The 72,089-nt window shown below is 42.5% G+C and overlaps 1 long non-coding RNA gene across 1 annotated transcript; it reads right to left on the bottom strand.

Annotated features, from left to right (window-relative positions):
- Window positions 1-13,955: 13,955 nt before the first annotated feature.
- LOC128340462 (uncharacterized) lies at window positions 13,956-53,848 on the bottom strand. The gene is made up of 3 exons (XR_008313732.1): window positions 53,762-53,848; window positions 14,683-14,827; window positions 13,956-14,407 (listed from the first exon to the last, which is right to left on the bottom strand). It is a non-coding gene; the product is annotated as an uncharacterized LOC128340462 (long non-coding RNA).
- Between the last annotated feature and the right edge of the window lie 18,241 nt (window positions 53,849-72,089).

Here is a 72,089-nt window from a genome sequence, read left to right on the forward strand (position 1 = left end):
ATAATTTGGTTGCAAATATCATGAGAGTAGTTCCATGATAGTCCCACTTAATCCATAGACTGTTCAGATTTCAACATTCAATATATGTTCAGGCAGCTTCTAACTTGGAGAGCTTTCAGAAAGAGAATGCTGTATTGAAGGGCAAAGGAATACTCAGCAGAAGAGGGGAATGTGGGGGATTATTTATCTTCCAAAAGCGGGAATGGTGACTCTCATATTTCTGATGAAGAACGGAGATTATTTTGATAGGTATTTCTCTACCTTGGGTTGGTGGAACAAACACCTAGTTCTTCGTGTATCCGACTCTTATTTCTATGTGGCATTTTCTGAACAAGAGGAGCCAGTGTTTCAGCTTCCATCTGGTCCCAATTCTGTGATATGTCACAGATGACAAATACCAGACGTTTGATGCAAATGGGATTAATAGAGATTTTTCTTTTTTGTAATTGCATACAAGTTCTCTTACACAACCGAAGACCTCTAACCTAATATGACCCATTGCAATGCCTACCCTCTGTTCACTGAGACTCCACATGAGAAGGTATTAAAGTGCTTGCTTAGGTGAATAATTGCTTGTGTTTGGATTGGCTCCTAAACAACAACCTCTTCTTTGGCAGCTTTCATGAAGTGGTAATTTCAGAAATGATATTAGGACAAAAGTTTGTGCCAGGTGCCTTATGTACATTCCCAGTTCCTGAAATTAAAAAATATATCACTGGAACTCAACAATATAAAGCTTTACAAAGAATGCTCTTCAGTGACTTGACCAACAGTCCTTCTCAAATGTTAATTTTGTTGTTCTTCATTGAAATGAGTGAAACCACTTCACTTATTGCCAACATATCAAGCCTCGCATGTGCACTACTGTTGCTATTGCCGGCTACAAGAAGGAAAGCACTGTTAACGTACAGGTTTCTTGGCTTTCCCTAAGCCAATAACTGGGAAGTGTTTTTATGGGGGATTATGGCTATTGTCATTAGCTATTGGTGCTACTTCTCAGATACAAACTTAGTAGAACTGAAATTAGTCATATCATTTCAACGTTGTTTACGTAAAAAGAATATTTTGTTTTCCTATTAATTTTCAGAGTCCTGCACAAAATGTTTCCTCATCTGATCTATGTTCTGTATTGTAGCACACTTATTTTACTCTGTCACATTAGGGCATTTAGCATGAGGAAATAAACTGACTTCTGTGTTGGCTAACCTGATTGTGTTGGCTGAAGTTCGGGAATGTTATATGGCAAAGTGTAACACTGTCCTGCTTACTGCATAGAGTACTCTGATTAGAATGGCCGTTCTCAATTAACCTTATTTGAGGAAGCTACTGCTGAAAATGAAGGCAGATAGGATACAGATGTCATTTGATTCTGCCACTTCTTTCTAGGTTTCAACATCAATCAGATGATTTTCTGGTGAAATTTTTACTTGAAGATAATGTACTTTGTACCTCTCATGTTGTAGCAAAATTTTGTTGCATCGCAATTAGAATTTGTAGTTCATTGATTGATGCTAAAGTTAATGACTGAGTTAATGATGAATGCTGGAATTTATTCTTTGTGTTGTTGTTTTGTTTTGGCCATTGACCATAAATAAAGTATCTATCATTTGTGATACAACACTGAACAAAGTGACACGAACCATTTCTGGGAATTGTATGTTTTCATATAATTTGTGTATTGCATTGATGAAAAAGCAAACCATGTCGAAAGTACACGTTTTTATAAGAAAATCAAGAAATAACTGCTCAACAAAAGCCTGGTTAACTGGGCCCTGCTATCCCCTGCTAACTTGGCAAAGAGGCACCTTTTAACATGGTGATTCTCTTTATTTAGCAGGGGGAGAGTAACTGGCCCTATCCACCCCCAGCACAGTACCTCCAGTGACTGTTGCTGGTGTCTATCTTGTGTTTCTTTTTAGAATGTGAGCCCTTGGGGACAGGGAGCCATCTTATTTATTTATTATTTCTCTATGTAAACTGCCCTGAGCCATTTTTGGAAGGGTGGTATAGAAATAGAATTATTATTATTATTATTATTATTATTATTATTATTATTAGTTAATTTTATTACATTTATACCCTGCCTTTCTTTCATGACAAAACAGATGCTGAAAAGCATAGATTTGTGAGGCAGTCTCTCCTGTACATGCTGACCATACATAGGTATGTTCACTTTAGCAAGAAGCTGTATATTGTGCCAAACCATTCTCTAGCCATAGCTGCCTGCCTAATTTCATTCATTTAACTGCTGAGCCCAAAGAAGGTGGTCTCAGGCCTTAAAGCAGTTCTTCTCCACGGTTTATGTTTATTTGCGGGGATCCAAGTCCTTGCTAATTGATTGAATTGTTGAATGGGCTTGAAATGAAAACATACCATGGAGTTAAAAGGCAACAGCAGCAACAACAAGGTAGAGGTAAGAAACATTATAGTCCCTTACAGGTCTATATTTCCCAGTGCTTCCAGGGCAGAAGGAAAGTTCTGTAGATTTTCCTAAGAGGGACAGCACCCCAGAATACTATGCAGCACAGTGATTCCACATGTCCCATTCTCATTCATGAGGTACCTTCCTTGCTGTGAGTGCAACATGGTCTACCAAATGTTATGCAAAGATCCCACAAATATAATGGAGCAATGCAGAAAAAGGAAATGGATTGAAAAAATGGAAAAAGAAAAAAGCAATTAGGGAGATAACAAGCAAAGCCTTCATGCAAATATTTAAATTGCAAGATTTAAATATTTTTAAATCTGTGTTATCCTGCTCCCACTCAGCTTATCAACAATGAGGGTGTTTGTTTTTTAAGCACTGATATAGACTCTAATAAACTAATTGGGCTACTAGATAGAGCCATATGGACAGTGTGTGCTGTCATTCAAAATATTGTCCTGTTCTGTTCTTGTATTTTTTTAACTGTCATATTTTTTTTACTGTCAGAGAGCCAGCGTGGTGTAGTGGTTAGAGTGCTGGACTAGGACCGGAGAGACATGAGTTCAAATCCCCATTCAGCCATGAAACTTGCTGGGTGTCTCTGGGCCAGTCACTTCTCTCTCAGCCTAACCTACTTTACGGGGTTGTTGTGAAAGAGAAACTCAAGTATGTAGTACACCGCTCTGGGCTCCTTGGAGGAAGAGCGGGATATAAATGTAATAATAATATAATATAATATAATATAATATAATATAATATAATATAATATAATATAATATAATATAGGGATACCTAAAGAGGGACAACCATAATAGCAGGCATTTTTTTTCATGCTTTTATAAGCATTTACAAGATTTTTTTTTTAAAAAATAATGAATGCATTTACTAGTGTTTCTTTTATCCAGTGTGCTCATATTTGCTTCTAGATCATCTCCCCATGACAAGAAAAAGAACCTTTTGAAGTACAAGGAATGGACCAATCCTATGAGCTCTGCATAAAGGCAGTAGCTCACTGTATCAGGTGTTGATGGAAAGGGACAACTCCTCCACAGAGTAGGTGCCACTGATGCTTCTCTGTCTTTGGCATGACAGAGCACAATTAAAATGCCTTAAATGTGTAAACTATCCATCAGTATAACCCCATAATTTTTCATATAAAACTCTTCTCCATGTTGGACCGCTGCCCAGACAATCCTTTACAATGAAATCAAAGCATCAGGAAACATAGTTTCTGGTCAGAATTATATATGTAAAAATGCTAAGCACAATTGGCTTAGGAAACTATTCATCATTGAACTAATTTGTTTTATGGTTTGCCTAACTACCTATAATCCCACTAAAGAGCTTTCAAGATGAGAGAGTGGAGAGAAGGGATAAAAAAGCAAGTCAGCCTTAAACAGTACCCAATGTCTGAAACAAATATTTATATAAGTAGCTATACGGCACATTCTCATCTCAGACTCCCTACTGGGATAAAAGGAGATTGAAGCAAAGTATAGTGTTATCTTGAAATGCAAGAAAATGAAGAGTGTGAGGTAGTTCACAAGACCTCATGCCGCTGCTGGGGAGGACTGCAGGGGGAGCAGGAGATCACCTGTCTTTCCCTACAGACCAGAGGCAGCGTTTTTGCCTTTGCTGCACCGTGCGCCCACATGAGCAGCAGCATGGTGAAGGCAAAAGCTGGGAGCAAGAGGACTTCCTCCCCCCACATCCCAACATGCCCCATGCCATGAGCCCCTGTCCCGTGTCGCTCATAAGAGCAGCTGCCACACTCTGTGCAGCCTCCCCTTTCCCCCCAGCTCACTGCCAGAAATGGTGATGGCCCAGGGGAAGCCTATTTACCTGGGGGGTGATTGTTTCCCCGGGAGTGATTGTTCATTTTACATGGTCACCTACTGAGGTAAAATGAGCCACAGGTTTATTTTACCTCAGTAAAACCCTGGGTTAAAAAACAGGGCTACCACATTCTGGAGCAGCCAGGAGCGGAGGACTCCCAGTACTTCAGATGACACGAGCCGCCTGGTTTAACCCAGGCAGTTCATGTTGTGTGAATAACCTTCATGTGTTCCTGGATTTATATTGCAAGAATTCCACATTAGGAAGAGAAGCTGATTAAACTGAAGCTGCAAACGTCTGTTTCTTCAAGGAAGAGTAAAATGTGTATCAATGCTCATATGAGACAAACTCAAAGATTATTCCCATCGGAATGAGTTAGGAATGGTTTGGTTAAAACTATAATTAGTTGGGTGGTTTTAAATTTAGCTCTGTTTATTTCTATAACCTTATGTGCTTGTGATTCAGCAATGACTCTCATCTTTGAAGGGCACTTATCTACATTGCCCCTTGAAGTTCCTTTCCACCAGAAATACTAAGACAAACTTACCCAAGAACAGCAGTTTTAGCATATGTATTTATTTAAACATATGAGGATGTGGTTGCGTTAAATCCAGAAAACGGCCACATTCTGGGATTACCTCAACATGCTGTGGATCAAATGAGTTGTGGCTATTCTATGACTGCAGTTATGTGAAGTCATTTCACATGTAATCTGAGGATAGCACGAGATTTAGTGGCACTTTGCTTTCTTCACCCACATGAGTAAGCTGTTCAACAGTGGCAACTTCTACAAGCTTGAGGGTAATTTCAGAGCTCCACAGTTGATGACAATTGTCTGGCTCACACACTATGTTGCACGTATAACACTAATAAGTAAAGACAGTGGCTGACATCCTCCTCACCAGGGATGGGCATGAACGGGTTCATGCACTCCTGGGAGGTGTGTGTATTACCTTTAAGGAGCAGGAAGGATGCCAAAACGCTAGCGCGGGGCTGCTGCATACCTCCTTGCAACCCTGGTCAGTGTCGTACTGGAAGTGGCCAGTGCACGCGTTTTTGGAGACAGTGCCAGTGGGGAAAAGCGTTGGGGGTGGTGGTGGATAGGCACCCTCCCACCTCCAAACTGGTCCGAACACCAGCCCTCCGAACAGGTTCATGCACATCCCTAATCCTGACTAACAAAGTTTAAGGAGCACCTGTGGGAATGCTGGGCAACTCTCTCAGTCCCCTGTGCACTATGGCACAAGGGCTCTTAGAGTTTGTGCTCCCCATGCTTTGGAAGCACTCTGTAAGATCTGAAACACATCCCTGAGGGGAGCTGCGTGAGGACTCCTGGCATGTCCCCATAGTCCCCTGAAACACATGTGCTTCATTAGTCAGGATGTCAGCTACTGGTTCAAGAATGAACATGCTGAACAACTTTTGGACAGGAAAGATCTGGGTTTTTTGAGTTTCATTAGTAATAGATGGTTGACCTATCTCCTAAGGAGAGGTGAGCTGGTTTTCTGGTAACAAGCACGGCTTGTCCCCTTAGCTAAGCAGGGTCTGCCCTGGTTGCATATGAATGGGAGACTAGAAGTGTAGGCACTGCAAGATCTTCCCCTCAGCTGATGGAGCTGCTCTGGGAAGAGCAGAAGGCTTCAAGTTCCCTCCCTGGCTTTTCCAAGATAGGACTGAGAGAGATTCCTGCCTGCAACCTTGGAGAAGCCACTGCCAGTATGTGAAGACAATACTGAGCAAAATAGACCAATGGTTTGACTCAGTATATGGCAGCTTCCTATGTTCCTATGACCTTATGAAAATAATAAAGGTAAAGTGTGCCATCAAGTCGATTTCAACTCCTGGCACCCACAGAGCCCTGTGGTTTTCTTTGGTAGAATACAGGAGGGGTTTACCATTGCCTCCTCCTGCACAGTATGAGATGATGCCTTTCAGCATCTTCCTATATTGCTGCTCTCCGATATAGGTGTTTCCCATAGTCTGGGAAACATACCAGCAGGGATTTGAACCGGCAACCTTCTGCTTAATGCTTAATCAAGCATTTCCCCGCTGCGCCACTTAAGGTGACATGAAAATAATACCACTTGTAAAATAAGAATGATGTTATTGAGAGGATTAGAAGGATGTAGAGCATTTTTAAAACGCTTTCAAAACCAAACAAAATTGCAATCAAGATCTATGATATATGTTAACCTTCGGCTTGTTTTAGCAATAGCATAGAAGTTCTGAGGGAGGATGTACATTTGGAAAAATAAATGTACTTTCTAAAAGTGAAAAATGTGGGATTAGCCTTAATCACACAAACAACTTACAAATTGATGCAGAACACTGGATTGGAAACATATTTCTTCAAAGAAGGTTGTGTTAAAAATATCTATTGCAAAACATTGCTGAAGCTTAGCAGGTCTCGGTCTGGTCTGTGCCTAAATGGAACACCACCTGGGACATCACCTAAATGGGACACCACCTGGGTGTCCCATTGTGTCCTTGCAAATTATATAAATATATAAACTATGCAAAAGGATGAGCATTAGCAATATGACACTGTATACATGTGCTTCCAAGAACTGATAGTATGGGTCCCAGGTCAGAACATGGTCCAAGGACGCATGATACGGCTACTTTGCTGAAGCTGATCAAGTCTAGGTGTGGTCAGTAACTGGATGGGAGTCCCATGTATACCACCTGTGGGAATGGAAACATAGCTCAGTGGAAGAATACCTGCTTTGCCTACAGAAGGTCCCAGATTCAATCCCTGGCATCTCCAGGTTAGGAGGCTGGGAAAGACTCCTGCCTGAAACCTTGAAGAAGCCACTGCCAGTCAGCATAGATAATACTGAACTAGATGAACAAGTTGTCTGACTGATTGGTTCCAATTGATGAACCAATTGTCTGTACTGATAAGGCAGCTTCCTATGGTCCTAAGACTGAAGGTGGTCACATTGCATATGACATACTTCGCAGTTTGTCAACTCACTGAATTTTTATTACTTTATTTATTAATTATCTATTTATTACATTTTTATACTGCCCTATCCAAAGGCAGTCAAGAAATACGCCACAGACTAGCACTTGGTAGGGTTGCAATGAAGGCCTTGGAATGGATATTTAGATGCCATGATTTTTCTATATCTACAAAGGTTAGAATCGTTCGGACAATGGTTTTTTCCATGACACTCTATGGATGTGAAAGCTGGATTTTGAAGAAGCAAGATAGAAAAGGTATTGACACTTTTGAACTTTGGTGCTGGAGAAGACTTTTGAAGATACCATGGACAGCCAGGAAAACAAACCAATGGATCATAGAACAAATCAATCCAGAATTTTCACTCAAGGCACAAATGACCAGGCTCAAACTATCATACTTTGGACACATTATGGGACGATCCAGCTCTCTTGATAAGTCCATAATGCTGGGGAAAGTTGAAGGAAAGAGAAGAAGAGGACGACTAGCAGCAAGGTGGATGGACTCGATTACAACAGCAATAAATGCACCTCTGAGAGACCTTAAAGGCTAAGTTGAAGACAGATCATGCTGGAGAGAATCTATCTATGTGGTCATTAAGAGTCCGACACCAACTTGATGGCACTTAATCAATCCATCCAAGGCTCCGGGTGTTGCACAACCTTTACCAAAGTGAAATTAATCAACATAAAATGTGAAAGAGTAGCAGATGTTCAGCTGTATAATGGTGCTTGTCATTTAGTGTCATAAACTGAGATGAGACATTGTTCTCATAGTTGGCTTTTCCAATTACACTGACTATGATAAAAATGGCAGCTTCCCATGAGAAAAGTAGGCCAAACAATTGCACAAATCATTGGCAACAGATCACCATGGTGCTGATTATTATTCAGATCCTCGTTCATGCATGTGTGCTTTGGAACAAAATGGATCCAGTCTGCTAATGTCAAAATATCAAGCAAATAAATTAAAGTTCAATATAAGACCATGAAAACCATACAAAGAACCTTCTGCTAAAATTTCAGCAAGACAGATCTTAGCACTTGCACTGACAGATTAAATAAAGCAGACATCCTTAAGGAAAGGGGGATGAGTCAGTGGTTTCAAACATCATCAAAGACAAACAGCACAGGCAAGTAAAGAAACCAGGCACATAATTTGATTTGCCATATATGGAAGGCATTTTATTTTTAGTGAAAGCAGGTTTTTGTTGTTGTTTTTTGTATAAATAACATGCTAGAAGCCCTTAAAGTCAGATGGTGGGGGAAATATGGATAGTTGCAGCATTTCTCCAACTAACTGTCTTTGTTTTCAAGCCCTCCCGCCAACCCCAACACCAAGATCTTACCCTCCCATCCTCACATTCTGGTCTCCAAATGGAGGTGTGGGTTGGGGAGGAGAGCTGGTCTTGTGTCACTTTTGGTAAGCATGATCCACTCTCGTTTGCACTTGAATAGCTGACTGCATGTGAGCACTGCCTTCTGCAAGATATTCTCATTAGGGAATGGGGCTGCTGTTCTGCGGTATCTGTTTGCATGCAGAAGGTTCCGGGTTCTCTCCCTGGCATCTCCAGGTAGGGCTAGGAGGAGCTCCTGCCTGAATCCTTGGAGGGCTGCTGCCAGCCAGTGTAGACATCACTGAGCTAGATGGATCAATGGTCTGACTCAGTATAAGGCAGCTTACTATGTTCTTAGTGTGGCCATCTCAGGCGGAGAGTATGGTGAGGCTCAGCCTGGCCTGCTTTTTCAAACCCCACCCTGCCTCCTGTTCCACCAAAGGCAATATGGCCCATGCGCCTTGAGGAAGAGACAAGTGCACCTTGAGGAAGTTACCCAGTCCACATTCCTTCTTTTCTTCCTCTCCCCTCCCAGCCTGGACCATCTTTTTTAGGTTTGTTCTGTGGGGAAGGCAGGGGTGTTGCTAGGTACTTCAAAGTTCTGGGGCCCAGATCCACACACCTCCCCATTTTTGGAATTGTTTATAATTCTAACCTTTTATAATTAAACCTTTTACAATGAAACCTTCTCAAGCTCTCTAGAGGAATCCAACACTCTCTTCCAGTTTTTGAAATCATTAATTGCAAAAGGGACTGTCACTGCAGATTGATCAGTGAAAAGTAACAGTAGCTGGGCGCAGTCCCCACCTCCCCCGCACTTGGGGGGCCTTTTAGTTGGCAGCAAAGTTAGAAAAAGAAGACAGAGTAAAGCCAGCAGAATACGTAACTCTGTGGGGCCATTCACACAACTGGGCGGCGGGCGGTGGGGGAGGCTGGTCTAACTCCCCTCTCCCTCCAGATAATCACTCAAATGTTGCTGGGAGAAGGGTTGCATTCCCAGACAATCTGGAGGCCAGGACAATGCATCCCAGTCTCCGGATATCCCACAATGCACTGCACCACATGAGTGAAGCATTGCAGGATTCCCCCAGGAGACAGGCACTAGGTGTTAGGTGCCCGTCTCTGTGTCCTTCCTCAGTCTGTGTTTTTAAAGGAAGAAAAAGAAAAAAAGCCATGTGAACTTCTGAACAGAGAGAATTAAACTTTAAATTAAACAAAGAAAAGTAAAGGAATACAGTAATGGAAAGGTATTTTTTCCAAATTAAAAGTGATAGACATATATTTAACAGTAAATAGTAGTAGTAGCAGTAGTGATAGTAGTAGTAGTAGTGTGACAGATGCTGAAAGTGTACCTGCATATTTACAAAGCCTTGTAATATGACTATATCTTTAAAGTGAGTGTCTTTGGTTATCAAAGTCTGAACAGGAGCCTAGAGGTATCAAATTTATTTATGTATGGACACGTTTCTGCAATGCTTTATGTGAATGGTATAATACAGGGGTAGTTAAGGTGAAGTTTGCTTAAGCCACTAGCCTAAGTTTTTCTGAGAGTTGTACTGCACACTTCAGAGACAGTACTATTGTAGTTGTTCTAAACTTTTTGTTCACATCAGAAAGGCTTATGAAATAGTATTATGTAAATCTGTAGGCAAAGAAATGCCAACTTGACCAGGGTGAGTGAGAATTTTAGCATGAATAGATAAGTGGCTGCACAGTGGAGAGAAACGGGTATTGGTATGCAATAGGTGGATTCTCACAACTTGCACAATGCTTCCAAACTGGGAAATATTTTACTAGCAAGGTGTGCACACTTCTGATTTCTGGATTTAAGAACCTGGAAATTTCAAGCAATGCCGATCTGGCACTGCGCCAACCTGACACGAAGCCATATCAGTTATCGAGGATTTGATCAAGGGTTGCTGATCCTGGTTAAATGTTGGGTTGGTGGAGTGCCAAGCCATACCTGGAAAAGAATATTTTTAATTCGATTTTTTCTGAATATACTGTACCTGCAGCAGGAAAGAGCTGCTCAAAGAATAAAATTGCATCAGTAAATTCTCAACCACAGAAATTCTCAGACAGCCAGTGTTTGAATTGGTAAAATCTTATTGCTTAAGGGCACAATGATGGTTCTGTGAAAGGTTAAATCTGTCGTCTTTTACATATGAATGAATGCCAATTATCACCAGCCATTACCAGCTCAGCACCAGGAATTAGTGTCTTTCAGCAGGGGAGGTGGAGTCATGCCTTCTCTGAAAAAGGCTGTTTTATGGTATGGAAGTAAGAGTAATTTTTTAAAATTAATTTGATTTTTGATTAATCTGAACAATGGATTGGCACAAAGTTCCCTGGTTAGCTTAGTGGCTGAAAAAGATGGCTATTCCACCCCTGTCCTGGAGCATGGCTGCCCAACTTTGGCCTGCCTGCTAGTATTGGACTTCAAATCCCATCATGCCCTCCTGTGATGGATGAAAGGGCAATGGGTGTTGGTCTAGCCACAGCCTCAGGATCCACCCTTGCCCTGGAGCATGGCTGCTCAACTTTGGTCTGCCTGCAGGTGGTGTACTCTGTCTCCCGTCATGCCCGGCTTCTGTGGATGCTAGGGTGATGGGTGTTTGAGTCCAGCCACTGCCACTAAGATTCAGGATGGCCACCCCACCCCCAACCAGGAGCATGGCTGCCCAACTCTGGTCCACCTGCTAGTGTTGTGCTCCAAATCCCATCATGCCCTGCTGTGATGGAGGATAGGGTGATGGGGATCAGAGTCCAGCCACAACTGGGGACCTACAGGGAAACAACAGAATTTTTGAGTTGTAAGGTACCAATCTCTTTGTATAAATCTGAGCATGGCCACCTCACAGTCTTCAGAGCAGTGGGAAAAGAACCCATCTTCTTCTCAGCCACTAAGCTAACCAGGTGACCGTGTGTCAATCCCATGCTCAATTTGATTAATCAAAAATCAAATGGATTAATAAATATTATTCATATTTTCCTACCTTAAAACTAACTGCCTTTTTTCAGAGAAGGCATGACTCTACCTCCCCTCCTGTGATATACTAATTGCTGGTGCTAAGATGTTAATTGCCTGGTAATTGATTTGCAAAAAGGTGTAAATTAACTTTTATTTTGCAAATGAAGCCATTGTATGAGAATTATTCAGAGAATATTTTGAGAATAATTGGAAGTCCATCAGGATATTTTTGGAATTTCCCACCTCATATATTCTCCATGAGAATCTTCTGAGAATACTTTGTGGCATTCATCCCAAGTCTAGCTGCCAGTCCAACATTGCTGAAAATTTCCAGGCTCTTACAACCAAAAATTAGGAGTGTACATGCCTTGCGAATGTCTCATTTCCTGGTTTGGTGGGATTTTGTGGTCCGTGAGAACCCACCCAATGAAAATAAATTGATTTGAAGAAAACTGATAAGCGGATGTGGTTGGACTAAATGTATTGAAAGCCACTCTAAATGACTTCACAATAGGCTCTTGTGAACCTCAAAAAAGTCTGCTACATCACTTTTGAAAAAAGTATTGATCCCTGGGCCCAAGAGAGGATAAATAGTACTGTACAACTGAAGGATAGCAGACCATGCTATAGTCTAATTCACCAGGTTATACGAATGTACAAATAATGCAGAAATGTTAATTTTTTCTCTTATGATTGTAAAGTAGAATCAATTGAGGTGGATTAGCAAAGAAAAGAAATACATAGAAAAGAGATTGATACCTCTAATAATGGATTATGGTAAAATTTGCATGTGATAAAACATATAGAAATACCAAATAGAGAACAGAAAGAGATGGAATGTTAAATGAATGATCTGCCTTCATTTGTTACGAAGGCAGATCATTAAACTGAAATACCTGGTTGGACTTTACTATGCAAACTGTTTTTAGCCTACTTTCCAGGCTTATGAGATCATCTAGCATTGTGTGTGTGTGTGTCCATCTGTGTGTCCCCTGTTATCAACTTCACAACTCCTGGACCAATATGAACGCCTCAGTGGCATAGTTTGTGATGATGTCATCCACCCAGATCCAAGATGGTGGACATGTAAACTTTTGAGGTGCAAGTGGGCAAACTTGTGAACCGCCTAACCGATTTGAACTAAATTTGCTACAGCTCTAAGGACACATAGGGATGCCCAAATGCTGTGGTGTGTGATGATGTCATCCACTTAAATTCAAGATGGCGGCTATGAGAACATCTGAGGTGCAAGATGGCTAGCTTGTGAACCGCTTACGTGATTTGAACCAAATTCGCTACAGCTGTAGGGACACATAGGGATGCCCCAATGGTGTAGTTTGTGATGATGTCATCCACCCCAATCCAGGGTGGTGGATGTGTGAACCTTTGAGGTGCAAGTGCACTAATTTGAGGACTGTCTAACCAATTTGAATCAAATTTGGTACAGTGTCACTGAGTGACACACAGGGACACCTCAATGGTGTAGTTTGTAATGATTTAATCCACCACGATCCAAGATGGCAGATGCATGAACATTCGAGGTGCAAGAGATCTAACTTGCGGACCTCTATTTGAACCAAATTTAGTCCAGTTGTAGAGACAGTGAAAGGAAAGTAGGCTGATTAGTTCTTACTAGAACAACTTTATTGTTAGTTACTAGGGTTTTGCAGAAGAAATGTTCACAGATAAGACTATACGTACACAGAAATAATGTTTGTTAATAGTTTCTGGAGTAACATGGTGGCTATTTTGCCCTAGAAATGACTACAACACTTTCAGCATTGCAGGGTCAATTACAGTTTTAAAAAACCCTGTAAAAGCTTTTATAAGTTGAGAGGAAACAAATTTGTTTTTATTTGTTTATATACGGATACATCCAGATTTGCAGATCCATGTGTGTAAATTCACTATTTTAGATGAAAGGCATAAATCTCGCATGAAGATCATGCATCAAAGTTCTGCAATAAAAATACGATTTAAATGTATTTAAAAGGTGAATAAACAACAGAACATTTTGAACTGAAATCAATGAAGAGATGACACATAAACATTTGGGTAAAAGACTGCACAGACAAAAGTCTGGCCCCAATGTTATTAACCAATTTCTAACCATAACAGAAGTGTCAAATGGGGTCAAGGTAGCTGGAAGGCAAGAAGGAGGTTGTGCCTATATGACCTGGCCTCTGGGAGCCCATCTGCTCCCAAGTGCGGATGAGCCAACCTGAGCTCTAAAATTTACTAAAACCAAGAAAAATGAACACCCCAACCCACTAGGCTTTCGGGCTGTCTCACAGTTGTAAACAGCTCAATAACATAAATCACAAGCTTAACTTCAGCTACCAATTAAACCAAGTTTTTTTTCACCCAGATCTCCATAACACAATTAATGTAGTTTACCTATGCTATCCATATGGTCCTGCCTTCCAGCTCCCCATGCCCTGTACAAAGCAGCAAAGGTGGACTAAACCACCATGGGAAGATCAGACTTGATGAGGGTGAAAAACTTCCCATTCAATGGCCAGAGCAAAGGGTGAACATTTCCCCTTGTTGTCCCGGAAAGGAGGGCAGCTGGTCAAAGTCTAGGTCTAACCATATGGGTGGGGGGAAGATGTGGGTACACCCAAAACTTGCTTTGAAAAGGAACAGCCCCAGACATTTGGCCAGGACTTTTATACCCCTCCTTCCTGTCTTTCACGGAATCTCACAAGAGGCATAACTTAACCAACTAATGCTGCTCATTCATTGTCCCAGTGCAAATTACTGCCCCCCGCGGCTACATCTGTGGCAGGAAGGGGAAATTCTGAAGACTCTCCTTGCTTGGGATGCCATTTGATTGAAGGTGGACCTTGCCCCAGTGATGTGGGTTTTAGTCAACTGGAAAACAAATGTTAGCACTTGTGCAAATGGCAAGCAGAATGGACTTGATTTCAGCAAATTTCAAATCTCACTCCTGTTATAAATTCACTGTATGGATGATGCAGAAGTTACAAGCAAGAGTCCAATGATAATGTGTTAATATCCCACCCACCCCTAATTTTGATACAATGTTTGACATAGTACTCATACAACTTCCCATGCTGAGGTCTGTGAGGTAAATAAGCATCTGGGAATCACATATGGAGAAGATATATGATTGATTTAGAAGTTACCTCAGAAGTGGAGGAAATTGGTCACTGAGTCATTTGCATGCTCTCTCACAAAGTCTGAGAAGATGTGCAAGCCACTGACATGTCCTTTCTGAATTACTTCTTATAATAGCCAAAGCTGTTCCAAATGTTCATTTCAGTTTCCAGTCTGTAAAATAACACATCGGGTTGTCTGAGGACAGCGATATAAAGGTGGCAAATCACTATAAAGACCTTGGCCAATACAGTACATATGAGCAGCAAACTTTAAACATCATACACATGATGAAGCAGTGGGTGTCCACTTCCCCAGACCTTTGATATAACGTGTGATGCAGGGCATATGTGTCTATATCCATTTGTGAATACAGTATACTGAATTCTGTGATCCTAATACCACCTTTTTGTGGTGCAAAGATCATGGAGATTGGTTATATATACAAATGTATATTTCATTTGTATACAAATGAATGGTTCACACATTTTAATGCAATTTGACAATTATGTTAATGGGACATTAAAATACAGTATAAATGGTAAGCAGCATTCATTACCATAAATAAGCAAGAAAATATGCTTTTGTTCTTGTGCCCCTTCTGTTCTGGTTCCAACCAGGCTGCAACCTACTGTATGTCAGATATGATATTTTAGATTCCTCTGATATGACTCTTTGACTGGCAATTCTGAGTCAAGCAGAAGTCTATCCAAACCAAAAAGGAAATATTGGGTCATTTTACTGAGTATGTATCTTGCTCCTTTTTAAAAGGGCAACTAGCTACAGAAAAGCATTTCCCAAGTTTAGTCATGGAAAACCCATTGAACAGCTTGACCTATTAACTTCTCTGAGTCCAAAAATAATACATTATTTAATATTTTCAACTGCCCAAGTCTTGCGTAGGTTTGACAAACGTGGAAAATTGGAAGTTATTGTGAAAGTAACCTTGGCAGGAACCTTTTCTGAAGTTACCAAGTTTGCACCTTTCAGAGAAAAACTTTTAAAATTGTGGTTTATGGGATTAACAACAACTTTTTAATGGTATGCTTTAAAACAGAGTGACTATTATAATACTAATTTCAATCCCAGACTTCTTCAATTTCATTTTACAAACCTACCTCTTGCCCCCAGACAAACGCTTCCTTATAAAACATAAATTCCTTGGAATTTATCCCAGGAACATTTGCTAGAAAAGGCTTGCAAACACAAGCCGCTGGGTGTTAGTCTCAATTTACACAGGTGATATATAAACAATGAGTGGTTCTAAATATCATGTAGCTTGCATGGGCACAAACAGACACTTAGATTCAATATTCCAATGCAATCTGCAGGCAGAGCAAATATTTAAAAGGATGTGTTCTTTGGAACAAAAAGCTTGGGAGGTTTACATATGCAGTTGGCAAGTTCAGTTGTTCATTCATAAGTTGAAATGTGGATTGAAGGGCAATAAAGGCCTACTTTGGAATAACTGAAAAAGCCATATTGGAGTCACACCAATTCTCCATAATAAAAGCTAACTGACCCCCGCTAACTAAGCACAGATTTGCCTTTTAAAAGTGGTGATTCTCTCATATTAGCAGAAGAGCAACTGGCCCTTTCCAACATCAGCACAGCATCCCTCCAGTGGCTGTTGCTGGTGTCTACCTTCTGTTTCTTTTTGGAATGTGAGCCCTTTGGGGTAGGGATCTCTCTCTCTCTCTCTCTCTCTCTCTCTCTCTCTCTCTCTCTCTCTCTCTCTCTCTCTCTCTGTAAACCGCTTTGGAAACTTCTGTGGAAAAGCAGTATATAAATAGTAGTAGTAATAGTAGTAAAAGGGCTTGCTGCATTCTGCTTGGATCCAGAAAAGGGGCTTATATTTATATGATAACCATGAGCCTGATCACAACTGTTGAATGATAGTCAAAGGCGGGGGAAGGAGGGTGACCGAAGAGAAGGAAGAGGCTCACGTGTTCGCTCAGTTGCACCTGTGCAGAAGTCTCTGTCCAGGCTTGAACTGATGAACTCTCCCTTCAAACCAAGGCTCTGCTAGAGGACGTTGCTCAGGTACAGTCAAGGCATTTTAAAAGAAATTTTAACTGGATGTCCGCTACTTCCCCATAATATGCTGCAGCTCTGATTTCTGTTTTTCTCCTGAAAATATCCAGCTGTAGCAGAATTCTTACAAAGAAAAGAATGAAGATATAGAAAATCTGATTTCTCAATATATACAGAAGTTGACTGTGTTCAGAACAGTGGTCTAGCAAGGACTGAACAGGCCTGTGTAATAACCAGCACTTTGTATTTTGCCCAGAAACAAATCGGCACCCAGTGCAACTGGTTAAGAACAGGCATGTGGAAGAAATGCCACCATCACACTGTGTTTATTATAATCCAAGTGATGGCTTAACTGATACAAAGACAGTTTCAGCTGAAAATGGATCAGAGAGAGCCCGTGCAGGTTACAAATCTGATCAGACCCCAAAGACTACTTGTAAAGTACAGAACACTGTAAGAGGAAATTACATAATTGGACTCAAGTTGCTGAAACATTTCAATCAGTTAGCTGGACCTGTACATGTGTACACTGAAACAAGGAAGTTACAGTAACAGACCTTGACGCTACTCTCATGTGCAGTGGAAACTGGGCTAAGGGAGCCCAGCCCAGTTCCCACTGTGCGTGAGAACTGCTGGGAGCCGCGCAGCTCTCGGCGGCAGTGCGGTGGCAAACCCTCTTGGGTAGCCTGGTGCTTAACTTGGGTTTCAGGTGCAGGAGCACCCGAAAAGCAGGTTAACTGCTTGTGTGTCACCATGCCGTGGCTCTGTGCCACAGCGACTCACAAGTAGGCCCTAACTGGGAGGCTACAACAAGCCTTACATCGGGGGACTCCCCAGAATGCTCCGCGCACTCACGCTGGTCATTCTGGGACTTCTGAGGCCTAGGAGGCCCCCACCCCCCTATTGCCACAACCGGCTCAATGATGGAGCTGGTAATCATCTGGGTGGCTGATCTGGCCACTCAGAGAGGGCTTCCTGCTCGTCTGCAAGAGAGCAGATCAAGCCCACTCTCTCCGCAAACCCCATTCAGGCTCTCCACACTGCTCATGTGGAGAGCCTTCAAATTTTCTCTGCATGATTAGTATTTGTTTATTTATTTATTTATTTATTTATTTATTTATTTAACATATTTTTATACCGCCCCAAACTTAAGTCTCTGGGTGGTTTACAACAAAAACAAAAAGTTAAAACACTAGTTAAAACAAATAAATGACAAATTAAAACACTGGTTAAAATAAATGAAAACAAAAAGTTAAAACATTATAAGGATTTTAAAACTTAAAACAATATTTTAAAATGAAGTTAAAACTATTAAAATGGTATTTAATTAAAAGCCTGGGTGAACAAATGTGTCTTTAAAGATTTCTTCAAAATTATCAGAGATGGGGAAGCTCCTATTTCAGCAGGGAGCGCATTCCAAAGCATCAGGGCAGCAACTGAGAAGGCCCATCCCCAAGTAGCCACCAGACAAGCTGGTGGCAGCTGCAAACGGACTTCTCCTGATGATCTCAATAGGTGGTGGGGTTCATGCCGAAGAAGACATATGCTCCAGACATGGTTTTGCAAAGTGCGGCTGCTGTCACTGTCTGCTAAAGCATTATTCATATCTCCAGGGTCCTTCCCCCAATTTCAAGTCAAACCCCCATTTCCCCTATTTCAAGCCTTCCCCCCTATTTCAAGCCAAACCCCAAGCTTGCCATTTCCTGCCTGCATGCCTGCTATACAGTCTTGTTTTCTCCTTGCAAAGCATTTCTGCTCAAGCACCTCTAGCATCAAGCTAACAAAATGGCTTCAGTATGGTCAAGCAAGCAAAATGACTCCCACAGGCATAATATGGTCTTTCCGGGATACCCCAGAGACCAGTCTGGCTGCTGCATTTTGAACTAACTGAAGTTTCTGAACAACAAAGGCAGCCCTATGTAGAGTGCATTGCAGAAACCAACCTGGAGGTTACCAGCTGGTGTACCACTGCTTTCAGGTCATTGGACCTGAAAACAGGAGGCCTAGAGGACTTAGGGGGCTGGGGGCATTTTTGGCATTTTCCACCAATGACCACTAGCCACTCAACTCCCTGCCTGTCTCCTGCTCTGATGCTAGTAAAGAGCTGGATTGCCACCCATCCACTTGCCCCTGTTGGGCAAAGCTGACAAAACTGACAAGGGCAAATGACATCACTGCCCAGTGACACACACCAGGCCATGATGTCATTATCCCTTTGCCAGCACCAGAGAGGGTGAATGGGTGGCACCCCTTTTCCTGGCTCCATGTGCACCAACTCTTTATTGGGGATGTGCAATTTGATTTGATCTCAAATCCATTTGGGTCAAACTGGCGGCAATTCATTGATTCAACCTTGAATAGAACTGCCCTCAAAATAGAGGGCCTAAATTGGGGTTGAAGAGAATCACCCAAGATTTGACCCGAATCGATTCAGGTGATTTGAGCACCATTTAGAGGCCTGTTTTGCTGGAAAAATGGGCCTTAAAATAGCACTTTTTTCCAGGGAGAGCTGGCCTACCAATTAGGGTTGACAGGTAGACCAGTCCTCCGCTCTAGACTTGGTGTGTCTGTAGACCAGTCCTCTGACACAGGTAGACATGCTAAGTCTGGAGCAGACAGTTGGCCTACCCACCAACCCCAATTGGTAGACCAGTTCTCCCTGGAAAAGTGGCACCATTTTGAGGTGTGTTTTCCCAGCAAATGGGCCTCAAAATGGCACTCAAATCACCTGATTTGAGGGTGATTCGTCGAGACAGCTGGCCAAGCCAGCTGTTTTTGATGACTCAATTCAATGATTCTGCAATTCGATTTCAGCTAGAATTGAGTAGCAGAATCTTGAGAGGCTGTTGGCTGTAATAAAGTACTACTACTACTACTAAAAAAAAAAGAGTAGCAGAATCTGATTCACGCACATTTCTACTCTTTACCAGTGCTGGGAGGAAGGGAGGTAGATGGGCAGGGAGGCATGTGAGTGCTGTGGTGTAGTTGGCTATTTCAGAGTCTAGACCTATTGACCTCAATGGGACCCCTAGTTATTCAGCTTATTTTTAAAAAAAAAAAATCATTTGTAGAGCACCTAAATTATTCTAGCACAACTTCCCTGGCAAGTGTCCATATATGGAGACAGACAAGTGGAAGGAAGGAAGGAAGGAAGGAAGGAAGACACAGACCAACAGACCGACAAGTGGAAGGAGAGAGAAAAAGATAGAATTTGCACATCTGAGGGTTGAAAATCCTTGAAAAAAGGTGAGTCTGTCTGTCTGTCTGTCTGTCTCTCTCTCTCTCTCTCTCTCTCACACACACACACACATACACACACACACACACACACACTCTCTCTCTCTCTCTCTCCAATGGGTGCTAGCTCTTTTCAGGAACCGCTAGAAGGAAGAATCCTTGGTTCTCTTTGGCTCCTTCAGTCTAAAGCACTGATCCTTTTCTCCTGCCTCCTCCTCTCTTTTCATTCTCAGAATGGCTGGCTGCCTGACAAACTCCCGTGGAAAGAGCTGAAGATAGCTGAGTGTGTCCTGCTCTAGAGCTTGTTTAAAGGGCCAGCACAACAGCTCCTCCAACTGGCTGGAACACTGCGGGGGAGAAGAGGGGATTCCTGATGGCACTGCTGGGGAACTGCCACCACACATGAAGGAAGAAGGGCCCCCTCTCTAGATTTCTGCCTAAAGGTCTGTTCAAAAAGGCACCACTTTGCAAGTGACTGGCTGGTGGAATGGGAGCCACCAAAAAAGTAAGTCCGTAGTGTTGGAATTTTACTGTGTAACTAAGCATTGTCTTTCTCCCAGGGGTGTAGCTATAACTGAGTGGATGAGTTCAAAAAACCCGCCCCCCCAGTTCCTGATGGCCCTCCAGCTCCACCCCTCCCTATTTTCTTCATTATCTTCCTCACTCTGAGGGGCTGCTGGGGAGAGGGGAAAACACAGGCCCCCTCTCCCCTAGCTACACCCCTGCTCTCTCCTTGCCTAAGGCATACATCTCTGTATGTATGTGTCTATTAGGGATGTGCGAATCGATTCGGATACAAATCGATTTGTACCCGAATCTAGTTGATTCGGGTGATTCGGAGACAAAACGAATCACCCCTGTGGTCCATTGGCTAGATTCGGGTACAAATCGAATTGCGGCTGATTCGATTCCAATCAATTCGGGTTTCGGATCTGTCCTATTAATTTCCCCAGATTCCCAGCTTTCATTTTTTAAAAAAAGCTAAGCTCTAGCCCTTATAGAAGTGGAGTTATGGAGCAAAATGTGTGGTAACTATTTTTTAAGTGTTCGGATTCTTTGGTGTATAATAACTTTCACTCAATGAATCCTTATGAGGATTCATTACACACCTTCATTTCTTCTATTCATTTTGACTGTCTTTTAGACAGTGCCAATTGTAAACTGCCATGTGCCAACTACACCCCACTCCTACCCACAAGGCAGTGAGGTACTACTCAGTTTAAGTTAAGTGCCTAATGGGTAGAGGCTACCACCCAAATTGCAGAGGGATTGGGCAAAGGGCTGGTTTTTGGTGAATTGTTGAAGTTTTCCATAGGAAATCATGTAGGTTTCAGCAGCCCCATAACTGCACTTGGGGGGTGCTGGGATGGCCCAGAGTGAGTGGTGGTGTAGTGAACAGAGGGTGCCAGCCACCCCCATGGGTTTCTAGCCCATGGAGTTCAGGGTTCTGTTGTTTCTGAGGTGTTCTGAGTGGAGATTCTCTGGTAGCAAATGAGATTTTCAATACAAACCATGAATCCACTCTCATTTGCTACCATAGAATCTACACTCAGACCACCTCAGAAACAACAGAACCCTGTACCCCATGGGTTAGCAAGCCCATGGGAGTGGCTGGCACTTTATGTGCACTACACCACCACTCACTCTAGGCCACCCCAGCACCCTCCAAGTGCACTTATGGGGCTGCTGAAACCTCCATTATACCTTCTAGGGAAAAACCTTAAAGATGAGTAAACTTTAACTATTCACCAAAAACCAGCCCTTTGCCCAATCCCTCTGAAATTTGGGTGGTAGCCTCCACCCATTAGGCAATACCACCTAACCACACTCTTCCACCCCAGATCCCACTTTATGCCCCAAATCTTCCTCAAAGACACTAAACCTTCAACTATTCACCAAAAACTAGCCCTTTGCCCAATCCCTCTGCAATTAGAGAGCCAGTGTGGTGTAGTGGTTAGAGTGCTGGACTAGGACCGGGGAGACCCAAGTTCAAATCCCCATTCAGCCATGAAACTAGCTGGGTGACTCTGGGCCAGTCACTTCTCTCTCAGCCTAACCTACTTCACAGGGTTGTTGTGAAAGAGAAACTCAAGTATGTAGTACACCGCTCTGGGCTCCTTGGAGGAAGAGCAGGATATAAATGTAATAATAATAATAATAATAATAATAATAATAATAATAATAATTAATGAAATTATGGGACAATCCAATAGATTATAATAAAAAAGCAGTCTGGATGAAAGAGGTCAAAAATTGTACCCAAAAAATGCAAGATCTAATAATGACACCAGAATTAATAAGTGAAAGAGCAAAGAAAATTAAAAATTGGACTGCGCCAGGCGACAGTGAACTGCATGGCTTCTGGCTTAAACACCTAACAAGCCTTCATAAACAACTTTAAACAACTATCAAAACAGTTCAATCACATTATGAAAGGCGGTGATATTGAACAATGGCCAACAACTGGGAAAACTCATCTCATTATGAAAGACCCAGCAAAAGGTGCAGTTCCAAGTAATTATAGACTGATAACCTGCCTGCCAACCATGTTCAAATTATTAACTGGAATAATAGCAGATGAAGTGATGCAACACTTATTAACTAACAAACAGCTTCCAGTTGAACAGAAAGGAAATTGCCTGAACACCAGAGGCACAAAAGACCAGCTGCTGATTGACAAAATGATTTTAGAAAACTGCAAGAGAAGAAAAACAAATCTAAGTGTTGCATGGATCGACTACAAGAAAGCCTTCGATTCATTGCCTCACACATGGATACTAAAATGTTTAGAAACAACTGGTGTCAGCAAAAACATTCAGATATTTATTAAAAAAGCAATGAGCATGTGGAGTACACAGTTAACAATCAATGGCGAAGCACTTGGACAGGTTAGCATTAGAAGAGGCATTTTCCAAGGGGACTCACTATCCTCTCTATTGTTTGTAATCGCCATGACCCCACTTTCACAAATACTAAACAAAACAGGCCTCGGATACCAAACATCTAAAACATCCAGTAAAATCAACCATCTGCTGTACATGGACGATCTGAGGTTGTATGGAAAGTCCCAGTCAGAAACCGAATCACTGCTAAACACTGTCCGTATATTCAGTAGCGATATAGCAATGGAGTTTGGACTAGACAAGTGTGCTGCATTAATAATGAACAGAGGGAAAATAACAAAAACATAAGGAATAGAACTGCCCAATGGAAGCAAGATCAAGAACCTGGAAGAGAAAGAACCTTACAAATACTTGGGCATTCTCCAGGCTGATAACATCGCACACACTGAAGTTAAAAGAAAAATTGGAAGTGAATACATCAGGAGAGCCAGAAAAATCCTCAAGTCCAAACTCAATGGCGGGAACATCATACAAGCCATAAACACCTGGGCTATACCTGTTATTAGATACACTGCAGGAATAATAGACTGGACCCAGGCAGAGCTAGAGACGCTAGATCGTAAGACCAGGAAAATCATGACCATCAATCATGCTCTGCACCCCCGCAGTGATGTAGATAGGCTCTACCTCCCTCGCAGCTCAGGTGGAAGAGGAATGCTGCAAGTCCATCAAACAGTAGAGGAGGAGAAAAGAGGCCTTGAAGAATATATAAGGGACAGTGAAGAAGATGCACTTCAAATGGTCAAGAATGCGAAACTATTCAACACCAATGAAACAAAGCAGGCCTACAAGAAAGAACAAGTCAAGAACCAAGCAGAAAAATTGAGAAATAAGCCTCTGCATGGTCAATATTTACACAATATAAGTGGAAAATCAGACATCACCAAGACCTGGCAATGGCTTAAGAATGGCAACTTGAAGAAAGAAACAGAGGGTTTAATACTGGCTGCACAAGAACAGGCACTAAGAATAAATGCAATAAGAGCCAAAGTCGAAAAATCCACCACAAACAGAAAGTGCCACCTTTGTAAAGAAGCAGATGAAACAGTGGACTACTTAATCATCTGTTGTCAAAAGATCGCACAGACTGACCACAAACAAAGGCATGACAAGGTAGCAGGGATGATACACTGGAACATCTGCAAAAAATACAAGCTACCTGTAGCCAAGAATTGGTGGGACCATCAAATTCAAAAAGTTGAAGAAAATGAAGATGTAAAAATATTATGGGACTTCCGACTACAAACAGACAAACATCTGCCACACAGTACACCAGATATCACTGTAGTCGAGAAGGAAGAAAAACAAGTCAAAATAATCGACATAGCAATACCAGGGGATAGCAGAATAGAAGAAAAAGAAATAGAAAAAAATCACCAAATACAAAGATCTACAAATTGAAATTGAAAGGCTGTGGCAGAAGAAGACCAAAATAATCCCAGTGGTCATTGGCGCCCTGGGTGCAGTTCCAAAAGACCTTGAAGAGCACCTCAACACCATAGGGGCCACAGAAATCACCATCAGCCAATTACAAAAAGCAGCTTTACTGGGAACAGCCTATATTCTGCGACGATATCTATAACCATTGACAATAAAATTCAGCCATCCCAGGTCCTTGGGAAGGACTCGATGTCTGGATAAAACGAACCAGTCAATAACACCTGTCTGACTGTGTAAACAAGAAATAATAATAATAAATAATTTGGGTGGTAGCCTCCACCCATTAGGCACTACCACCTCACCACACTCTTCCACCCCAGATCCCAGTTTATGCCACAAATCTGCCTCAAGGACACTAAACCTTCAACAATTCACCAAAAATCAGCCCTTTGTCCAATTCCTCTGCAATTTGGGTGGTAGCCTCCACCCATTAGGCACTTAACTTAAACTGAGTAGTACCTCACTGCCTTGTGGGTGGGCATGGGGTTTAGTTGGCACATGGCAGTTGACAATTGGCACGGTCTAAAAAACTGTCAAGATGAATAGAAGAAATGAAGGTGTGTAATGAATCCTCATAAGGATTCATTGAGTGAAAGTTATTATACACCAAAGAATCCAAACACTTAAAAAATAGTGACCACACATTTTGCTCCATAACTCCACTTCTATAAGGACTAGAGCTTCGCTTTTTTTAAAAATGAAAGCTGGGAATCTGGGGAAATTAATAGGACAGATCATAAACCCGAATCGATTCGATTTGGATCAGCTGTGATTCTGATCCGTATTGAATTTGGGGTGATTCGGATGGGTCAGATTCGGATCCAAATCGAAACACAGAAAATCCGAATTGCACACCCCTAGTGTCTATGTTTGGGTCCTTGGAGTGGAGTCAGTCTTCAGTTCTGTTGATTGGTTGTTTCATCAGTTCAGTTGGCTTTGCTCTTCTCTTCTTACAGAAGTGTCTGTTACCTTGTTAGCTAATGTTAAGAAATAATAAATAATGAAGATGTTGTTTCAGCAACTAAAGTTACGCCTCTTGTTTAATTCCTTATAAATCAAGGAAATCACTCTGCAACACTTAGTCTCCTCAAAAGCTCTGACTCCAGCCCTGGTGGGAGTCCTGGCTCCATTGGGCAGCCTGTGTTCACTGAACACAGGCTGCTCAGTGGTAGTTTCACTTCTGGTTTGGAAGTTTTCAGAAAAGCAAATGCTTTATAAGAATTTTATACATTATTATACACTATGTTGTTCTGCTGTTCTAGTTATAGCATAAACAGTATTAACATTTTTTCCCTATTAGTTTAGTTATAACTGCTGATAGTTTTAGTAGTTAGCTTACGGCTTCTATTATTGCTTTCAATAAGACCTATGACTTCATTTTAAATTTTACCCAGAATTGGTATGTTTAAATATATTACAATTCATTTCATTTTCACAAGATCTCAAATTGTCCCCCGCCCACCCCATTTCATTACATGAATGTGATGTGGCCAAATCATGTTTACTGGGTGTTCACTGGCTATGACAGGGTGTCCATTTGGACATACAACTATTAGTTTAAAAAATGCCCTGGGTACGGTGCAACTGGTCTAGGATCCTGCAGCATATCCTTCCTATATCGGGCAGCAGCAATATAGGAAGATGCTGAAAGGCATCATCTCATACTGCGCAGGAGATGGCAATGATAAACCCCTCCTATATTCTACCAAAGACGACCACAGGAGTCGACACCGACTCGACAGCACACTTTACTTTACTTACAGTGCTTGAAAAGAATGAACTGGCCTTCCTTCTACCTAAACCTTTCAGCACTAACTAAACTTTGCATGGGTTTGCTAGCAACCACCATGTTAAAATTGCACTGCCATTGAAATAGTATAAAATATCTGGGATTTCCCCCCTGACAGAAGGAAAATCACTGTTTCTTCAAAAATGTCATTTGTGAGGTGACCTTAACATTCAAGTAGTTTGGCTGAACTAGAGAAGGGTTTGTTGGAGATGTGAAAGCACTGCAGTTCTGAATGAATTTGGAGGAACTTGCGACCTGATGCGTCAGGAACCTCCCCTGTGCAGGCCCTGTTCATTTCAAGGGATTGTGTCCTTTGTTCCTTTAGATGACATCTCTGTTTCCTGAAGGAAACTGTTTCCACTGAAGAAAATGGTTGTGCTTTATTAGGAAATACTTGCAGAATGTTATTAATTAGATTGAAAGTGTCCTTCTTCCAGTAGAGAAACAGTAAAAAATGGTTCCATGCATGACTTATTATCCTTAGGATTTACATTTTGGCTGCTTCACAGAGTTTCCAGTCACTTAATTTATACATTCTTGCCTATGAGCTCCTTTCAAAACATAACCCTGGGAAGGCAGCAAAAGCAAATTGCTAAACTGTTGGTGATTGCTGTTATACTGCACCTGTGACATAATTATTTCATGAGATGTCTCAAATCACTTACTAAATGCCTATGAATTTGGCAATAGGAAAAGCAAAGATAAGATCACTCAAGCAGATTGTGAACATGTTGGAATTAGGCGTTTTATGGAGGCTCCAGTAGACTGCACTATTTTAAAAATACTTCAAAACACGGGCAGGTCTGAAAAAGATTAAATAAGAACAGAGTCTCTGATCAGTTTGCTTTCCAGCATCAGATTTAGCTACAATCACAAAACATTTGTTCAAAGAAAAAATATTCTGCAGTGCATCTAGAACAGGGGTTCACAATCTTGGGTCCCCAGCTGTTGTTGGACTACAACTCCCATCATCCTCAGCCGCAGAGGCCAAATTCTAGAACAGGCTCTGATTTTGTTCTCAGGCTCTGATTTTGAAGAGTGTCTAGTGGAAGTAAATTTCCACAAGAAGTTCTTCTCCATGTTGGAAAGTAAAATCAGATTTTACATATGCTTTGTTAGGGTTCAGGCTGAGCAGATCACTTTATAGGCAGATGTGCAAAGAGTGTTACCTTTCATTGAATTGCAGCACACATGGCACATTTGCTTTTATTTCATGTTTAGAGCTTTCCCCCAAGAGTGCTCCAAGAAAGCGTAAAAATATGGAGCCACTTCCTATTTGAGTTAAAGGGAGATCGGCCATCACTATGCTCAAGAATACCATATCATGGAAGTGGCTGAATTTATTTATATTTAAATCTGGAGGCTGTTTCCCCACACCATCCTCATCCTCATTAACATGGGAAGTGCTTCAAAGTGATTACAATAACAGTAAACATTTTTTAAAAACCACTTAGAAAAGGTGCAGAATAGGGTAAAAAATAATGACCTGGGGGTTGAAATACCTTCCCTGCAAGGAATGACTAAAGTGTCTGGTTTAGAAATAAGATGACTAAGGGTTGAAGACATGATAGAGATTTATAAAATTGTGGATTGAGACGGGCATTTCTCCCTCTCCTACAATATGAGAACTTAGTCATCTAGTGAAATTGACTGGTAGTTAGATCCAAGACAGATAAAGTAAACTAGCTGACCTGGTGCAGAGCATCTGCGCCCCTAGTTCTCCCTATCTCCCCCTATCTTCATTTTGTGCTCCTCCCCCTTCAGCCCCAGTTTGTGCTCCCCCACTTCAGCCGCTTCTCCTCCCTTGGTTGGTGGCCGACCTGGCCACCACTTCTTCTCCTCGGCTGCTCGGCAGTTCTCTTGGCCAGCAGTGTCTTTCTGCCTGTCCCTGTCACTAATTGGCAGCTTGCTTGCGGACTCTCATGAGAGCTGCCACACATGGGATTAGCGACGGGTATGTTTAGGAGAATTATATATATATATATATATATATATACAGAGATACTTCTCATAATAATACAAAATGAATTTATAGAATTCATTGCCATATAATGTAGTGATGGCCACTAGCTCCCGTGCCTTTAAAAGGGGATTAGACAAAAACATTGAAGATAAGTCTCTCAGTGGCTATTAGCCATGATGGTTTTATGGAGCCACCATGTTGGAACTACCATATGCAATGGAATACTAGCTACTGAAGGCAACTGAAGGAGGGCCTTCATTGCCTTCACGCTCCCTGTCATGTTCTGAACCAGCTGAATTTTCTAAACTCTTTTCAAGGGCAGACCTACAAGGAACACATGACCATAAGTTGAGAAGTTACCAGAGCATGACAGGCAGTGGCCAGATCGTCTGTCTCCAGAAAGTGGCCCAGTTGGTTTCCTAGACAGGCACTCCTGGCCCTGACTGCCATTTGGAGATGGGTCTGGGAGCAGTGCCAAACCGTGAGCCTGCTTCTTTTGAAGGCTGAAAAACTGAATTTATGAAGCCTGAAACACCCTTGCCTTGGAATTTTGAAAGAGTCTAAAAGTCTAAAAGAGGAACACTTAATACTACAGGGAGACTGTGTTAAACACAATGAAAGCCCCTTCTCCCCTCTTAACATTTTCTATCATAAATTTACATCTTCTAAATGAGTCCATTAGAATTAAATAGGATCAATTGGTGCAAGCATCTGTAAAATTATTATGAGTTTCAGGCTCAAGTATTATATACTATTTTCCTGGACAATGGCCATCTCTTTCTATAGCTTGAAAAATAATAAAAAGACTGTACTCCTTCAAATGTCAGCCCATGCATGTTGTTGGGTTGTGGTGAATTATGTCAGGTTATAGAATTTCATATGATGTCACACGCACAAAAAAGTCCAGTTGGCATTATACTGAATAAAAATAGGAAAGAATCTCTCCTGAGAGCAGCAGCAGGCCTTGTGTTGCCAATTACCACATACAATGTCTGTGTCATGGTCAGGCTCAGCCATGGAAAGCCAGGTCGGTTATGCCCTTCACTTGCTGGATTCAAATGTAAGGCAAATAAAAAACTAATGAAAGCCAAGGGGCATTGCCATCCGTAGTTTTAAAAAGTTTAGAATAATGAAAGATCTCTCAGTGGTTGGGATCAGCTATAGCAGCTGTATTAACATAGGATTAAAGCATGCAAATGCTGAATTCTGAAAAAAAATGGCCCACCTCATGTTTCACCTTAAACATGTTTTTTTGCTCTTACCCCTTTGTACTCTTTTGCTTTTGATGATCCCTCCAAGCCTCTCATCTTTACTGTATTAATCATAAATGAAGAATTCTTTCCACATGTAGGTTTTGCTTGTCTTCATACCATCAAAGCTAGAAGAAACTATGGGATAATTTGGTATTTTGAATACAGAATACAGAATGGAAGTATCTACCATTTGCCATCCCAGAACTGAGAATAGTAGATACCTGTGGGATTAACATAAACCGTTCTATAGAAATTGAAAGGTGTTCCAAAATAAGCAGTGGTCCTGGCCTTAAAAATGTGACTTGTAAATTCCAGTTAATGACAGACAGTACATTGGTTACTGTTGATAAAATGCTCACAGGTTGTTGATGTCAGCACATGCATAGCTGAGACAAAATGTTTCTATCTGCCTGAGAAAAAGAAAGACAACTATGCCAATGGGCATAGCCATATCCAACTCTATTGTTTATTTGCAATGGTATTTGCCAGATGGCAGAAAGTTTATTATCCTGGCAGGTTTGAGTCTTGCTGTGCAAAGTGCGTTGCCTCGGTCTACTGTCATGTCTCTAAATGGGTTATTACATCCAAGGGGTGCACATTGTTTTAGAATATCTTGAAAATGAAAATATACAGTAATATGGGACTGAATGCAGTTCACGAAAATCAATTCAGAACATTTATTATTATTATTATTGTTTACACAGTCAGATGGGTGTTATTGACTGGTTTGTTTTATCCAGACATCGAGGCCTTCCCAAGGACCTGGGATGGCTGAATTTTGTTATCAATGTTGTTGCTGTTATTATTATTATAGATATCAGATATAGATATAGATAAAGAACCAAGCAGAAAAATGAAAAAATAAGCCACTGCATTGTCTATTATTATTATTATTGTTGTTGTTGTTATATTTACACACAGTCTACCAGATGATATTGACTGGGTTTGGTACTTTAATTATAGGGCCTTTCCAAGGGTCTAGGAAAACTAAAGAAGAATTAAAGATATCGTCATAGTATTCATGCTGTCTCGAGTAGTGTGGCCTTCTGTAGTTGATGTGTTGTAATTTTATTGATGCCCATGGTGTTAAGATGTTGTTCAAGTTATTTTGGTACAGCACCAAGGGCACCAACAACTATTGGCACCACTATTGTTTTCTTTTTCCAGAGCTGCTCAATTTCAATCTGAAGGTCCTTGCATTTGATTATTTTCTCCAATTGTTCTTCATTGACTCGTCTATCCCCTGGGATGGCAATATCAGTTATCGGAACCCGATTCTTCTTGATGACTATCAGATCAGGCGTATTGTGCGTTAAATGCCTATCAGTTTGTATTCAAAGGATTTTTCCCTCTTCCTTTTCTGTGACTTTCTCAATTGGATGATTCCAGTAATTCTTGCTTGCTGGCAATTTGTAATTCTTGCAAAGATTCCAGTGGATCATTGCAGCAACTTTGTTGTGTCTTTCCTTATAATCAGTCTGAATGATTTTCTTGCAACCACATACAAGGTGCTCAACCGTTTCATCAGCTTCCTTGCATAATCAACACTTACTGTCTTTCTGGGTGGGTCTTATCAATTTTTGCTTTTATAACATTTGTTTGTAGTGATTGTTCCTGGGCTGCAAAAATGAGACTTCCAATGGGCACTACCTTGATGAGGTGGAGGGGCTTGCGAGCTTTGAGGATGCAGAGGGCTACACTGGAGGGTTCCCCAAACCAGACAGGCCTCTGCTGAGAAACCAGATTAAATGTGCCTAATCCCATCACCATGGTGAGAACAAGAAAAACAAATTCTATACCGGATCGGTCATTGCCTGGGTCACCAAGGGCTGCGTCAAGTCCCTGGGCACTTGCCGGAAAATGGGTTATAGGACTCAGGATCTTCAGCTGAGCAACCAGGGCTGGAGACTGTAGCAGGCCTGCTCAACTTAGGCCCCCCATCTGTTTTTGGATTACAATTCCCATTATCACCAGCCACAGTGGCCAATAGGCAGGGATAATGGGAGTTGTAGGGCAACATCTGCAGGAGGGCCGAAGTTGAGCAGGCCTGTGTGTAGAGCTACTGGAAGAAGAAACTAAAAACATTGAAAATAAACAGTTGTAGAAAATTGAGAAATTAACTAATTATTATTATTGTTGTTGTTATTTAGGACTAGGACTCTCAGCTCCAGAATAATTGTGATGCTACATGATTATGTTTTGTGGCAGACATGCTCCGCAGGGCTACAGAAATGGAAGTAGCCCTGTGAAGATGCAAACAGACTGGAGCTTAACTGCTGCTGCACTCTAGTCTTTTCCTGCAGCCCCAGCAGTGGCGAGGCAGGGAGGATGTGATTTTCACTGCTCACTCTTCCCTTCAGATATATTTTTTACTCCCAGGAAGCTGTCTCTGAGGACCAGGGTTGCCAATCTCCCACTGCTGAATAAGGGACACAACTGGGGGAGTATGCAGGAGTCATTGGAAGCCTTAGTGCTGTATATGTTTTGACCACTTTCAACTTAAACTACAGTGTAAGTTACAACTTAGGTGGCTTCTCCTCTGCTTATTGCTATAACCAGGGTTAGTCAAACTGTAATTTTGTTTTCTAAAAAGAGAAGCGTTGTTAGCCAGTAAAAATAAGTTTTACACACGAGCACTATCTAGCATTCATCGCTATTTTCATGACCCTGATACCTGGATAATGCTAAGTTAGCCAATCATTGATGGCTGAATGTCCCCAGTATTGGATGGTTGGCAACCCTAGGCCTGCAGCCCACTAGAACTACAGAGTACTCTGATAGGGAGCGAGAAGGGAAAGGAGTTGGCACTCATTAATTATTTCATTATTAGTAAAAATAGCTGGTTTGATCTGAGCCATAGGTTCTTTCCATTAGCTGAAAATAAGGGGAAAATAGCATCCCTTAAGGGACAGGCAATTTTGGGATGAAATAAGGGATGTCCCTGCTAATAAGGGACTGTTGGTAACCCTAAAGGACTGTGCAATCTTCAGGGACAGAATACTGGAAAACTCTATATGGATGGAAGAGAGAGCATTGAAAATCATGCCTCCAGTAGTGGAGGCATGATTTTCACTGCTCTTTCCCCATCTAGGGGGAAAATGGAGCAATGTTAAGCTTCAGTCTATTCCATCTCCACAGGGCTTGAAAATATATTGAAAATGAAAATATACTTCCATTTTTGTAGCCTTGCAGCATATCAGCCTGTATGTTTAGGATCACAGCCTAAATCTTATTCATAATAAACAGTGGTTCCGTTCCTATCTCTCAGGTAGATTCCAGATGGTGTTGCTAGGAGATTGTTGCTCTCTGAAACGAGAGCTATTGTATGGTGTCAGGGCTCCATCCTATTTCTGATGCTTTTAAACATCTAAATGAAACCGCTGGATGAGATCATCAGGAGATTTGGAGCAGGGTGTTATCAATACTCTGACGACACCCAAATCTATTTCTCCATGACTTCATAATCAGGAAATGGCATAACCCCACCCCCACCCCCACCCCACCAAGGCCTGCCTACAGGCAGTAATGGACTGGATGAGGGATAATAAACTGAAACTGAATCCAAACACGTCGGAGGTACTCATGGTAAGGGGTCATACTCTGAGGGACATGATAGATATTCCTGTTCTGGATGGGGTTGCACTCCCCCTGAAGGAACAGGTACTTAGCTTGGGAGTGCTTCTGGACCCAGGTCTCCCTCTGGTTTCTCAGGTTGAGGTTATAGCCAAGAGTGCTTTCTGTCAACTTTGGTTGATACAACAGCTGTGTCCATTCCTTGAAGATAAAGATCTAAGAACTGTGGTGCAATCTCTGGTAACCTCTAGGCTTGACTACTACAATGTAAGGATGTGCAAAACATTTCGGATACAAAAGGTTTTGTACCCCAAACAGCCCATTTTGGGTGTTTTGTAGACAAAACAAAACACCCATTTTCCAGATCCAAAAGTTTTGTATATAAAACAAAACGTCCCTGTTTCAGCTACAAAATAATTTGTTGGTTCGGGCCTCCATTTTGTGATGATCTCTGAGTCAGTCTCCATTTTGTGTTTGACATCTCTTTGAATTTCCTGGCCTTCCAGGCTTCTGACCTAAAGCATGGGCTGACCTGCTAATGATTCCCTCCTTGTTCCCCATTGGCTCTTTTGCCTCTTGCCACTCTTTAATGACCCCAGATTGGCCAGGGGAAGGGTCGAAGAAGGGGCAAGGTTGGGGGGAGTTCAAGGAGGGGTTTTCAATTCATTCAGCAAGTTAGTAGTCACCATTCTGCCTTTCTGCCTCACTGAAGAGAGAAAGAGAACTAGTTTGCAGCATTGCATGCCTCAGGTTGTCATGATGCCATGCCATTGCCTATGCCTGCCTTGTCCCCAGCCTGAGCCCAGCCTGCAAGCCTGCTATGGTTCCTGCATGCCAGCCTGGGAATGGATTCAGGGGCAGAAGAGTGGGTTGGGTGGTAGTGCCCCAGTGGGTGCCTGCCAGGCTGACACAACCCAGATTCCAAAGGAATTGGGCAAAGGGCTGATTATTTGTGATTTATTGAAGTTTATGCATCTTTAAGATTTTCCCCATAGGGAAAAATGGAGGTTTCAGCAGCCCCATAACTCCACTTGGGGGGCACCCGGGTGGCCCAGAGTGAGTGGTGGTGCAGTGCACATAGGGTGCCAACCACCCCCATAAGTTGCTAACCCATGAGGTGCTGGGTTCTGTTGTTTCTGAGGTGTTCTGAGTGTAGATTCTCTGGTAGCAAATGAGATTTTCAATGACAAGCCATGAATCCACTCTCATATGCTACCAGAGAATCTACACTCAAAACATCTCAGAAACAACAGAACCCAGTACCCCATGGGTTAGCAACCCATGGAAGTGGTTGGCACCCTATGTGCTCTACACCACCATTCACTCTGGGCCACCCCAGTGCCCCCCAAGTGCAGTTATGGAGCTGCTGAAACTTCCATAATTCCCTATGGGGAAGAACCTTAAAGACACGTGGAAAAATTTCAAAAATTCACCAAAAATCAGCCCTTTGCCCAATTCCTCTGAAATTTAGGTTCCACCCATTGGGCACTACCACCCCCACCCCATGGCTGTGTTTTAAAATCCAAAACATTTCAGATTTGGATTTTGCAGTTTTGAACAAAGAACAAAATTGGGGTGTTTCAGATTGGCTGGTTTTGAACACAGAACAAAATGGGGGTGTTTTGGATTCAGGCCAAAAACAAAACAGAAAAACAATAACACACACAACCCTACTACAATGTGCTCTCTGGGGCTGCCTTTATGTAGTTTGGAAACTACAAAATGCATTGGCTAGATTGGTCTCCAGGGTTTCTTAGACCATATTATGCCTGTTTTAAAACAATTACATTGGCTGCCAATAGTTTTCCGGGCAAAATACAAAGTGCTGGTGATTACCTTTAAAGCCCTAAACGGCATAGAACCGAGTTACCTGGGAGAGCGCCTTCTTCTGCATGATCCCCACTGCATGATCCCCACTGAGGTCTGTCTCCGGATGCCACCAGATCGCCTGACGGTGACTTGGGAGCAGGCCTTCTCTGTAGTCGCTCCTGGGCTCTGGAATATGCTCCCTATAGTCGTTCGTGATTCAACATCTTTACCTGCCTTTAAAAAAGTCCTTAAGACACATCTTTTTAGCCTGGCTTTTAGTAATTTGTGAATGTTTTAAATTGTCATTTTAATGGTTGTTTTATTCTGCTTTTATTGTATTTACTTTTGTGAACCTTCTAGAGCCTTTGGAGTCAGGTGGTATAGTAAACAAACAAACAAACAAACAAAACTTTGTTTTCTTGATGGATGAAGTAATAGAGAAACATTTTAGACTGGAACCTTATACATAGTATAGTGTTTATACAAGAAGTGGAATATTTGTAAGGATCACATCAGTGGGTCATCTAAGTTAGCACTTTTTCCCTTTCAGTAACCAGACAAGGGGAAGCTGATAAGCAGGCCATGATGGTGATATATTTCACTGACAAAAATCTTCCATTATATTATATTGCAGTGACAAATTGCTCTTCTCATTCTTATGACAATTGGCCATCAGCAGACATAACTAGAAGGGAAGTGATTGCTCCCCAAATCTCTCCTCAAAATTCTCCTTTCAGAATGTTGATGGTTAGTATTCCCAGAAATCTTGAATATTGTCCAAATTCACCTGCTTTTGGCAATCAATAATATTTGATTCAATAGTCGATAGATGAGAATTGATATTTTGCAGGATTTGACAGTTGACATGCTATGGTATGCACAGGAATAATAATAGACAATAGTATTCTACCTTCAGAAAACAACTTCCATATCAAGAAACCTTTGTGCATCTGCCATTGAAAGTCTGCGTGCTGGTCCTCACCATTGCCCACTCTGAACTGTGTGTGTGTGTCCAAGAACATATTCAGTATTCCCAGTGGCTACTCATTGCAGTTGAAGATCTGTAATGGTAGGCAAGCTGTTTTCCAGCTGTTTTTATTCAGAACTTTTGAGTGATTATCTTTTGCAGAGCCTGGACTGCTTTGGCAGCTTATTTGAAAAAAACAAAACAAAACAAATCAAAACACTGGCATTTCACTCTTGTCAGTTTTGATATCTGGCATGCAATGCTATTTGATCTTATGTCGTATTTGAGAGCTGATATGCAATGGTATTGTTTATCACACAGTGTTGAAAGATCACTTTCACTGGTGTTTAGGATCTGGCAGTGGCTGACATTCTGCGCAGTGGCATGTCAGCATTAGGGACCCGCTAGGGCTGCTGTGGAATGTGAAAGGCATCCTCCGCAGTGTATCCTGGCAGGGCAGCTGTGGGATGACTTCAACCTGCTTCTGGGCAGTTGTGCAGCAGTGCGTGACTGCTTGGAAGCTGTTTTAAACAATTTTGCAGCTGCCCTGTCAAGTTACACTGTAGGGGCTTCCTTTCACATTCTGCAGCCGCCCTGGCAGGTCCGTAATGCTGACATTCCACTGCACAGAATGTCGGCCAGTATTTGATAGATAAAGTGCAAAGACATAGTTACGGTAACATGTGGGTTGGCCCTCCCACCAGCAGAGGAATGGACATGAGAGAATTACCATATTTACCCGAATACAAGACAACTCCGATTTTAAGACAAGCCCCTTTAAAAACAGAGGTTAAATACTGGTTATATTTACCTAAAAGAAAGAAGACTCTGAATTTAAGATGATCCCCTGGTTTATAATATCAAAGAACTTGGGGGAAATATAGGATTGGATTCAGGTAAATACAGTAAGATATTTCCCTTCCCTGCCTCCATCAAAAGCTAACCTCTCTGCAGAAGATTGTCTTATTTGGCCTAACAGCCACCTGGCCTCTTGGAACGCCATCAACAGCCCTGCAGAAGAGAAAGCTGGGAGGGAGAGTTACAACCCTTCTGATCTGACCCACTTGTATTTTATATTTATTTTGTTAGCCACTGAGGCTTTCTGTTGAAAAAGAAAGGTGGGATATAATAAATAACACTTGCTCTTTCTTTACAGTTACAAAGGTGAAAGGGAGTGAAGCTGGTCTAGGAAAAAGGAGAATGCTCTTGCCTTGAGATAGGGGTTCTCAAACTTGGGTCCCTGGATGTGGGGGAACTGCAGCTCTCATCATCCCCAGGCACACTGGCTGAAAGGCATGGGAGCTGTAGTCCCACAACTCCTCCCCTAGTCTGAGGACGCCTACCTTAAGCAATAATAAATGGAGGAATGCTTTGATTATACACCATAATCATACATCCTACACAGACAATATGTAGAACACAAACTTTCAGTTTATCTCTTGCCCTGTTAATGCCATGTTTTCCAGTTAAGACCTTTGGAAATTATCTACTTATCAGTATGGAATTCTTCTGTTCTATATGCAACATCAATTTTTCTAGCATATTTCTGTCATTCGCATACTATCATTGCCAAGAAGTGGATGATAAATAATGTTAAAGTATTTGGACAAAATTATTCATTTCTCTTGGTTCAAAGAATTTTCTGTCAAGGCAGGAATGTATCTGAATTATATTGAGGATCATGTTACGTGGTGAGGAAAATGTTGGTTTTTATGTACGGTACTTTTATGTACTTTCAGTTCTATCACTATTACAATGTATGAAGATCTATTTCTATGCCTATGGCATCCAGGATAACCATTTCCCAGTAAGTAGCAATGCACACTTTTTGGTGTGTATGTGCTGTGAAGTTGCTAGCAGGACTGAGACTTACGTTGTGGTTTATATTATACAAATGATATATATTATACAAAAAACAATGTGCTAGAGTAATTATGCAGTGCTTTATCTGCTCTGGCATATGATTCGTTTCAGCAAGATCTATAATGACACTGCACCTGTAATTTTTTTCTAAAAAGAGATAATACTGTACCCTTGGCTCACTTGCTGTATGTTTCTTATTATATGAGAAAATATAAGAGTCAGTTCTCACAATATATAGGGATATGGGAAACTCAGAAATGTAAGCATCAAAACTCATTGGGCTTCCTTCAGAATTTCTCAGATGTATTATCTGAGAATGAACTCCCAAGTCTGCTTTGAATACCACTTGTGGTAACATTTTGGTTGCAATACAGCTTTTCACAAGTAGTCTGGATCTTCTCCATTTAGGGAGGAGACAAAGCAGACAACTTTGGTGCTAATGCAGCAGCACACTGACAGTGTTAACAGTCAGTGAAGCTGGATGCAGGCTACCTGCTACAGTGCCTCAGAAGGTGATGCTGGCAAGGGGAACAGGGTTGGTGTCACCACTGGGCTCTGGTCTGAGGTTTGGGTGGTGGGGTGGGGTGGGGTGGGGGCCATGTGGGTGAAGAAAGGAGGACAACAGGGGTGGTGGCAACAGCAGACTTCAGCAGACAGGTGGAGTCACACCTGCAGCAGGGGGTAGGGTGGGGGTCTGCACTTGCCATTATGTGGTGCACTTGCCACAGGAGGCCATTACCTACGTGGCCTCATGGGAGAGCTGCCCCTGCATTCACTTGCCCACAGAAATGAATGAAATGTGCAATGTGATCCCACACGTGCTTACTTAGAAGTAAATCCAGTTGAGTTTAATGGTACTTTACTCTGTAGAAAGTTTACTTAGGATTGTAGTCTTAGCTTTGGCTGGATTACAAGAAGTAAAAATAAATAAATAAACAAATAAATATAAATATAGCCTAAAGCCTCTTGAAATTACTTCAGCACTTAATAATTTTCTTAATTGCTATTATAAAGGGGTGTGCGAGCCAGCTTGGTTTGAGCTGGGCTTGACAGGTTCGGGGTCAAACTGGACCAGCCTTTGCTGGTCCGAGTTCGAGAAGAACTGGGCCGAGTTCGCGAAGAACTGGGCCCCATTCGAACCGAGCCAGCTCAGAGCTCTATTGGTAAAGGGGAACCCAGTGAGGATTCCAGGACTATACTGGTAAAGGGGAATCCCTTTACCAGTTCAGGTGGGGAGGGCTTTGCTAAGTATAGAGGGGATGGGAGGGGAGTAAATATGTACTTACAAGTATTAGTTGTGGCTGCGGCAGCTGCAGGGCCAGGGAGGTGGGGAGACCATCTCTGCTATCTTTCCCCTGAGTAGCCCGGGGCCGGCGGTGGCCCCGTTTGGGCATCTGCGCACATGCAGGGACCATTTTACTGACCTCCATGCATGTGCAGAGGCCATTTGCATGACCACGCCACTGCCACCTTCATCCCCCTGTGGTCGCCACCACAGCCATGGCTCGTACTTGTAAATACCTATTTACTCCCCTCCCACCTGCTTTATACTTAGCAAATCCTCCCTATCCCTATACTGGTAAGCCATTTGAGGTGACTTGAGCTGGGTCCACCTCAACTGGGCCAAAACCAACTGGGCCAGGTCAACTGGGCCAGGTCAGCTTGAATCTGGGTTGGATTCAAGCTGAACCGGCAAATCCAGTTTTGTGCACAACCCTACTATTACATTGTTTAGAAAGCCATGTTATTATTTAATTAATTAATTAATTAATTCGATTTATTCACTTTAGAACAAACTTGCCCAAATAAACATTAAGACAGAAGACTAAAAAAATGTTAGGGATGTTGGTTGATGAACATTAATATCAGTGGATTACCATGTAAACAAGCAGTTCTGATGGATTTTCAGTAGCAAGGCAGGGCACTGTTTCATTTAATTCAATTTGACAATGTGAGTGCTGGCAGACTCAGAGTTTTCATTGAACTAATGACTTGCTAAACACTTTTTTGCTAAACCGAACTTTCAGATTGAATTTCATGTCTATCGACATAATTACAGGAAACTTTGTAAAATAACTCTTCCACTCAATCTGCTAATTGGTCAATTAGCGAGGAAGGCATGTGTGTGAGAGAGAGAGAGAGAGAGAGAGAGAGAGAGAGAGAGAGATACACGAGAACCAAGGGCAAAGCTATAACAAAACAAGCATCTATTAAGAGAGCTAAATACACTTCTACTACTACTATAAGAAATAAATCAAATAAAACAGGTATAAAACTCTTCAATTCTAAAAAAAAAGTCAGTATAATTATACCCCTTATGAAGTATACACCCTTGTAAAGTTTTTATGCCATTATACTGTATATACATAATGATCTTTACTCTTGGTCCTAACAGCTGGAATTAGGAGCCTCCACATCTCAATAGACTCTCAACTGATTGAGGCATTTAATATATGGGGGTAGGGACGCACATGCACCATGGGTGGAGCCAGCATACACACATAATTGTATTCACTGGCTCTGCCCTCTCATTGTTCCCCCATATGCACTTGTAGAGAAGCTTGCATAGGGACCAATACATGTAGACATAAACAATGCAAAACATAGGGTACCAATCACATATTCATACCTACATTTCTAGCATTCCATGCATATAGGCTCATCTGCAGGTATATACGGCTTCTGTGAGTATAGTCTGCTTGCCAATTTTCATGTAGTATTATTTGTAAATGATTCTACTATATTTCTGTGGCTACAGTCCTCAAGCCAGTCATTTAAATGCAGCAAGGTGCAGTGAGTTGCTTCAGGCAGCATATTTGGAGGTGTGATGGATTTGGAGCCATTGGCCCTCCTACTTGCTCACCTGTGCTGCCAGTGGAAGCACCATAGAGCTACCAGCACCACTCTAGGGAACCCAGCTCTGTGGGTGGTGTGACTCCACCCATATGGTGGTATAGGTAGCTGAACTTTGTGGGCAGAAATCCCTCCCCTCTCCCTGCCTTCTCTTCTGCTTCCTCCAGAGTTGGCTTGCTACAGAGGTGGCAGGGAGAGGATGGATAGCTGTGTGCTACCAGGATGGTGAGAAGCAAAGGAGGGTTGTGGCACTCTCTTCATACTGCCCGAGCTGGGGAAGAAGAGGTGGGCATCCAGAGGCGTAACTAGGGAAAACGGCGCCTGGGGCAAGCACTGAAATGGCGCCCCCCCGCGCCCCCAACATACTACATTATACTTGGGTTTTTCCTCACAAGCGCCCCCACCAAGCCAGGCCACTGACTGGCCGCCAGGTGCCAGCAAAGCAATGGGGGCGGCGCGGAAGGGACCGCTCGTGGGGGAGGGGGTGCTAATGCGCTCCCTTGACTGCTGCAGCGCTGCTGCACTGAGCAGGAAACATTTGTATTAACAATTTAAAAAAAAATTAGAAAAACAATTTTTTGTCATGGCGGCGCCCCCCCACGTGACCAGAAAAGATGGCGCCCGGGGCATGTGCCCCCCCTGCCCCCCCTATAGTTACGCCTCTGTGGGCATCTCACCCAGCAGAGGCAGCACAGGAGGAACAGCCAGGTAAAGTGGCAGAGAATAAGTGTGTTTATGTGAGGAAAAAAGGGGACAGCATTTGGTGCCCTAGTACTTCAGGGATCAAAGTGTCTTGGGCTGCTTCCCTTGATAGACTTATGTTTGAACTAGCATGAAGCAAGAAGAAGGTAATGAATTACGTGTTGAATATGGAGTTCCAGTGCATTGACCTTTTGCACCGACTATCCTAATGACCACTAGGGGTATTGGGTCTCTTTACCTGTCCCTACTTCCCTGTACTCTATGACCCCTGCTTTGACTCCTGTAGTGAGTCAGTCCTCTTCCTTTCCTCTGAGAGAGAAGATGGAGATATCTCTCTCTCTCTCTCTCTCTCTCTCTCTCTCTCTCTCTCAATCCCTAACTATTCATTAAGTAGCTGATAGATAGGATAGGTCTCTCCTATCTCAAATGTAATTTAGTTCAGACTCTACAGTGATCTCCATGCGTGTTCCTTAAATAGCTGCAACAACTAATCTGCACTCTGTAACTGGAGTGGTAGCTTCCTTGGCACTTTGCTAAATAATCATTAACCCAAATATTAAGGTGTCACTCTTTAATCAGAAAAAGATGTTTGGAATTTCCATGGCTGATTAGGGTACATGGATCATTCTGTGACTGGAAAGGGCACCAAACCTGCTTGTTAGTGTAGACCAGGAATGCTCTTGTGTTTTTTGACTACAGATCTCTTGGGCTTCACATACCCTTAAAAGCTTCTACATTCACCAAGTGTCATTATCATTGTCCTGAGATAATTGGGTTTTTAAAAGAAATTAAACTAAAAATCAAAATCAGAAAATGTAGCTGCATGTTTCTGCAAGCTTCTCACCCTCACCACTTTTTTACCCTGGGAGATAAAATAACATCTGTTAGATAAAATACACATACTGTATCAGCTTTGTTTTAATAATAACCTAAGAATACGTTTTTTATTCAGTATTATGAATGATGGTTTGAGAAAGTATTTTTTGTGCCAAACACAAATCTAATAAACGCCCCACTCCCTTAGGGAGAAAGAAGAGAGCAAGTTGGATCCCATACCTTAGAGACGGCTAAGTCTCTAAGGATGAAATTGGATCTTTTGAGAGACTTGGAGTAGGCATTGTGAGCCAGTTCAATTCAAGCTCGGCTTGACATTGAACCGGCCCGGTTTGGGTGCCCAGAGTTCAAACCAGACCACTGTCCCTTGATCTTAAGAACCAGTTTGTGGACCTATTCAGGTATACTTGTAAAGGGGAATCTGGTGAAGATTCATCTTTACAAATAAAGGGGAATTCTCAAACATAAGGTGTGGGGGGTGGGGAGCAAAATTACCTTCAATTTAAAGACCATGGTGGCAGTGTTGGTGGAGAATCTCAGGAGGTGAACCCCCGATGGCCTCCCAAATGATAGCCTGGGCCAGCTGCAGCCCAGTTTGAACCTCTGTGCATGTGTGAAGGCCATTTTTGTGACCTCTGCGCATGCGCAGAGGCCATTTGCATCACTACACAAATCATGTGGTGATGTAAATGGCCTCTGAGGATTCATGGAGGTCACAGAAATTGTCTCTTTATGTGTGCAGAGGCCAAAGCTGGGCTGCAGCTGGCCCGGGCTGTCATTTGGGAGGCTAGTGGGGGGCTTGGAGGAGCCCCCGCCACCGGCCCCAAAGACTTGCCACCACCACAGGCTTTAAATTAAAGATAATGTTGCTCACCCCCTGCCTTATGTTAGGGAATCCCCCTTTAGTTGTAAAGGGGAATTCTCACCAGATGTCATGTGATGTCATGTGGTGATATCATGTGTGATGATGTCATATGTTGTGCTGAAAATTACCAGGAAGAGAGGAGCAAAAGACAGAGCTGTGCTGACTGTATGTCTTATCCTAACATCTAATAAAACTTTACATGATCCTTTAGTCATTTGTTGACGAGTACTGAAATACCCACATAAAAATAATAGAGGTTTATTTCCTTACTATGGACTATCTCTTTTTTGCTATCTCTCTTTGTTTATCCACTACTAACCTACTGCCAAACCCCCAACTTTCCTGTGTTTCTTAGAAGTCTGAAATGCTCTCCCATCACAGTATAATTGACTTGCAAACCCAGGCCCAAATAGGGCACGCATAGCTGGAAAAAACAGGGCATGCGTAGCTGGAAAAAAATAGGGTCACTTTATTGAATATTTACAAAACCTGCAATGAGGAATCTTAATTAAAGTGTGGGTATCCCCTATGTGGGACAATCTCACATAGGCGGTGTGCCCACAGGAGGGCGAAGGACCAAACTTTGATTTGACTTGGTACCCAGTCCGAACGTCTTCTCTACCACGAGGTTACCCCCGTCGAGGAGATTCATGCCAGTCCACCTCAACTCAGGTCGCGAGGCACTGAGCGGTGTTCGCTAGTATGCATTCAAGTAGGAACAGATCCAGGCTGAGAGTCACGAGATCACCAAGCCTTCCTCCGTATTCCCACTCACCATAACTGTCCTCCAGCCCAACACTAATGTAAATTAACCTACCTTGACCTGCAATCATCTGTGAAGTGACCAATTAAGCCCAGGGACTGCCAATTAAATCAGTGAGAAGTAGGCAAAAAAGGCCCCAACATTAGCCAATCAGTTGAGACCAAACAAATTCCTACTTGTCCCCAGTGAGAACCAGAATATCCCTCACTGAGTCCAGGGGTGGACAGGAGGGTTCTTGCTCATAGAGCAACTGAAAGACAGAGCAAAGGAGCCGACTGCTTATTCAGCTGCTCCTTGCACGTGATTGGTCCACCGGTGTCATGTGCTGGGGAACTAAAATGGCAGCCCACATGCCCGTCTCTCGGGCCGGGCCCACAACTCCGTCCCCCACTTATCCCATATACCTGCTAATGCAGGGAAAGGGGTAGAGAGTGGCTTTCTGCTCTCTTTTCAATAAATTATGGAAAACTCATTTTTTCCTTTTGTCTTTCCTTCACAACTACTTCTGTATTCTTCTGTGCTCCTGAATTCCCCTTCCATATGTGTAATGTCTTATAAGGTTTTTATTTTGTGTCTGCCTATTATAGCAATACATATAGTACAGATTATGACAAATTATGACCATGAATAGACTGCTTAAAGCATGTTTACTTATTTGAATTTCTACACGACCCATTAAAGGCAATCTAAGTGTTAGTTTGTGATGAACACAATCAGGATTAAAAAACAGTTTTAAAAAATTCATTGGATGTGTTGTCAATCATAAGCATAGTAGGAGAAAAACCTCAGACTAGAGCATTTACTTATTTGAGTTGTGGAAAAGGGACACTCAGAGCCAGAAAATGTCAAATCTTTTAGCCTGCTTTAGCTTCTGCTTTCAAAAGTATTTATTGATCTTGCCATTATCATAAAAAGCATCAGCAGGTGAAGTGAGGGAGACTTGATGTGATCAGATAACATTATAAAAAATTATGAGGATAAAGCACACATGGAATAACTATTTTGGAGTTTTTATTGTTTGCTACTAATTTGTGGCTGCTGGCCAGAACAAAGCATCTGTCATCCCTTGCCACCTCCCCCATTTCTCCTGTTTTTTGTTTTGGTTCCCGGCCTCATGGGAACCATAAAAAACCCGTTTTCCCCGGCCTCCTCCTCCCTTCCACCTTCACCTCTGGCCAGGCCTCCTCCTCCTCCTCCCCCCTCCAGGTCCATTTGCCAAAGTCTCACGAGAGTCCAAAATCCCCTCTTGCAAGACTTCTGATGAGATCCACGATCTCAGGCTCAGATGGAGTTGGAGCAGGGAGGAAAGAGGAAGGAGGAGGAGGAAGCTCCGGCAATTGGCAGCCCAGAGTCTCCTCCTCAGAGGCCAGGTCTGGCCCTATAAAACCCTTGCTCACAAGATGCACTGCGTTTGAGCGTGTGAAGACTCTGAGAAGGCAGAGAGCTGTTGCTTGATTTCTTCAGTTTTCTGGCCCCTATTTCTTTTGAGAGAGCGGTGACCTTGCTTTTCAGAGTTATTTCTCCTATATTCCTTGCAGAACAGCATCACATTTCATTTGAAAGTACATTTGCTTTTCATTGATATCTTCTCCGGTTTAGCCCCTATAGGGTCTGATTTCACAGACTTCGCTTTTCAAAGTTTTCTTCAGTTTATACAGAATAGGATCTGATTTCCTTTGAGAGCACAGACTTTGCTTTTCAGAGCTATTTCTCCAGCTCATATTCCCTGCAGAATAGAGTCTGATTTCATTTGAGAGAGCATTCGCTTTTCAAAGCTATTCTCAGATTAATATTATAATCCCTACAGAGTATGGTTTCATGAGAAAGAGCACTGACTTTGCTTCAGAGCTATTTCTTCAGTTTATATTGTAGTCCCTGCAGAATAGGGCCTGGTTTTAGAGCACGGGCTTTGCCTTTCAGGGCTGTTTCTCCCATTAATATTATCAATATAACCACACAATAAGGTCTGGATTATGAGTGCAGAGCTTGCCTTTCAGAGCTGTTTCCCCAGTTCATATTATCAGTATACCCTCAGAACAGGGTGTGGTTCAAGAGTGCAGAGCTTTCCTTTCAAAGCTGCTTCCCCAGTTCATATTGTCAATATACCCACTGAACAGGGCCTGGTTTTCAGAGTGTAGGCCTGGTGAGTGGGGGAGTGGGGAGTGAAACAAACAAGCAAACAAACAAATAAATAAAATAAATAGAAATTAACATCTACTCAAGTTCATAACATTAAAAAAAAAGATAGCAGCAGCATACTTTAAAAAGTCATCAAGCTTAGAGGCCACAGGAAGCTTGGTTATAAAAGAAACATCTCCACTAACAGTCTATACGCTCTGACTAGGAAGACCTGATGGATTTCATTTGGAAGGAAGTTCCAAAATACAGATGTACTTTTGTTAGGTTCCAGTCCATGTCAATGTCTCATCCAAAGACTTTTGATCTCTATCCGTTTTTCCTATCTATATATAACTAGTATTTTTAAGCCCGTTAAAATAATGGGCGCTAGTCCCTTTTTTTTTGTTGTTTCCTTTATTCCTTCTCCCTCTCTCTTTCACCCTCCTTTCCTTTTTTCTTTTTCTTTTTCTCTCTCTCTCTTTCACTCCTTCCTTTTCTCTCCCTCTTCCTCTGTTTCCTTTCCTTCCTTCCTTCTCTCTCCCTCTCTCTCCTTTCCTTCCTTTCTTCCACCTCTTCTCACTCCCATCTTTCTGTTTTCTTTCTCTTTTCCTCTTTTCTTTCTTTAATGGGCTCGCTCTTTGGGGCTGGCTGCTCCTCCCTCCCCTCTGTCTTTTTTTTTGTCCTTCTCCCTCATTCCTTTCTCCTTTTTCTTTCTTCTTCCTTCTTTCCTTACTTCTCTCTTTCCTACTTTCCATCCCTCCCTCCTTGTTTCTTTTGTCCTTTTCCTTCCCTTCTCTCTCTTTTCTCTCCTTCCTTCTTTCCTTCTTTCCATCTTTCTATTGTCCTGTCTCCCTCCCTCCCTCCCTCCTTCCCCCCCCCCTCTCTCTCTCTGTCTTTGCCTTCCTCCCTCAGTCCCTTGAACGTAATGCTGAGGAGGTATCTTTCTTCGCTTCCCTCCAACTTACTTTTTGGCAGACCATGCAGACCTGCCCATTGTACCATGCACTTTTTGTACTTAAGTCTGCTAGAATAACTACTTTAGCTTTTTAAAAATGCAGGACAGAATTATTTTTTTTAAAAAAAACCAACGCAACATAGCAAAATTAAACATGGGAGGGGGGCAGCGCTACTTCTCACCACAAAAGCCTCAGTTGAGAGGTGAGGGGATAGAGTTCTTTTGGACACTCCCTCCTCCCGTCAGACTGAATTTGCTGTTGCTGGTTTGATCTGGGACATTCTCCTCAGTCTTATGGTATGGATTTAGGCTTGGGGGGGGGTTGCTGTTTGTCAGCAATGTTTGTCAGCCGGGTTTTTTTAAGTTGAGGACTGCTTGCATATGGATACAAAGGGGAGGGACCAAAATGTTATGGAACAGAAAGGGCAGCCGCTGTAGGTTTGTGACACTTGCATGCAGCATTCAAATGTATACATTTGATAAGGGCAGTGGCCTTATTATCCATAACATCTTGGGGGGCAGCTGTGCAGGTTGCTGCAAGAGAAACAGGAAAGAGCCTTCCAGCATCACCTTTCTCAGCAGAACCTGAGGACACGTGCAGCAGCCACTTTGCTGCGCTAAAGCGAAGCAGATCTCAGTGTGAACACTGTGTACGCTCTAAATAAAACAAATGCGTTTGTTTAGCAAGGGGAGAGCAACTGTCCCTCTTCAGCCCACCACAGCATCCCTCTCAGAGGCTGTTGTGTTGCTTCTTAAATTGTGCCTTTGGGACAGGAACCATTTTCGTTTTATTATGGCGTCTTGTTCTATTTTCCTGCGTAAGCCACTTTGATAACTTTATTTGAAAAGCAGTATATACAGTTCAACATATCAGGTCTGCTCAGTGCCAGGATGGGGCCCCATGTGTGCTGTCTTGAGTTCCGTCACACTCAAGTTGCTGTTTTGGCGGGCGGGGGGTGTAGTGCTTAATGCAAACTTTTTGTGTGTGTGTTCCTTGCAACCGTCCGGACCTGGCGTCGCTGTCAATTATTACCCACCCGCCTCTGCTGTCACTGGCCTCCCCGGTCCATGCTTCTTATTCGTTTTAGCAGCAGGGCTGGTCCCGCCGCTGCCGCCTCTGCCCTCGCTGGTTTCTGCTTGTAATTGTTTGTTTTTGCGGCAGGGCTGGTTCCGTCGCTGCCGTCTCTGCCTTCCCCTGGTCTCCGCTGCTCCTCATTCAGGCTGGTTCCGCTGCTGTCGCCTCTGCCCTTCCCGGTCCCCGCCTCTCTTTCTTTTGCGCTCTAATCTCTAATTTTTTTGTCGCCATTATGTTTCCGCTGCTGGTCGGGCCGGTCTGTTCTCCCCGCTCTAATCTCCCCGCTGCTTCAGTTTTTTACTCCCGCCATTGCCGTTTCTGCTCTCCCGGTCCCCCCGCGGGCCTGTCTTTTTACTCTTTTCTCCCCGCCATTTTTTTTTGTTCCCTGCTGCCGCCTCTGCTCTCCTGGTTCCCCCACTGCCGCCTCAGCCCTCCCAGTTCTCCCGCTGCCGCCTCTGTCCTCCCGGTCCCCCTGCTGTCGCTCAACATGGCCGCCCGTGTCTGGGTGGCCGTATCTTTCTCGGACATTCTGGGCATGCGCTCTGCGCATGCCCAGAATGGCCGAGAAAGACACGGGCCGGAAAAGGACACGGGATCACGCTCAAGGCTTTTATTATAGAGGATATATATAAGACGGAGTATGATTTCTCTAGTATTTGCTATGATATTCCTGACTTGTGGCATGATATATCCAACAAACATGGGCATGTGGTATTTTCACTTAGCTCCCATGCCTTCCCATGCCTGTAAAGCACAGGCCATGCTACTGGACATATCTGTCTTTAAATCAGAAGGACTGAACTGTACTGGACAGTAACAACATGAAAAGTTGTGATCAAAGTATACTGTAGAAGTTTTCATGCCACCCAGTGTCCAGAGTCCATTTTGCCAGTACTCATAGAATTTGGAAAATAAGAATTATATGCTGAATAATACAAAGAGTGTTTTGAGCTTAGGGGGACTGCCAAAAAATGATAGGTTTCAGCCCCTCTTAGAGAGGCTGGAGTCTGCCCAGCCCCTTTCAGGAGGTTTTGGCTGAGGCTACCACTGAGATCCATAAAGCTGCCTGGCAAAACATTACAGAGATATGCTTTGTGGTTATTGCTTGTTATTGATTTCTTCAATATGAAATACATACAAATCTTGCAGGTCTCCATAGCACTCTTGCGAATGAAATGCTGTGACATTAGAGCCCTTCTGAGATATTCAGTGAACATGGGGCAGTAGGGGAAAATTGGGATCACCCCCCACTGTCCCTCCCCCCCTCAACCTCTATCCATTCATGTAATTGTCTTTACAGAGACTACGTACACACATGTTATAAACACATAGATTCTCCATGTGATCTGTACTCCTTATTTTGCAAGGTTTCTGATTGTGTGGAAAGTGATTATATAGCAGCACATATATGTTGTATGTACATTGCTTTATACAAACAATCAGATGAAGGCATGAGAGTCAGCAGTGGGAACAAAATGCACAATCCCTATCCACCCCCATCCATGTGATTATGTCAGTCTCAAAATCTTGAGTATTTCTTTGTTTTCATTATACTTTTGTGGTGATTTGGAAGCAGCTGGAAGTTTCCTACAACTTCTTAGTTTTTTTCCAGCTCTGGAGGGAAAGGCAGAGCTGGTTAAAAGGATAAAAGGAAACTATTTCAGTATCTGGCAGGCATGAACAGGTGATACAAATGATGATGTATGAATAACATCATTGGGGGGAAAACTAGGAAACCTATAAATTACTGCAGCACAATATTTAAAGGGCCCACTTTAGCATTTCTCTTCTCATACCACGATGGGGCAGCATTATCAAAGCAAAGCCATGCTTGCTCAACTTCTGGTGGTAGATCCTTGGTCTAATAGAATAGAAGTGTCAGACTAGATAACAAGAGACCCGAAATGTCTGGCATAAGATGCAGTCCATGGAATTATTCCATTTGCATTCCAGTACTTGCAACAATTTACTTTAGAAAAATCTCAAACGGATAAATGCAGAGCAGTGAATAAGGTTTTGATATAGTCCAATTTCTAAAGAAAGGAAGCTAATAATGCTTAATGTTTTAACATTTTAAATTTTGTTTTAATTTGTATTGTTTTGTTATAAACTTCCCAGAGACAAATGTTTTGGATAGTATACAAATGAGTTAAATAAACAATAAAGGAAGATTTATTAAAGAAATATTCAGTATCCCCCCCACCCCACCATACTGCAATTTGCCTTGAATCCCTTCATAGTAGAAAGCTTTGGGCTTTCTTTATTTCATGAGGCTGTACCTCTCCTGGGACAAGGAGATCAAGACAGGCTCCAACTTGCCATGATTCAGCCTACTGCAAGGGTTCTCAAATTTGGGTCCTCATATGTTGTTGGACTACAGCTCCCATCATCCCCAGCCACAGTGGGATAATGGGAATTGTAGTCCTGCAACATACAGGGACCCATGTTTGAGAACCCCTGACCTACAGCATCTGGAACCCATTCCCTCTGTTTCATAAAGAATTTAAAGTTTTGGTGTGGGGGAGTTGTCATTGCTTGATTAATTAAGGATGCTGATTAATCTTTATGGGTAAAGGGGGAACATATATATTTTCCATTTACTCTTCAATATATTTGCTTTGGACTAATAAGTGAATAAATTTCTGTACACTGAGCTAGTCTTTCTGATCTCAGGAAATGCGCAGAAGAAACTTGAATATTCAATATTTTAAAGCCCTTAAGATACCAAGGGGATAAATTGTACAGGAAACGAAAAACTATAAAGTTGCCATGGAATAGCTGGAGATCTAAAGCACTTCCCACTTCAGGAGCCAAGACACTTCTCATGACAAAAAGCCAAAGCTCTAAAGACAAAGTAAACACCCATTCTGCCCTGAGACCCCGAGGAACCAGCCCCTGGCAGAATTATGTTTGTAGTTTGAATACAAGTTTTCAGAACTCAAATACTACAGGCCTATCAAGGGAAGAAGAAGAAGAAGAAGAAGAAGAAGAAGGAGATCAATTTTAATAGAATCAAAGGAGAGCAAAGAATGAGAGAGGGGAAACAAGACTGCTGTGTCAGGAAGGAAAATTTGTGACCCAGCTTCTTGGGTTGAAACATTTGGTCACATTTCTGTGGTACATATTTTCAGCTTAGCCTGAATTACTTTTGCAGAATTATCCTGGTCTATCCATTTATTTTAAGGCACATGTTTAGTTTAGCTGAAGTCTTAAGGATTCTTTGGGAGAATGAGCAGACAAGTGTGGAGGAATTTAATTTATTAGAAGTGCATTTGACTCAGGCTGAGAATGATTCAACAGTCATTTGCTGCATGTAATATTAAACGAAAAGCATAATAATGTGACAATTATAGGGCATCATATAACTGAATCATATCAAGAAGAGCACCAGGGTAAACCTTGGGCTTCCATCTCACTTCTGCAACAAATTTACTGTAATGCGGGACAGAAGGAAATTAGTTCCCCCCCACCCATTTCTAGTGCCTCAGACTGGCTCTATCCATCAGTTTAACTGAAGTGAATCAAACCCCCTTATTCTTCATTTCCTGCCATTTTCTGGCTCACCTCTTTAATCCTATCTAGCCTCTGTGCAGGAGATGGAGGAAGAAGCTAGCTAGGATATCAGCATCATTATTTCCCGACACACCACCTAATGAAACCAAGAATGCTGCATTATGGCTAGATATTTCATCTCATAATTGATGACAAATGTGGATCTTACTGCATTCACCAGTTTTATTTGCAGAAACAAAATCCGACTTGCTTTCCGTGGAACTACAAAGAGTACTGGGGACAGAGCAGTAGATCACAGTCTCATTGGGCTACATCCAGCTGCTGCTTAAGCCAACAATATCTAATGATGATCAGGTGATTATGAAAAGCAACAACAAAACTGACAACACAACTAGCTTGCAAAATGAATCCAGGAGATTAATCTCCACTGGCATTCACTCCACGATATGTCCCCCTGCCCCGCCCCCCGAAAGGAAAACAACACAGATTTGCAAGAAAGAGCCATTAGCAGCTCCTGCTCACAGATCTTTCTCGCATAAAGATGGATTTCTTATTTCAACTGAATGCTAAATTGGACATGACAAAACACATTTATATGGGGACTTTTTTATGAAGGTGCAGGATAGAAATCTTTAAGATAGATAATAAAACAGCAATGCAAAATGTGAATATTCTGTGCACAGTGCAGCGTCTATACATGAATGGATAACCAAGAATACCACAGCACCCATTCCTTGATGAAGTGGAGGTGGATGGGCTGGATGGGAATATGGGAGACATGCACAAACTCCCCAGTCCCCATAATGGTCCAACATACTAAGTGACTGTGCACACATGCCAGCAAGGGAGGGTTAGGGAGATACTCTGTGGAAATTCCTCTGGGCATTGAACCCACATGAGGAAGGATCTTGCTCTGTATAAATACTATTCCTTTAAATTGCTCTCATGTCTGAAAACCTAATATAGGTTTCATGGATGCATGCAACGTAAGGGTGAGTTTCTAGGGGTGTGTCCGAACCGGTCTGGAGGCCATACTAAAGGCCTCTGAACCTCCAGACCAGTTCGGACTTGGCCGGTCCGGGTCCGGGTGGGGGGTCCCCCTTTAAGGGCGGGGAGGGCTTGCTTACCCCTCCCACCTCTTTGCCCCTGCCAGAGGCCGTATTATACCTAGTAAATGGGGTGTTGGAAACCAGCCGCCCCCGCCGCGAGCGGATTAGGGACAAAATTTAGCAAAGTACTGCCGTCCCCCGCCCCCCCCTTGAATGCTCACCGCATTGTTGCTAAAAAAAAGAGAGGAGCCCACCGAACAGAGCTCCTCTCTTGGCAAAGTCTGTGAAACAACTGAGGCCTGGGGCGCGCGTGCGTGATACGACTTCTAAAGGAACTTCCGCCGGAGGCCCGGTCTACCCGGTGGGACAAGGCCGGGTAGACCGGGCCTCCGACGGGAGTTCCTTTAGAAGTCGTATCGCACACGCGCGCCCCAGCCCTCAGTTGTTTCACAGACTTTGCCGAAAGAGGAGCTCTGTTCGGCGGGCTCCTCTCTTTTTTTTAGCAACAATGTGGTGAGCACTCGGGGGGGCGGGGGGCGGGAGGGCGGGAGGGCGGCAGTACTTTGCTAATTTTTGTCCCTAATCCGCTCGCGGGGGGGGGGGGGCGGCAGGGGCGGCTGGTTTCCAGCGCCCCATTTACTAGGTATAATACGGCCTCTGGCGGGGGCAAAGAGGCGGGAGGGGTAAGCAAGCCCTCCCCACCCTAAAAGAAAGGCCCCCCTTCCGTCCTGGTCCGGACTGCTCCAGACCATGCACATCCCTATGAGTTTCTGTGTCCATTTTAAAAAGATTTTCTAATTACAAGTTTAGATATCTCTGTCATTCTTTAATGGTTAATGTTTCTATAAATACACCCCAGATGTGTTGAAAAGAGATGGAATTCAAGCAATTTCTAAGTCATGATTAAAAATATCATAAAATAAATAAACTTGTCCTAAATTAGAGATCCACCTAATGGTGCAGCAGGGAAATGACTTGACTAGCAGCCAGAGATTGGCAGTTCGAATCCCTGCTCGTGTTTCCCAGACTATGGGAAACACCTATATCAGGCAACAGAGATATAGGAAGGTACTGAAAGGCATCATAACATACTGTGCAGGAGGAGGCAATAGTAAACCCCTCCTGTATTCTACCAAAGACAACCACAGGGCTCTGGGGTCACCAGGAGTTGACACGGACTTGACGGCACACTTTACCTACTTGAAATTAGAGAAGGATCTAGGACAACTGACAGTACCCATACAGGGCTGGTTTGTCCCTGTCTCTTTAATACTCTGTCTATTTAAAACGCACTCTCCCCATGGACCATCATCTAATAATCTTTAATGTTACTTTCACATTGTATTAAAATCTCGTGTTGAGGGGAGATTCAGATGAACCACCCTCCCCTGCGCAGTGGCCATGTGCATGCTGATGTCACGTGCAAGCTGCTGGGAGCAGCACTGCAGCCGTGTGTGGCCTTTTGAACAGTGATGCCCAGAAAAGCGATGAGGCAGCAGAGGAGCCCATAAAGTCCTGCCTTCCTGCTTTTTAAAGGAACCAGGCCCTACCTGAGGTTTCAAGGTGCCATTTTTCGTCTGAATGCTGAACTGCAGCCCCAGTGAGCTCTAACCAGAGTTGAGAGAGGAAGCTCCTCCCCTGCTCCGGCTGTGATTGGCTGTGGGATTGTCTGTCCTTTGTTCCAGAAGGAAGTCAACACAGCCAGTTCCCCGTCCTCTCTGCAGTCTCCCTGACTGTAGCTGGGGTCCTGCCAGTTATGTCCAAATGTGGACAGGTAACCACACCAGGCCCGGTGGTGGGGGGCAGACCTGTGGTTCTGCGTTATGCACAAATGCGGCCATAGTGAAAGGGAGGCACTGGGAATGCAAATTTTCATTCTGGCTATTTGCATTACAAGCTGACCAAGGCAAGAAGAGCCTCATGTGTGAAAAGAAACATCAACGGATCAGGGAAATTCCTAGTCAGGATGGGCACTGGCCTAGATAATTAATTGGCCTAACTCAGTATATGGAGTTGAAAATAATTAATCCACTGAGATGCAAAATCAACAGACACTTAACTGAATAAACCAAAGACAAGGAAGTGGCCAGAAATAAAAACTCATTCTGGCCCATGAAAATGAGAGCAGCATCTAAATATAATTCAAATTCACTGGACAGCTTGGCTAAACATCTTATAATATTATGATGTTTGTAGTTTAAAAAAATGTTGGAGTGATAGGTAGCACTCTTGATGTATTATGGATTATAGATTTCTTACATGTTGGTGAGACTGTAGGGAATGAAAACAATTCTAATTCGGAGTGGAAGGATAATTCAGAAAGATCTGGAAACAAGTGGGACATTGTTTCCTAGGAAAGTGCTTCTGAACATGAATGGGCAAGTTAGTTCCAACAATATTAAGATGGTGTTAATATGCTTACTGCCAGAATGTTGATAACAAAGCCTGAAATAATCCTGTGAAAACATCCCCTCCCCATCTGTATTTGGTATCTAATCTGGGATAAAATCATAGACAAAGGTCTCAGATCTAGAATTCCTAAACAAAAACATAACATCTTTAAAAAGTCATATTTTTGAACCTATGAATTGAATTACATTCAAAAGAAAACACATTTGCCTCTGAATTCATTTAGAGATAGGTTTCTCTTGAAACACTTCACAATAACTTTAAAAGGTTTTGCTATTTCAATAGAAATAATAATAATTAGCAATCACATTTTATCACATAGAAGGTTTGGCACATTGGAATAAATTGACTGGAACTAATAAGGATCTTGGCGAACAGATGGCCGCATTTGCATGTAACATGAAACCATAGTTAAATAAGGCAGGAATTGGCATCTGTGTACGCCCAAATGCATGATTTTGCAATTTTGCGGCAAAAGTGACCTGCACTGTGGTTTCCCTTGCCAAACTCCAACTTGAACCTTCAGTTTGTAGTGAGTTTGACTGCCCCAACCAGAGGTTTTGCAGCGGCAGTGTTATGTCTGGATATGGATGCGGTCATAACCACGGTTTCGTGCTGTTTCTGGAACTATTTTCTTGGAGAAGGCAGCCCAAGATCGTGCCTCTTCCATGTCTGTGGCACTTCTCGCTGGCCGCCTCTCTGAGCACTTGCTTCCACCCAGGGATTCTTGAATGGCTCAGGTCTATTTTTGTACAATGATGTTGGGGAAGGGGGCCCCAGCCCCTTGGGGTAATGTGGGTGGTTCCTAGGCTTATTCATGAGAAGAGCCTTGCAGCAGGACCAGCACTGCCTCCAGTGAAAAGACTGATTCTACATGTGTGATGATGATGGATGCTGCTACTGAGTGGACCACTCTCTCATGAAAAGGGAAGGCCATGGGGAAACTCATTCACAATTAATGAGGAGAACCATCTGGGGGGAAAGTGGGATCAGGCTGAATGGCTAATAATGTTTAATGAAAGCCCTTCTCCCACAAACCACTCCCTTACGAGAGTGTTAGGCCACAGAGATGTGCAGGCAGGCCACATTGTAGATACTGTCTAGTCTGGTTGCTTCACAGAAGCAAACCATGGAGATGGGTACCCTGGCAACAACTCTCCCAGTCTTGGTGACTGCCACAAGGAAGCAGTCCAAGCAGGCCCTCTGCCAGTCCAGTCACCCAGCGGGATATATGCATTATTATTTTTGCCTGGCATGGCGACCCCACTCTCCTTAGGACACTGGGGCTCCCCTCTCCTCCGATTCCCCAGGGCAACAGAGCTGCATATGCCATAATGCTGGTCCAAACCCGATAAATTTGAATGAGTGTGTACAATCCTGCCGGATGGCCTTACCTCTGAAGATGTGACCATGAGGCCGGCCACAGAGGTGAGAACAGGCTGCAGCTGGGAGGAGGCAGAGGGAGATCAGCGGAAGGGCGAGGGAGCTTCCCGCTGAGCCCCAGCAGGTTGCGGCAGCCCCAGGTGCCGGCCATGAAGATGGCAGCGAGTATGCCGAACCCTGAGAGGGCTGGCAGGGAGGCACGTGGAGATGACATTGACAGCGCACCTCCCGAAAGGAGAGGGTCCGAATGGGAGGATGGAGGAGGAGGAGGAGGAGGAGGAGGAGGAGGAGGAGGGAAGGCAGATGAGAAATCAGTGGGAGGGGAATAAAGAGGTAAGTTGGCCCCATAACTGGGGACAGGCAGTGCATATCATGTAGAGAGGCTTATAAAGGGCTGGCCAAGAATGAGAAGGAGGCTGGTGGTGAATACTGAGAACCAGAGAGGCCAGAATGGACAGCCAGGGATGGAGGAGGAACCGCATGAAACTAAACTTCCTCTCCATCTCCACTGCCAGGTCTACAAGTGCTCCATCAGACTGGGTCAGGCTGGAGAAGAGGCGCATAGCCGGACAGAGTGTAAGATCTGTCCCTGGTCCTGGTGTTTCTCCAGTCTTCCCAGCCGGCAACGCCCAGACACATGGAGCATCAAATTCTCCTTTGGGTGCATCAAAGGCTACCATGGAAAGGAGGGGGTCTCTGTGCAAAAGTTCTATTATTAACCGGAAAGAACTCAAGTGCCCCCCTGTTTGGATGGCTCAACTCATGAGTGTTCAGTCCAAAATAAGACCAAAGGTTTTTGAGCCAAAGGTCCTCCCCCAATAGACTGGCCCTCTCATGAGACAGCAAGCTGACATGGGGCTGCCCATGGGAGTGTGGTTTGGTCTCCATGGACTGCTTTGCCAGGGTGAGCCATCACAAGAGCATCCTTGGTCACAGCGGGCCAGACCCCAGGAGCCTTTGCCTTCCCTCATATACATACCCCCTCATCATGTTCCCTTCCTGGAGTAACCATATTAACTGTGTGGTAATAAGCTGGAAGACCAAAGATTAATAATTTGCATTTTTGTAAACTGTAATAGCGTCTTCTTCACTATGACCCACACCGCCCATTGAGGTGATCTGAGGAGGTCCGTATCCAGTTACCACCAACACATCTGGTGGCTACACAGAGACGGGCCTTCTTGGTCGCTGCCCCGAGATTGTGGAATGCGCTCCCTGCTGAGATACAATCCTCCCCATCTCTGCAAATTTTTAAAAAACACCTGAAAACCCATCTTTTCACCCAAGCTTTCCCAGCTTTTAAAAATTGTCTGTTTTTAATTTTATAGTTGTTTTTAAATTGTTGCATTGTTTTAACTTTTATATGTGTTTTAATTGTTTTTATGTTAACTGCCCAGAGATGAAAGTTTGGGCGGTATAGAGGTTTAATGAATGAATGGATGAATGAATGAATGAATGAATGAATGAATAAAATACAGTATTAAATTGCAATACTATGCACTGCAACTGATGTATTACTATCCTTCTCCTTGCTCCTCCACTTCAAACCACATGAATAGTCTGGTCATGTGGTCATTGTACATAAGCAATGTACAAACTTGTTGCTGATTGCTTATATAGTTAGCTGATCTGCTGTATTTTATAATGCAAAGCAACAACAAAAAGAAGTATAGTGGCTGACATCCAGACTAATGCTGCACTGTTGTGTGTGGGGGTAGAGCATTTTTTTATTTTCTCCTTTGCTTCTGAAGTCCACTGTACTTCTGCTGTACTGAACATAACATTTCTGAAGGCTGTGCAGCCCTCAGAGGCATATTTTCTTGATGCACAATGAGTGGAGAGAAAGGGCGATTATGGAAAATTGTCTTCCCCCCCTGCCCCCGCCTCACGTGATGGCACAGCATTCATCTGGATGTCAGCCTCTTTGGCAGCAGCACTGGGCTAGTCTGGATGACAGCTAGTAATTACAAAAGGTATCTTTAAAATACATCTGTAGGCATAGGAGAAAAATAGTATATATTTTGTTCTACCGTTTCTTTTTTTAGTTTTGATAGCAGATGGAACTATTAAAGTTGATAAAATATATTGAAAGATTAATAATATGTAGCAAATTATGCAAGAAATAAAGAAACAAGTGAAACTATACGGTTGAGAGGAGAGCTGGGAACGAAGCAGCATTCCAGTCCTTCCTCTAACCCAGGCACCATCCTCACTCCCTGCTCTTCCACTGATGAACAGAACAGCATGCACCATCCCATTATATCCTCCATAAGAACAGCCCCGCTGGATCAGGCCCAAGGCCTATCTAGTTCAGCATCCTGTTTCACACAGTGGCTCACCAGTTGCCTCTGGGAAGCCCAGAAGCAGGAAGGGAGGGCATGCCCTCTCTCCTACTGTTACTCCCATGCAACTGGTATTTAGAGGCATCTTACCTCTGAGGCTGGAGGTGGCCTATAGCCACCAGACTAGTAGCCATTGATAGACCTGTCCACCATGTATTTCTCCAAGCCCCTTTAAAGCCATCCAAGCTAGTGGCCATCACCACATCCCACGGCAGAGAATTCCATAGATGAATTCCATGCTGTGTGAAAAAGTACTTCCTTTTTTGTTCCTAAAATCTCCGGCCTTCAGTTTCATGGGATGACCCCTGGTTCTAGTGTTGTGAGAGAGGTAGAAAAATTTCTCTCTGTCTACTCTCTCTCTCCATGCATAATTTTATACACCTTGATCATGTCTTCCCGTAGTTGCCTCTTTTCCAAACTAAAAGGCCCCAGATGCTATAGAGCACCTCATAAGGAAGGTGCTCCAGGCCCCTGATCGTCTTGGTTGCCCTCTTCTGTATCTTTTCCAGTTCTACAATGTCCTTCTTATGATATGGTGACCTGAACTGCATGCAGTACTCCAAATGTGGCTGCATAACTGATCTGTAATAGAGCATTATAATATTAGCATTTTATTTCCAATCTCCTTCCTATTGATCCCTAGCATGAAATTTGCCATTTTCACAGCTGCCACACACTGAATCAACAGTTTCAACGAGCTGTCCACCACAACCCGAAGATCTCTCTCCTGGTCAGTCACTAACAGCTCAAACCACATCAGTGTATGTATGAAGTTGGCTTTTTTTGCCCTGATATGCATCACTTTACATTTGGTTACACTGAACCACATATGCCATTTTGTTGCCCACTCATTCAGTTTGGAGAGATCCTTTTGGAGCTCTTCATAAGAAAAGCCCTGCTGGACCAGGCCCAAGGCCTATCTAGTCCAGCATCCTATTTCACACAGTGGCCCACCAGATGCCTCTGGGAAGCCCATAGGCAAGGACTCTCTCTTGCTGTTGCCTCCCCGCAACTGGTATTTAGAGGCATTTTGTTTCTGAGGCTGGAGGTGGCCTATAGCCACCAGACTACTAGCCATTGATTGACCTGTCCTCCATGAATTTGTCTTAGCCCCTTTTAAAGCCATCCAAACTAGTGGCCATCACCACATCCTATGGCAAATAATTCCATAGATTAATTATGTGCTGTGTGAAAAAGTGCTTCCTCTTGTCGATCAGTCACAGGCAGCTCAGATCGCATCAGCATATATGTGAAGTTGGGTTCTTTACCCCCAATATGAATCACTCACTTTAACCTTGCGGTATTTGCCATTTTGTCACCCACTAACCCAATTTGGGGAGATCTTTTTTGATCTGGAGGGCAATAGAAAGTCCCTAGTAAGACATTTTGTTTCTGTCCTCGTATTGTTACCCATAAGGCAGCATGGTTAGAGTGCTGGACTAGGACCAGGGAGACCCAAGTTCAAATCCCCATTCAGCCATAATACTAGCTGGGTGACTCTGGGCCAGTCGCTTCTCTCTCAGCCTAACCTACTTCATAGGGTTGTTGTGAGAATAAACTCAAGTATGTAGTACACCGCTCTGGGCTCCTTGGAGGAAGAGCAGGATATAAATGAAAAATAAATAAATAAATCAAGCAAGCAAGCAAGCAAGCAAGCTATGGAGGACTCTGATCCTACTAGGTTTTCTAGCTTGTGAGAATCTATCCCTCACAATCTGTTTTGGATTTCACTACCCTAAATAGTTTGGTGTCATCTGAAAACTTGACCACTTCGCTGCTTAGTGATGATTAGTGAGCAATTTCTAGATCATTTATGAACATGTTAAAGAGCACTGGTCCCAGAAAAGATCCTTTCGGGCCTCCACTTCTTACTTTCCTCCATTGTGAAAACTGTCCATTTATTCCTACCCTCTGTTTCCTATCCTTCAACCAGTTATCAATCAATAAGCCTGATCCCTTATCCCATGACTGTTAAGTTTATTACATTTACCTATGTCAACAATCAGCTTCAATGAGCAATGGAGGGAGAGGAGATGGGGATAATGACCTTCCATCTTCTCATGCATCACTGGGTCAATTGCCATAGGTGAAGAAAAGGCCAGAACCAGGCTTCCTTCCCCAAATCAGCTCCCGTCTCTATTCTCCTGATCTCATCATAATCTCTAGGCCGGGGTCCTGATAAGGAGCTCATGGATGCTCTCTTCTCTTCCAAAGCCAGCAGCTGCATTTGGGATGGATTGGGGAAAGGCGGAACTCTGTCCTGCCCTGGATCCCATTTCTTAATCATGTTAGAGCATGACAACTCAAGATTGGAAGGTAGGCAAAGACTTGTGGGGTCAGTTTTAACCCTAAATTAATCATCTGCTTAACCAGAATTTTTGTCAGTGAAAATCTTTTCCACATTTATTGTGGGGAAATTAGATTACCTGATCTTTATTATAGTCCTGCAATGGCTGCTCCTACTACTGCCATTGCTTGGGAGGAAACATGGCCTCCAAGAAGTAGATAACACTATCTGGTTAATTTTTGTTCTCTGAGTAAGTGAGGGGTTTTGTATTTTCAAAGGTAGGGCAGCCATTTGCAACTTTTACAACTTGGGCACTTCTAGCTTGGACATGGCCTACCCTGATAAAGCCTGCAAATCACCTCCTCGATTTCCTTTGAAGCAAAGTGCTGGTTGGGGCTTTTCCATCATACCCACCAATATCCTTTCTCTCTTCAAACTCCTTTTTGTTTTTTTGCTTGATCACTAGCCGGTAGAAGGGTTCTATTGATCTCAAAAGTTTTCTTACTGTTGTGTAATGTCTCAGTTGATCCTGATAAAGATATTATGCTGTTGTTGCCCAAGTGCTTAGGGATTCAGCACTACTTTTGTAGGCATTTGCTGAAAACTGACATTTTTGAAGTGTTGTGGGAAAAAGTCCTCTGGAACAATGCCCTCCTGTTTGATTCAGCCACTTGTGTTCATTCTTCTATCACATGGATAGAGAATGGGGCCTCTTGCCAGAACCAAAGAGGATTAGACAGAGTTCCCGCAAGTATACTTGTTGCCTGACTGACTGAAGTTAAATGCAGCAAGGATGCGTGCTCAAAATAAGCTTTTTATTTCGTGATCAAGAAAGGCACGAGTACAGTCAGAGAGAATCTGGCTTGTACTGCCCATTGAAGCTGCACAGTTGACCAGTTTATATAGGTTTCAGCAAACAAGCATATCAGTAAAGCAATTAATACATGTCATTGGTAATTAAGCACACACATTCCAGAGGTGCTATTTAGAGCCTGGGAAGATGAGTTACTTGGCCTTTCTAATAATCTTACTCCCTATCAGTATCTGGTGCCAGGGATGTCAATTTTTTCTTGAGTGAGGGATTTGGCTAATGGACTAGTTGCATACCTGTGTTATCTATGTCTCAACAGGTTCTGGCATTTGTTATTTCCGGCCTCCTATCTCACATTCTTGAGGGGGCCCACATTCTTGGTTTGAACACTTCTCCTGACTGAACAATTTTCTTTATTTCAAGCCCGCTGTTAGGGACATGAACCAAACTAACTTTTATACACTCATTTGATACACTTTTATAAGCTTGGATTAAACAATTCCATATCAGAAGGACCAAGGGACATTCCAAAAGAGCTTCAGCAGTGTTGTGAGTGGATGTTTATGTAGCTCTGCATCTAAGGGCCACATTTACATGCAAAGCAAAGATTCAGATTCAAACTTTATTACAGTCATAGACCAGCAGACAAGTAAAATATTACAGTAATTCTCAATGAGTTTTACAAATAATATAGCAGAATCCTGCCATTTTATGAATAACCTCACAGTCAGAATTTAAAAGTAAAAATTTTAAATAAAAATCATCTGAACGGCCCGGAAGGTTTTGCAGCAAAGCAGACACTAATCTTAATCATGCCTTCCTATAAAAATCACAGTACAAAATGGCATGTGCACTTGTTTCCACGAAACCAGAGCCACATGGGCAAACACGAGCAGAAAAGACAACACCCATGAATTGTCCCTCCATTACAGCAGAAGGTAGCGCATTCAGATGAACAAGTGTGAAAGCACGCTTGAACTTAGGAACTACAATGGTACTCAGGTATCCTGCTGATTTGCTGTTGATTAATTGATCCCCTATAAAGATATTTTTGGGTAAGTTTGCAGCTTCTTCCTGCAGTTCCATATCTATGATTTAGTTTAGTTTAGTTTAGTTTAGTTTAGTTTATTACTATCAACGATCAAAGATCACCAATGCAATTTAAAACTTTACAGAAAAGTACGGATAAAAAAGAATACATAAAATAACAATAGTAATAATCAGAAGGAGAACAAATCCCATTTGCATATAAAGATAGCTGTTATCCAACATCCTAACCGAGCCAAGAATCTAGAAGACAGGATAGCAAGTTAGTTGCTGTCGAGTCCTAATAGCAATAGAGCAAAACTCATCCACCTTATATGTAATGGAAGGAATTTTATCTGCAAGCAAAAAAGCAACATAAACGACCTGGTCTGAATGACCAGGTAAAGATAATACAATTGGAGTTAATAAAGTCTGTCGTATGTCCTTATAGAATAAGCAATGCAACAGAACATGTTGTACATTTTCAACATCCCCTAGACCACAAGGACAAAGTCTGTCACTCCTTGGGACCTTAAAAATCTCCCAGAAAGCACTGCAGAGGGCAGTGTATCGTGTCTCACCCTGAAAAAAGCTCTTTGATGCCGGGGGTAGATTAAAGTTTGTAAATAAGAAGACGAACCTCCAAAAGGAAAATCAAGTCTCCTCCTGATATAGTCAGAAATAAGACTAAGGTCATTCTGATATTCTATGTCCAGAATTCTTTGTTTCAACACCTGTACAGCCTGGTTATAACTTAACAGAGAAAGGTAATCTTGAGAGAGACCAAGGATTGAAATTTTATTCTGGACAGCTTGCATCCAAGATGACTGAAATCCATCAGCCAGGACCAGAGAGATCCAGCCTTGAGAGGAAAAAATTATCTTAAGCCAATAAATTAAGATTAAGATCCATGCCCTGGCTTCAATTCTCTGAATCCCCAATTTGAGTCTCAGCGCCGCATTAGAAGAACATCTAGGGGCTCTAAGAACTGCCCTGATGAATTTAGATTCATCACAACTTATAGCACAACTTCCAGCGTCCTATAAGAAGGGCATGGGCCAAGTTGGGCACCATAAAGAAGCTGATTCCTAGATTTGGTGGCAAATAACCTTAAGGCAGCTGGCATAACCTCACCTCCCTTGGTATGAAAAAATCTCAAAATGGCAGCAGAACTCCTTTGTGCCAATTGAGCTACATGGTCCATGTGGGCCTTCCAAGACCCTCTGGCATGAAGAATCACACCAAGATGCTTGTAGATGTTGACCTGCTAGAGTCGATGGTCCTCAATGGACCAATGCAACACTCTAGGCCTTCTAGCGAAAACCATGACCTTAGACTTCTAATAGTTAATAATTAAATGATTATCTCTGCAATAGCAACCCAACTGCCTAAAAGCTCTCCTAAGCCCAACAGGGGATCTATTATTTATTTATTTATTTATTTGATTTTTATACCGCCCTTCCAAACTGGCTCAGGGCGGTTTACAATCTAGCCATGATTGCTGCATCATCCGCATAAAGAAGAAGAGAAATTCCAACTCCTCCAATGGTTGGAGGATGAAACCCTGGATCTGTTAAGTTGGCTGCTAAATCATTAACATAAAGATTAAACAGTGAAGGTGCTAAGATGCACCCCTAGCTCCTTTGTTGGTAGAAATTGATTGAGACAGGGATCCTTTAGGGTTACATCTTACCCTTATGTTGGAATTTTAATGTAGGTGACACATTAAAAAGAGGAGCTGCCTATCAATGTTAGTTTGAGCAAGCTTTTCCCATAAGGTGGACCTTAACAGAATCAAAAGCCGATTTAAAATCAATAAATGCAACATACAAAGAAGACCTGGGCTTGCTGCCATATATATCAACTAAATGATGAAGGGTTAATAATGGAGCACCCTGATCTGAAACTGGCCTCTTCATCACCCAGTATGCCATGCTCTTCCATCCAGTCGTGCAGTTTCCAAAGAAGGTGCTTGGCATATCTATGATCCATTTCTTAATGATACTCCTAGCCTGATTGAATCCCAGCTTAATGATCTCATCCTGGGAAAAACCATAATGAGCTAATTTATTAGTAATCGGAGACTTCCATATAAAAATAAAGCCATCCGTCATTCTGAGAGAGGCCAATTCCATTTGAAAGAACACCAATTTTAGCCAAAATAAAATAATTGTTCTCCAATAACAGGTTTCTAACCTGATTAAACCCACCTCTCGTCTTATCGCGACATTAGGAACACTACGGGGAACCGGCTGAATAGAACTTAAAAATTTAGATTGAGCAGCTTCCAGCTGAGAAAAATTACTAACCGGGCCAAGTTGGGCACCGTATAGCAATTGGGGATAAACCTTGTTTACAAATAGTTTTACTGCAGCAGGTATGTAAGAAGCCCCCCTACGATAATGATAAGATATAATAAGATTTATAGAAGACTGAGCCGACTGTATAATAGATTTTAAATGGGCATTACGCAGACCTGAAGATTGAAAGACCACACCCAAGTATTTGAATGAATTAACTTGATCGATCCTATGGCTGATGATGGTCCAGTTATGTGGCCTAGGGCGTTTTGCAAAGACTACTACTTTAGTTTTTTGGTAATTAATTTCAATAAATTCTTGGGTGCAGAAGTTCTCAAGAAGACCCTGGGCACGCTTTAAACCAATTGGGGTTTGGGACATGACTGCCATGTCGTCTGCATAAAGCAAGATGGAAACATGCTTATTCACTAATTTGGGTGTGTGTGTAAAAGGGGTGGTAATATGAGAGACCACCGAGTGAATTTATAAACTAAACAAAGGGGGGGCTAGAACACAGCCCTGCCTCACACCCGTGATGCAAAGCAAACAACAACAATAATCCCAGTCTTGGGAGGCCTGAGTTTGATAGATAGATAGATAGATAGATAGATAGATAGATAGATAGATCATAACATTCATATGAATAGGGCTTTTGTGTTGGCCATTCCAGTATGAATCTCCTCATAATTCTGTCAGCAGGACACCAGTTTTTCTAAGCATTGTTGGCAGCTGTTATATTGTTTTAAAGCAGTGAATACATTTTAATCCTTGAAATGTTTGGTTTTCCAATGGCTGAGTATATTGGTCTGCCAGCATATTTTGATTGATTGGGCCATTCAGCGTGATGAGAATGAAGCATTTCTGGGATCAAAACTCATGTGTATAGTACTATTTCAGAAGCATACACGAGGAGCTTAAAATGCACACCGCATGGGCAGAACAAATCCAGATTTCACTCTTTTTATGTGTTTATACTTAGGAAGTACATTGTCATGCTCCACGTTTTGTCATTACTAAGAAGAGAAAAATCAAAGCATCACTGCTATGCTGGATTTAGGCCTCATCTGAAAATCAGAGTAAGAAAGCAGCAACTGTGTGGTTTTTTACTTGAGAGGATTGTATTTCTGATATTGTAGAGTTTGCATTTATCATTTTCTAAACCCAACTTTAGTGGATACAGATGTTAGAATTCTTTTAAAAGGAATAGAATTTCTTCCCAGGAAGGAGAAGGTATTATATTTATTCTCTCTTGCATATAGGTTTTATACTTGGGGGGAAAAGAATACCCCCTAATACTTTATGGTTGCCAGACTTAATAGCCTTTGAAGTAATAGATATAGGATGCAAAATCTCATGATGGCAAACACTTGAAAATGACTTTTAGATGCAAATATGATGTGGATTGCCCTAACATTTCACACGGGGTGTGCAACTTCCAGACATCCTGCTTTCTTTTGTGTTATTAAAACACCTCATTTTAGGTCCTGCAAGGGTATATTTTGTTTCTTTTTTTTTATAACTGATCTCAGTGAGAAGATAAACACTTGTTAATACTTTTGGAAGCTATGAATTCTCAGGGATGACTCACATGAATGGCCAATGCTGAAGAAAGAAGATACTATGAACCTTAAAAGCCAATATGTATTAAAAAAATAATCACATATTCATTGCAGAGGGGGTGGGGTGGGGGAGGCAGAAGAGAACTGAATTGCATACTGGTTACAATAAATTCTAAATGATGCTCATGTTAGCACAAATGTTTTGAATGCATTTTTTAGCTTACTTTCCAGTAGGCTTATGAGGTCATCTGGCATTCCGTGTGTGTTCCCCCCCCCCCCCCACCATCAACTTTGCAATGCCTGGACCAATATTAACCAAATTGGGTACAGTTGTAAGGACACATATGGGCACCTCAATGGCGTAGTTTGTGATTATGTCACCCACCCTGATTAAAGATGGTGGAGGCATAAACATTTGAGGCACAAGTGGGCTAACTAGTGAACAGCCCAACCAACTGAACAAAATTTGCTACAGCTGTAGGGACTCATAGGGACACCTCAATGGCATAGGTTGTGATGATGTCATCCACCCCGATCCAAGATGGCAGATGCCTTAACATTTGAGGTGCAAGTGGGCTAATGTGTACTGGTTAACTGATTTGAACTAAATTTGGTACAGTAGTGAAAGACAGTGAATGATACATAGGGAGACCTCAATGGTGTAGTTTGTAATGATGTCAGCCACCCCAATCCAAGATGGCAGATGTGTGAAGGTTTGAGGCTCAAGAGGGCTTACTTGTAGACTGCCTTACCAATCTGAACCAAATTTGATACAGTTGTAGTGAGTGACAAACCTCAATGGCATGGTTTGGTATGATGTCATCCACCCCAATTCAAGATGATGGACATGTGAACATTTGAGGGTCAATTGGGCTAACTTGTGAACTGCCTAATTTGAACCAAATTTGCAATTGGTGTAGGGACACAAAGGGACACCTCAAGGGCGTAGTTTATAATGATGCCATCCACCTTGATTCAAGATGAACACATGAACATTTGAGGTGCAAATGGGTACTGATTTCAACCAAATTTGGTACAGTTGTAGGGACACATAGGGACACCTCAAACACATAGTCATCCACCCCAATTCTAGATGGTGGATGCATAAATGTTTGAGGCACAAGTGGGCTAACTTGGGAACTGCCTAACCGATTTGGACCAAATTTAGTCCATTTGTAAGGATATTGAAAGGAAAGCAGGCAGATTAGTTCCTCACTAGAACAAATAGTTTAAAATAATCCAGACATGCCACTAGACTGAAAGTAATTAGCAGCTATTACTATAGCTCCATGAAGCAAGAGCTGTGAGCACAGCTAGATCTGCCTACATGAGGTACAAGACTTTCATGGCAGTAACCGTCATCTTTATACAGAGGTTTATACAGCCTCTGCCCTGCTTTCTTTCCAAAAATGTTCTTTTCCAGTAAGAACAATAAATAAATAAAAATAAAATAAAAATCCAGTAAGCTTTTGAGAACTGCTAATTGAAGCCTGTTAAGTGACTATTGGTCTGCCCTTTTCCTTGGATTGTCTTGCTGGTTTTGGGATATAATATCACTGCTGTTTAATTGGTTGACTGGTTTGGTTTTAATTCTGATGTTATTTTATTATTGGCTTTGTTTGATTAAGTTTTAATTTGTGAACAGCTGTGAATTTTTGAATGGTAATATATACTGTTAACTCCAGCTGTGAGCAAGAGGTAGGTGAGCAATACTCATATTGTGCTCTGTGTCAGCTTACTAACCTTGGGGCAACAGGTTGTCAGGTGACTGATGCTAGCATCATAATCTGTAGCGCCAGTGCAGCTAAAGTTGCCATTTTGGTCTGGTTCCTTGCCTCACTTCTAATGAAGAAAGCTTGGGAAAAGTTCAAAGGCCTCAAATTATTTCAGGCAGTTGCTTTCCCTCTTTCTTAGCATACTGATACTGTCAGTATCAGAGGGTTCTATCTCAGGATCAAATATTTTGCCTGAAATTCACTTTGCTAGGTTTTGAAATGGTGCCACAGATATTATATTTCTTTTAATGCTGATTTCTCATGCTAAGAAAATACATGAGACTGTATCATACTAGAGACTGTATCTTATTAGCTGGTGTGCCATTTTCCAACTTTAATGTACTTAAACCAGCATTCTGTTCCTGTTGGAGACATAATGTTCTCCAAATTAAACAAATATGGTAAAATTCCCTCTCTCTGGCTCCTGTTCAGAGTTGTCTGCATTTTCAGGCCAAGGCATATAGATTTAAACAGAGCGTATATAAAACACTGAGAAAAAGAGGAACAGAATGTATCCCAAGTACAAGTGACACATTTGATATGATGCGTGTGCTATGTAAATGTTCCATTGTAGTTGTTATGCTCTCTGTCCTTTCTAATAAATGGTATAATTCACCATTGGTAATCTCTCTGTCCTTTCTAATAAATGGTATAATTCACCAGTAAAGAAGAAAGAAACTTAAAAAAACAACCCACCAAGTTTGTTTAGGAATTTAAGAGAATTTTTATTCTATCACATAGATGGTTCATCAGGCACAATGTAGACCAGGGTAGGCAATCTTGGCTCACCAGCTGTTTTTGAACTACAACTCCCATCATCCCCAGCCAAAATTTATAGATTTGCCTACCCGATCTAGATACCCCTGATCTTTATACCAACGTTATTCAATTTTATCTGAACTCTTGGAGTTCAGATTCCATCCCATAACTACTTAAAAGCCATCTGTGCTGGTTTACATCACATCAGGGGGTCCCCAATGGTTTGCCAATACACCATATTGGTGACCACTTGTAGTATAGACACCACTTTTTTGTAACCCATGATTTAGCAGTCAGATACAAACCAAATTTACAGCATATGGGAAGGGGTGCTTAGGTTGGAGTCATAATGTTAAAAGAATTAGAAATTGGGCTTCATTAGTTCTATTTTGAATTACTTGTTGTTTTATTTATTTTACACTACCAAGGTTAGCGGCAGAAACTAATGAGCCCCCCTATCCCACCCCATTTTATCCTCACCTTTGACTGAGAGAGAGTGACTAGACCAAAGTCACCCAGTGAGCTTCATGGCTGAGTAGGGATTTGAACCTGGGGCTCCCAAACCCAATCCAACATTTGCAAACATGTGAAATCCCTCCTCATTCTCCTTTTTTATGAGTACCCCACCCAAACATTTAAGACTTTCTACAAAAGAAAGATGCTGTATTCTTCCTGATCATTGACTGAATCCCCCTCCTATATTCTTTAATATAATATCGTTAAATTTATGACGCACTTTTTGCCTTACTTTAAGATAGAGGAGTTCTGCAGACTTGCAGTGAAGCTCTGAAAGTCTTTCACTTTCGCAGAAGAGCGCAAATACTTTGAGTAGAATGTGTTTCCGATCTAACCTATGCTTCTGGAGTGTGGGAGCACTACTTGAAGTATCTGCGTTCTTGCACAGAAGTGCAGGATGGCCGAGGCATTGCTAGGATCCCAGAGCAGTGTGGATGGACTCGCATTTCCTGCATTATGCTGTGTTGGATGTCAGCCAGGGAACACCCAAGGGGAGAACAATTGCATGATGTGCTAAACCTTGCTGACCAGAGGCCCTTCACTGTTACTCCTTCCTATGTAGTTGGAATAAAGTTCAATAGAGAATTCTTGATGGTGGGAGGGCTTTGAGTGTGGGGATGTACCAGATGGCACGTGACCACTTGGCATCAGAGCAGCAGTAGCACTCAATTCACATTTGCACAAGAATTTATACACTGGAAACCCAAATTTCCTGATGGTATAAATTAGGGCTGCCCTTATTACTTCAAGCAGAGAATTTGGCAGATTGTTACATGGGGAACTGATTTTCTAACTTGTCTTATTCTGCCAGTGTGTCACTTTGAAAGTCTTCAGATCTTCCTGGGCTGCTGCTGAAAGAGCAGAGAAAAATGCTTTAAATTAGCTGTTGAAAATGGGCAGGAATTTTAGATCTTGGTTTGGCAGCAATACCAGGAGTTCAGCTTTGGAAGCTACATGCCCATTGAATATTAAGCAGATGTCAGACAAACTATTTAAAAAACATCACATTGTTCCTTGCAATAAAATGTTAAGTTCCCAATAAAGTCTTCTAAATATAAGCATAATTTGTGTGACATCTGCATAAAATAACCACTGAATATACTATTTTTTATTTCAGAATGACCCTAAAAAAACCCTGCAAGGTGTTTTTTTTAAAGTACTATATGACTTTAAAAACTCCTCTTCTACACTTTATTCTTCACTTGTAGATTATTTTAAAAAGGAAAAGGAAAATAAGAAAATAGCAGTTTAAAAAGCCCAATGGAAACTTCTAGGGGAATTAAAAACTGGTAGAATTCCAACAGATGGGTTGCTCTTAGGATCTCATGATCAGCTTCCCCACTTAAAAATAAATAAAAATCAAAGCAATGTTTATTTTACATTTGGCATGGCACAATATTTAATTGATCTGAAGCAATATTTAATGTAGTCTGTATCCTTCTTGATACCAGGTGCCTGACTAATTCTAGACATGATCTCCTCCAACCCCATCCACTGAGACAGGCACCACTGTCTCAGCTGACTCTGCTTTCCATCTCATCTGGGCACTCAGTGGAGAGGGAAGGGCAGGTATTTGAATGAACAATCAGGTGCACAATCTTTTGCTGTTCTTGAATCTCTCTCCCGGGAGGTGGGGGCTAGTTTAAAGCACGGGGAGGGTGGTCTTACCTTACTCGCTGCGCTTCCCTCTCCAGTGCTGCTTCAAAAACTGCTGGCGTGGGGCAGCTGTATACCCTCTTGCTGCCCCGGTCAGCGTAATACTGGAAGTGGCCCGCGAGCGTGCAGAGGGGGATGTAAGAGCATCCTCCCCACACCTTCAAGCTACCCCTGCCCCTGTGTTTGAACTGGTTTGAACATGGGGATTTTGAACTTGTTTGGCATTCTAGGAATAGAACGCTGAACAGGTTCGTGTACATCCCTATAGTGCCTACAAGAAATAATGTCATACAAGCACAACAAGGGGGGATTTTTCACGGATCCTCCTTTTTTCTGCACTCCACTGTGCCTCCTGAAAATATTTCCCTAAGGGTCTTGCAAGACACCAAGGGTTGCAGAAGGAAGCAGGAGATCAGTGAAAATAGCCCTACCAGAGCCAGAGGAGGAGGCTGAAGTTCACAGGGTTTTGAATCCTTGTCTGTAAGGGATTCACAATAAGCTGCCACTATCCACTTAATTTTGATAAAGGAAAACCCACTCTCCATATAAGGTTCTGGGGTGGTGGTGGTGGCAAAACTCTCCCTAAAGGGGCTGAGCCAATCCTAGGCCTCCAAAGGTGTGTGACTAAGGCAGAGCCAAAATGAAGAGTAGCACACTTCAGCAACAAGGATTTATTATCAGATCAAAAGGAAAAAAATATGTAATAAGAACAATCGCCTTTTCATAAAAGAGGTTGTAAGAGAGAGTTTTCCTTAACCTGGCAATACAAATTCCAAGCAACCAGTCAAGAAAAATAACTTCCCTGATGCGTTTAACTCTGCTGGTGCTTATTACTCACAGGCTGCGGCCTTCCAGTATTCCCAGCAGCTCTCAGCCTGCTGCTTCCTCAGAGCCCTCCTGAACAGACTAACCAGTAGAGCAAAACATCCCCCTCTCCAGTAGATGGCTGAGCGTATAGTTCCCACCCAGCCCTCCGGATTGGCCCTTCTGCTTTGAATTTCCTTTTCCTGGGCTTTTTTTCTTTTTTAGGAAAGGCCCACCCTCCCAGCAGTTGC

The sequence above is a fragment of the Hemicordylus capensis genome, chromosome 1 (genome assembly GCF_027244095.1).
Source record: "Hemicordylus capensis ecotype Gifberg chromosome 1, rHemCap1.1.pri, whole genome shotgun sequence".
NCBI classification, from domain to species: domain Eukaryota; kingdom Metazoa; phylum Chordata; class Lepidosauria; order Squamata; family Cordylidae; genus Hemicordylus; species Hemicordylus capensis.